At 41.7% G+C, this 72,089-nt stretch overlaps 1 protein-coding gene across 4 annotated transcripts; it reads right to left on the reverse strand.

The window, feature by feature from the left end:
- Positions 1-311: 311 nt before the first annotated feature.
- rbbp8 (retinoblastoma binding protein 8) lies at positions 312-37,302 on the reverse strand. 4 transcript variants are annotated; one of them, XM_088642037.1, is made up of 19 exons: positions 37,207-37,302; positions 20,656-20,882; positions 17,390-17,432; positions 15,424-15,519; positions 14,889-15,001; positions 13,644-13,716; positions 13,396-13,568; positions 11,976-12,065; positions 11,229-11,320; positions 10,655-10,776; positions 9,699-10,494; positions 8,885-9,011; positions 7,974-8,062; positions 5,901-6,012; positions 3,804-3,941; positions 3,365-3,431; positions 2,584-2,680; positions 1,994-2,135; positions 312-1,692 (listed from the first exon to the last, which is right to left on the reverse strand). In XM_088642037.1, the coding sequence occupies exons 2-19, from the start codon at positions 20,768-20,770 to the stop codon at positions 1,595-1,597; spliced, it is 2,583 nt and encodes an 860-aa protein (XP_088498163.1). In that variant the 5' UTR covers positions 20,771-20,882; positions 37,207-37,302; the 3' UTR covers positions 312-1,594. The 4 variants fall into 4 exon arrangements, with proteins under 4 accessions (XP_088498163.1, XP_088498162.1, XP_088498164.1 ...); XM_088642036.1 differs by lacking the exon at positions 37,207-37,302 and adding an exon at positions 24,220-24,405; XM_088642038.1 differs by lacking the exon at positions 37,207-37,302 and adding an exon at positions 23,101-23,250.
- Between the last annotated feature and the right edge of the window lie 34,787 nt (positions 37,303-72,089).

A 72,089-nucleotide genomic window follows, 5' to 3' on the forward strand; every position in this document is an offset into this window, starting at 1 on the left:
ATATATCATCAAAACATAACCCATTAATAATGTTTTTAAAGGCTTGGATCTATAGCAACAAATGCTAGCTTGTGCAAATAATTTATTTTCTTGCCAACTAGTTTTGGCTTTTTTAAGATATACACAGCATGTCTGTTATTTAATTGCAACACTACAATAAATACAAATCAATTCAAGTCATCTTCTGTTAAACATTTTAGCATCCTAATTATTATCTAAAATATTAAAAGGTCTTAGCACAGATGGCTCAGAGTTTGAGAAACTGCTTTACAGGCAACCCTTCAATTATACACAAGGAAGGTGCAGACAAAGGCATTTCGATCTTTTATTAATTTGAAAAAACTTTACAAAACAGACACAATAAACAAACACGGACAGCTGAAATATTTACAGATTTCACACATAAGAACAGATGGAAGAAAAAAATAACTGACCAGGACCTCTGCACTTTCAAAAAATAGATATTTTTCCTGACAGCCTTAAGCCTTACTTAATTTTAAATGGTCAGCACATGCTTCAAGTCAGGGCCTCTAACTCCCTTGTCCTGAATGTCCCCTTGGTGCTGGTTTCCAATACACCCCAGTTCACAGCTCTTAAACAGGTGCCTTGAAACCAGACTTGATTATTATCCACAGATAACAACCTGAAGCCTGGTTCAGAGTGTTACTGTGATGTTTGAAGGTGCTGGTTAAGTAACAGAGCTCAGCTAGAAGGAGAAACAGCAGATACAGCTGAAAAGCCTGCCTCTAGAAAACAAATGATGAAAATAAAGAAGAAACCTTCTAAAATAAATATGTTTGTGTACTACACCCATGAGACTGTCACCTCTGGAGGCCTAAATTAAACTTAAGTGAGCAAAACCATAGTGTCTGGCATCCTGCAGGAACAGGCAATCTAGAGAGGGGAATCTGAGTGACCCATCATCTCAGTCCCTGCACAAGCAGCCACTGCCCTCTGAAGTCTAAAATGCTTTCTGGCAATCTTGTTTAATATAAAACGCGATACAAAACAGGGCTTGATAACTAAGTTTTTGTACAAATTGTAAGCCCTTTCTGTATTACACAAAGAATTCAGAGCGATGCTAAACACTATTTCCGCGTTACAGACAAGAGACTCATTGTACCATATGTCTGAGTGAAGATGTGTACAGTAAAGGACTGAAAACAAAAAGACAAAGCACTGTACACTCCTTATAATGACAGACATTACAGTTGCTACTTCACAATCATGAAGTTCCTATGAGCACTGTGATGCAGCTAAAATGTATGTTGTTAAAAGACATTTGAATAAGCTTCTCCAAGTTCACCGCCATTGAGCATATGCTTAGCTTGACGTTTAGTCAGTGATGGCATTTCTTACAAGCTTCTGTTCGGTTTGTAGCCTTTCCAGCTTAGGGAAAAGTTGCGATGCGAGTGCCAAAGTTTAGTCTTTGCAGCATTTCCGATTCTGAAGTAACTTGAGATTTAGACTGCAATTGCAATTTTTCCTGCACCTTTAGTTTTTTTTTCCGCTCCTTTTTCCCCAATAATCATGTTTTACACCTAAAAGAATCTGGCCTTTACTTGTTTTCCCTGTGCAGCCTTAGAATCAGGTTTTATGTCTTTTGTTCTTTGCCTTTAGGTGAAAATATTGCGTTATAAGGTCGGCGCCTCCTCGTACGCTGGGGTGGTTCGATATCATCTTTGATGTACCCTGAAGAACAAAAAAAAAAGCTCTTTGCGTTTAATCCAACTGGCAGCATAGGACAAATGTAACACCTATTGGAAATGAGAGGCAACGTTTGACCGCTACGCAGTACACAGCTTGCACAGCTTTGCATCGAAATGTGAGCTTACAAAACTTTGAGTGCGGCCAAACAATAGGAAATCTCTGCTTCATAACGATAGAGAATTAAAGCTGAATGGTTTCCGGAAAACATGGAAAAAATGGTTTCAGGAAAACACCTGCAGAAACAACAGTGCCAGGGTTATCAAAGAACAGTGATGGCTCCCACCTCTGTCCACGCAGGTCTGTGTGGAGGGAAAGCCCACCTCCCAGAAGTTCTCCGGAGTGCTTGGAGGGATGTATCTGAACCTGTGCCTGGAGCAGGACGACAGCTTCTTCCTGCGCTCCTCTTCCGGCAGATCTGCGTAATACTGAAGGGCCGCAAACACCACATTGACACTCTTCACGAAATCTCTGGCCCAAGTGCCGATCTCTCATCGTCATCGAGCAGGAACTCGATGCGTTTCAAACAGCGGGCAGAGGATCCGTGATAAAACAAAGCGCTTGTTTTTCATTCTGATCTATGACCGAGACAGGAAGGCTTTGTGCTTCTAGCTTCAGAAGACACGGCACACGAAACCTGCAGCTCTCCCTGCCCCTGCTGGGGTTCGATTCTGGCCACACAGCGCCCCCCCCAGACTGCGGATCATTCTGCCACGCCAAGAGACCAGGTCACCTGCCAGTTTTACACTGTCTCAAGTTCAGAGGGGTGGATGTTCTTTCTGTAACAGGCATCCTAACTCCTTCCAGGGACTTTGTTCCTTTCCTTTTAAAATGAAAAGTCGTTTAAGGTGCTCAAAAGCTTGTTTTTTTACTCACAATTTCACACTCCTTACACGTGTGTCCTTGCAGTTTCTTCCTCTCCTCTCTCCTGCGCACCACGTCCACATGAGGAAAGTTCAGGGTGGTGTTCGCTCTAAGGAACCAGAGGAGAGGTGTGACGCGATACCTTTCTCTACACCACATTCTTCCTGTTTATCTTTACGAAACAAAGGATCTTTACACTGTGCGTTGAGGTTCCTAGACTGATGTACACAGTAGGTTAATGTAATGTGAGAGACCGCCCGATTTCGTACATGCCAATAATTTCAGGATGAAATATTTTGGGCAAGGCTTCATTCTGGTGAGGTTACAGAACACTGTGGTGGCTCCTTCACATTTGCCACACAACAAGATAAACACTATCCATCTGGGCCATGGAAGTCATCCTGGGGAGCTCACCCACTGATCCACCAAGGCTATTTATCAAGCTTCCTCTGTGAGCAGCAGTTTCACCAGCATGGCTGGGCAGCTCTTTCCAGACTCCCACAGCCATTTCTATACAGAAGCGCTGTCCGTCTTCTGGCTTGTGTTTCGGTTTGGATTCTTAAGAAGTTAACTCCTTTGAACCTCAGGAATGTATATGGCTGCGCTCTCTGGATCACAGTGATCACAAATTACACAGTATTTTATTCACGGTACACACAGTGATGTGTAAATGCACAATATTCTCTATGTCTAAAGAGCACAATGTACAGTTTTAACAAAATAACGCAAGAGGTAATTAAATAGACACAACCATCAGTAAAATAATGAGCATTATTTTAAATCAACGTCTTACCTTCCTTTGGTTATTAAACAAGGTTCTACAAAAGTGTGGCTCTGGATATTGTTTTTTTCGTCAGATGCTATTGGGAAAAGGTAAGAAGAAAGCACTATAAAAGTTAGAAAGGATTGGAGCTGGCCTGATTCCTCTTATATTGGCTACATTAACTGGCAGTAATCATTACCGTTCTATAGAATCACCCTCAGCATTGTAGAGTACTGTCAACATGCATATCTCCATAGTAGATATTACAGCTGAGTCTTGTGTAGAAAAGTTTCAGTGGGATGTCTTTCTAAAGGCGAAATACTCCAAAATCACAAATGCACTTTCCACCATGTGCAGTTTAACATTAGTGTTGTGCAAGAAAGCATATAGTCCACATCTGAATCTACCTCAGCTACTATCTTAATTCTTGAACCCTTTCCAGCCCCTTACAGGCCTAAAAAAGGCTTACTGTTGATAGACTTCTCCCCTTCCTCGAGGTCCCCTTCATGCTGCAGACTGTCGCCCCTCGGACAGGACTCGTACTCCCCATAGACTGTCCGGTCAAAGATTTCTGCGAGGCTGTCATTTCCTCGCTGTCCACCACCCGCTGTGGACACACAGACAAGGTCGTCACTGAAAGCTGTGACAAGCAGGAGAAGTTTTACATCCGATTCACTCTGACTGCCCTAAGCATTTGTATAAGAGCCAGAAAAGAAACAGAGTAACAACAAAACCAAAGGCTTATCTTCATAAGCAAGTGTCTTGACATTTGTTCCCTTCAGCACGGTCGTATAAACTTTTTAGCAGAAAACTGATGAAATGTGATTCTCTGTTTCAGAATAAAAGAAACAGACACATAAGATACAAGAAAACAGTAGTCTGAGATGATCAGAATCATAGTTAGTCTATAGGTACAGCCAGGAGCCACATCATTCAAGCTTTTTTAGCTGAGGAACAGTATTTTGATTTTTTTTCTGAACTATACAGGAAAGCTAAAGAAGGAGAGATATGCTCATGCTTTAGTTTTATTTACAATCAGAGCAGCTGAATTCTGAAAACAACACAACTTCTTAAAAACATGCATGTATATACTGTACCAGCAAGCGGTTAAGAAGCATAACATCATTTAATATCACGTTAGTGCGTCGTTAATGTAGAAAGCCGTGCAGACAGAATTGTCAACAGCAAATGAAAACTGTTAACACAGACCCATTAGTAACACAGATACTGCATATAAGGAAAGGGACCAAGAACACGGGGCGAAACAGCGGCACCATGGCTCAGGATCTGAGCCTGTGACTGGAGGGTTGCTGGTTCGTATCCTGCAGCCAGCAGAAGAATCCTACTCCGTTGGGCCCCTGAGCAAGGCCCTTAACCCCAACTGCTCCAGGGGCACCGTATAAATGGCTGACCCTGCGCTCTGACCCCCAGCTTCTCTCCCTGTCTGTGTGTCTCATGGAGAGCAAGCTGGGGTATGTGGAAAGACAAATTCCTAATGCAAGAAATTGTATATGGCCAATAAAGTGATCTGATCTTATGGGAAACCAGGTTTGACCAACTTTGTCGAGGGTGAGCAATGCACTAGCTCATTTTTCCTTCGCGTTTTAACTCTTCCGAGTTCTCACTTAATTACTTAATGCAGATGTCAAGGAGTCCTTCATCAACAAATTGCACAACAGACTTCAAGGGATGGAATAAACAACAGTCACTTAGGGCTACCGTCAGCATACTATTTGTCAGCAGTTGAAGTTTTGAGTGGCATGAATTCTACAATCCGGCCATCTGAGGAGCAGAGGAGCACGGAGCAAGAAACTGTTATGGGTGAAGAGGAAAGGCGCTTCCGCTACACTGATTCATCAAAGTTAGTCTCAGAATCCCAATGGTGAACCCAAGTCTCAAGATGAGACACTGTGATCTTGCACACTGAGCTTTCAGGGCACTAGTGTGGCAGAAACAGCCGATACTGGTTGGAGACACCACTGTGAGGCCAACAGCAGTGACGAAAGCGTTAGAACTCAGCGGCTGAGATGGGAGAAATTGTCCAAGGGCCAGCAATATTCCAGTCACTCTGCAAAGGAGCAGTGCAGGGGACTGAAGCAAACCCATCTCAGATTGCACTTGGGGTTTATGAGAAAGCGACTGAGTAATACTACAAGCCTGTGGCAGAAAGTCTTGTGGTCAAAAAAGGCACAAAACTGGAGCCAAGTGCCAAGTGATGGAAACCCAACTGCTAAGAAGAAGGGGTGGAAAATTGCACCAACCCGGGGTTCAAAGCTGGTAGAGACAGACCCAGGAAGACTTCTGGCTGTAATGATAGCCAAAAGTGTTTCTGCCAAATACTGAGTTCATGGGTCTGAATACTTATGCAATCAACGTACTCCAGCTTTTATCTCCAGTGTTTGCTTATTTGTCTTTAATTCGGCTGAATGAGTCACGTTTTTGACTAAAACACAAAGTTTAAAAAAACGTGTATGCGGCGTTTTGCAACTCGGAACGCCTTTGCAAGGCCCCATGTACCCGTTTCAGTGAAGGGCCCGTGAACAGGGCCACCGCCCCACTCAATTACCAGAGCGGGCGCTCTCATCCTCGTCTTGTTTCAGCCCCCTCAGGAGCACGCTGCTGCTGACGAAAGTGCAGTCTGCGTCCACGCTGTCTCCGTCAGCCCCCTGATCCCCGGCCTGCAGAGGGAGACGCAGACACTAACTGTACACACCCAGCTCACGTGGGCCAGCTCCTTGCAGGACAGCCAGTATACTCGAGGTATAAGAAATGTACAAAAACAAACAGAAGGGAAATTGCGAACTCCACAAAGTATTAATGTGCCTGCAACATCACAGTTAAGAAGCATAAAGATATGGTTACTCCCACTCTCTCACCAACAGTTACACGTCATTGATCAGACTTAGACACAAGTAAACTACAAGTACCGTAAAGGTCTTTTCAGAATATCCGCACCATGACAGAAGCGACAGCAGGGGGAGCAAGAGTAAACCTTAAACAATTTCTCTGCACGGACTTGAAGCACCGAGTGTAGTGGAAATCAGTTGGAGAATCTCCGAAACTCGGAAAAATATGAACTGTCCAAGACATCTTTTAAATACACATACAGTGGCTATCAAAAGTATTCCCCCCCCGGGCATTTAACTGTTACAATATACAATCACAATGTTTTTTTGTATTTTTTGCCAGAATGTAAAAATGAAGCATTTCTACAGATCCTCTTAAATAAATTATAAACAGAAAAATGAGTGACTGCATAATTATTCACACCCTTTACTAAGATAAACCCAAACAGGCTCTGGTGCAACCGAATGTCTTAAGAAGTCTTTACAACTCCTTACACTTATGTAGCGTTTCTCTGGACACTCCACTGAAAGCTCTTTATCCAGTAGGTCATGTGCAGCCCCAATTGGATGATGCACCAGAACGCTCACGCAGCTCTCAGTGGGGAGGAGAACAGAGTGATGAAGCCAATTCATAGATTGGGATTATTAGGAGGCCATGATTGCTAGAAGGCCATGGGGAAATTTGGCAAAGACACCGAGGTTACACCCCTACTCTTTTTGAGAAATGCCTTGGGATTCTTAATGACCACAGAGAGCCAGGACCTCTGTTTTATGTCTCATCCGAAGGCCAGTGCCTTTTTACCTTATAGTGTCCCCGTCACTAAACTAGGGCTTTAGGACCCACACAGACCGCAGGCTGAGCGCCCCCTACTGGCCCAACTAATAACGTTTCCAGCAGCATCCTTAGTTTTTCCCTGCAGGAAAACCTGCTGCAGTTTGCAAGAGACTTGGGACTTGGGAGAAGATTCATGTTCCAGAAGGACAAAGACCCAAACATACACCCACACTGGAGTGGTTAAAAAAAAGTTAATGTTCTGGAGTGGCCCAGTCAAAGCCTGATCTCAATTCTACAACTTTACTGTGGTAGTAGTTGAAAACTGCTGGTCACCAACTGTTCCCATTCAACCTGCGGGAGGTTGAGCAATTTTGCAAAGTAGAATGAGCACAAATTGCTGTGTCCAAATGTGCAAAGCTGGTAGAAACTATTCAAGCAGACACATGGCTGTAATTTCTGCCAAACGCACCTCTACTAAATACTGACCTAAAGGGGGTGAATACTTAATTACTCATGTAATCGGTTATTTTCTGTTTTGTATTTGTATAAGTATAAGTACAAAAGAGGGATCTGTAGAATTTAGTTTTCACTTTGACATTTTGATATTTTCTGTCAATCAATGGCAGAAACTCTGAGTAAAAAACATTATGATTCCATATTTTAACACAATAAAATGTAAAAAAGACCAATGGGAGTAGTAGGCAGCTGTGTCAGCATGCGTAGGCTGCAGAGGAACAAGTAAAGGTTTATTTCCTTCTGAAAAGAGAAGACAAGAAACACAACGTTTTGGCTGTGGGGCTTTCTTCAGGTGTGTGACTCTTTTCAGCATGGAATAAACCCTTACTTGTTCCTCTATAGAAAAATATTTAGAGAAAAACTTATATCGCCAACAAATATCAGTTCCCAGATGCAATATAAACCACGACTGTGGAAACACTTTAAAACAAAAACCGAGATGCAACATTTATTTGCTCCAGGTTTCATATGAGAGAGACATCAGAAGAAAACTGCAGAATACCTCTGGGTTTAAGCAGCTGTCGGTCTTGTACTGGGAGAGGTCTGCTCCAGGATCCAGGCTCCACGTCATGTCTGTGGCAGGGGGTTTGCCTTCAGAAAGAGGACACAAAGACCAGGCTCACGACAGCACACTCTACCTCTTACAAAACAACTGGAAACTTTGAGGAGATGGACAGAAACATTCTTATTTAAAAAAAACAACAAAGGGATATTCATATCATTTCTGTGGCATGGAAGCAATTGCTCTTTGTGACCGAACACAAGCTAATTGAAAAATCCACATATACCCATTTGGGGGATTCAGTAGAAACAAATAGGTACCTTACGACAGAAGGGTGAAAGCATCCCAACTAGACCGTAACCCAGACTTTAGCTATTGATTTCATGAAGAGGAGCCCTGAATTAAGGGTATGAGCTAAGCAAATCAATTGGTAAGAATGAATCTCTTCACACCCCCGTCCACCGGTTGTATAAGCCTGTGGAGCAGAGGGCTGCAACGACACCAATCGCACAGGCTGTGTGTAAATGCAACTGAGACTACAGGGCCACCTCCAGGTCCGAACCCCTGCTCGTATTTCACCTGAGCTCCACTATTCCCAAAAAAAAAGGCGTTCCTTTGTAAACAGGGCGTCAGCTCTCCTTCGTCAGGCTGAGACACGATTCATGTTTGCTCTTTTTTTCCACCAAACCACAGGAAAGTCAGAATGAGTGTAAATCGTTGCCCCCTTATTCTCCACTGCAGTCTGGCCATGGCGCTGTAAATACTCGGCAGCATCGACTCGTTGTTCACGTGCATTCGTGCACGGCGGCAGGCTCGAGATTTCATTACTGTGATGGAAGGCTGCTCTACACCTTTTTTTTTTCCCGGATGCGTGTTGTAAAAAGACGGACAGCAGGTTTCAGCTCCGTTACCATCGTCTCTCTCCGAGGGACTCCTCTTTGTGACGGCACACGGGTTGGGCTGCAGCACGGAGGTCTGCTCGCAGTCTTTACTGGCTACTCTGCTCTTCTTTCTGATCGGCTCCTGGGCATTGGGGGTCTGCAAGCAAAACAGCACAGAGTACTTCATGTGTTCGCACACACTTCACACATTTAACACACACCCTTTCATTTCTAACTGTTCCAAGCACATAAGCGCTATGCTAATGCAATAAAGATTTTTTATTCTTACTCTGCTTCTACAGCACCACCTAATGCACACTGGAGAGCACTCTCGCACTGCAAAATGAGTCCATTTCCACTAAGTCAATTTCAAAATGGAACCAACAAGTGCTACAGTATATGATTTTACTTTCTCTTGGTTGGCATGTCTTCTGTTCTTATTCTGGCACAACATGTAAGTGGTCTAATGAAACTGGATGTAAGTTTTAAATAAAGTTTAAAGGTCATCTTGATGCAGGGTACTTAAAGGGATTTCTTATCTCTTCTTATACATATCTTATACATACTACATTTCCAACAATGATATTCGCAAATGTATTTAGTGTTGTATTTTTATGAGACTGTTCTTGTTGAACACTGCTTTGTCTTTGCAAATTAGGGTTAAGATCACTAGTGAAGTTAACTCTACATGGATAAACAGTTTATTTCTGCAATACTTAATTGCAATAAGCAATAAGACAAGTAGATACTAACTTCTACTGAGTTATTGCACTATAGGGTTAAGCTCATGCAAAATCTGGAGGGAAAATGGCTGCCTCACAATCTCAGCAGGAAGGATGCATACCTTGATATCAAGCAGCTGCTCTGTGTCCATCTTGTTCCCAGGAGGAGTTGCCGGTATCCGGAAAACGTGTGGGTTGATTTTTTTCTCTGGCGTCCTGTCTTGGTCTTTGTTACTGATTGATCTCCTTATGGCTTCTTGTAGATAAGGGTCCTCCCGGGAGTCTTTAGAAGGGACAGACCTTCCATTGTACAGCTTCAGCAGGGAATTCTGGGATGCTTGCTGCAAGTCAAACAAAGTGGTCTGTTTTAACCTGTCTTTGGGAGTAGGTTTCCTTTCCCGGCCCTGTGATCGGTCATTGTGTGGCCTATCGGACAGGTCGAGAGGCTTGTCTGTTGGGTCGTCTGCGACATTCTCCCGGCTGATGACAGCGCTGTTGTTTCTGTCGGAGGCACTGCCTGCCTCACTTCTCCTCTTCACTCCGCTTTCCAGCTTTGAAGCGGCCACGTCCTGACTGCTTTCTACCAGCGCTGAACAGGGGCTGGCAACCCTTGCTTTGCCATTGACACACACTGGTCTATCACCTCCGGCTTCTCCAGGCTCTTCCCTGTGTTGTAAAGAGAGGCCAGTGGAAAGGCCAGTTTTAAGAGGCGCGATGCGAGGGATGTCTTCGCTCAGCGCCTTCAGTCGACTCGCAAGGGGGGGGGCTTTCACGTGCTGTCCCAAGAGAGAAGGGGATCTTTCGTCCGCAAGGTCCGGTTTTTTAACGAGTCTCCCAGAGCTGCCAAACACTGGAGAGCTCCTCTGGCGCAGAAGCCAGTCTCTGTTTTGTGCGGAATCTGGAGATGGATGCGCATATCTGGGAAAGAGAGGAAGCAAACCCTTCTGTTACTATGACTGCACAAATAATTTAATTGGTTACAACATATTAAGATAAACAAAACAAAAAAACAAGTAGTACACATCTTGCCTCTATTAAATTATAAGGTATTATATAATATATAAGGCATCCACCTTACCCCAGATGACTGTCCTTCGCTGGGACAGCTTCATTAGACTGAAGTTTTCTAGAGGCGTGTTCTTGTTTCTCAGCAGCCACCGAACTGCTTTTGACAGAGGGCCCCAAAACACAGAGGGATTCCTACAATTACACAATCACAATTCGTGTAAACAAAAGTTCATAAATATCCCGCATCCGTTTCCTAAAACTGGACGAGCCCAGCTGATGACAACAGAAAGCTGCAGCAGACGCACGTTCTCAAGCAGGTAAAGGGTTCAAGTAGATCCACACATGTAGACAAACAAACGTGGCACATTGTTTCTTGTATTTCTTTCTGCAAAACACTGCAAACAGTCAAGGAGTGTTACAAACACACAGTATTTTTTAATTCTGAACAATAACCTTTTCTTTCCTTTATAAATGGAAGCATGCTCATGAAGACAAAGCTTGTTTAGCAATACTGAGTCCAGTTATAAAAAAAACCAGAAAGATACAGAATCATCAGGACTGTGCAGCCTCTGCCTTTGGATCCACTTTGCAGAAGTGATATTGGTTGGGTATAAGACATGAAGAAACGAAATTCAGCCACTTACTGACTCCTCAGGAATTCCCGTTCCAAGTGTTTCAGCAACAACACCAGCTAACTTCCCGCTGGGATCTTCAGCAGGAAAACTTCCTCGGCTTTCTGAAAGTTAGGCAGGGATACAGGCTTTCATTAAGCTTCCCAGAAAGACTTTTCTCTTACCTGTCTCACAGGTCATGATTTTTCTAAGTGGTGGAACAGTCTGAAAATCCCTGTGTGCTTCTGATGTTCATAACCCAGATCATAAAGACAAACACCCTCACCAGGAACCGATGGCTGGATGAACGCATGAACCTGTGTTTGCAGGGATCCTGTGACTGACTTGTTTCTTCCGTTTATAACCGTTTCATTCAATTCAGGGTTGCAGGGGAGTAGAAGCCTAACCAGGCAAGCAACAGGCACAAGGCAGGATATACCCTGGACAGGACGCCAGTCCATCGCAGAGCACGCACAGACACAGAACCGCACACACATCAGGGCCAGTTCTCCCAGAAGCCAATTAACCCACCATCATGTATCTGGACTGTGGGAGGACACTAGAGGACCTAGAGGAAACCCAGGTGAAGAGGGGCAGGGGGGGAACACACAAACTCCACACAGACAGCACACCCCAGGCCCAGAACCGAACCCAGGGACCCAGCACTGCAAGTAGCAATATAACCACTGCACCACCGTGCTGCCTTCTTGAGTTTTATGTCTGAGCAAATCTGGATTTCTCCAGAAAAAATCAATTTATTTAGAAGCTGTTAATCCTTACTTGAAATTGGTGCTTCCTCCAGTGAGCACGTTTCTGGAACCAAAACACCTTTACCATGCAAAGTTAGTTCAGACGTGCATTGCTTGTGCTCTAAAAAAAAAAATCAAAACCAACTTTTATTTATAATGTGAACAGAAGTGCAAACACACGATGATTAAACCAGTCATACAAAGCTGATCAAGTGCTCAAAGTATGAAAAGGTGTCTGAAACTGTACGGTTTTGTAATTTGAAAAGTTTAACAGGTGCTTAAAAAAATAGGACCACTGCCTGGCCCGTACCTGATGCCCACACATATATCCAGGAAGTTGTATAAAGGATTAAGCGGTATAGAACATGACTAGGAATTACAAACCATGGACCTCCTACTCTCCAAAAATGAAGTTCAAAGTTCTCTTTCAGCCTAGATTTTCTGAAATATTTCTGAAAATATGTGTGGCAGCAATAATGCCAAACACAGGAAGGAGCCAATTAAATTATTTTCTTCGAGCTTCATATTTTATCAATGAGGTTTCTATTTTTATCAGAAAAAGAGAGAAGTGTCTTGACATCCCTCGTTTTGCTGAATCATAACATTATCTGCCATGTTTCAAAACTTGTGAAAAATGCCTAAACATCAATCAAATCAGCAACTTTTATCTCCAGGTCAAAAATGCAGATTTTAAGCACAAGAAACTGTCTGGCATGCTAATCTGCCTCTCTCAGCCTGTGGGCAACAAGAAGAAAATTTAGAATGACAGGTCAATGCAGCAGCTTTAAAAGATACGACTTTACGTTCTGAAGAGTTTTTTATGTTTCTTTTATCTTGATTCTTTTTGTGTTAGGCTTTCAATAGCCTGTACACGGTATGTTTGAACAACCGTACAAGTTGTAAGAGCTCTTGATTTCAGTTTATCACAGGGTGCCTAAAATCCTGTCCCACAGACATTTTCTTAAATCTTGGAACTGACTAGTTTACCACACAATACAATGTGTTGCAACTCAGCAGGCTCTCAGCAAGTAAGGGACAAAGAAAAATGTTTTAGAGAAGAACAGAGCAGATTTTAAAATGTTGTATTTTTACAGTTATTGTGGGGTTTGGCAAGACATGAATTTCTTGCAATATACTGTGATCATTGATCTATTTACGTTATTCAGAAACAACCGTGTATCATATTTTTTTATAACTACTATTATGCATCAATACAATTGCACCTTCAACAACACCTTTGTGACCATATGTCCATTGTCTTCACTAGTTGATGGTAAAGTCCTCCTTATGGACACACCATGCCGCCCAGCAGGTCTGGTGTGCTGGGCCACTGGGGATCAGTGATGTGGTAGTGCAGTACCCGGTGAGCTATGTGGGGAGCGCCCACACCTGCACACAGCACACACTACATATGCTACTGTTCATCAACATGCAAACCAACGCAGGCTTACCATCAGGTGGTGGTGACTTACGGGCTTCGGAGGGTTTCTCCGAGAACCGACAGCTCCTGTTGTCCCTCTTCCTCCTCATTCTGTTCACCACGGACTGCGAGACCTGTGGGACCGGCGAGTCTGGGATAACCCCCTCCTCCTGGTCCGACTCGGCGGCCTGCAGCATCTTCTCCCTGGCACGACAAAGGGCCTAGCTCCGTCACTGCCCACACGAGCGCTCACAGCACCAAGAGCAGGATCGGACTTACGCGGTCTTCTTCAGCTGATCCAGCTGTTGAGAAAGCTTCTTGTTTTCATCTTGGAGACTGTTTCTTTCATTCACTTTGCAAAAAAGCAGAAACATTAAAATTACCACAAACAATCATTCCGGTACTTCTTACTACTAACAATAAAACATTTTTAGAAAAAACATCTTGGTTTAGTGTTAAGGGCCACTGTGATATGACTCCATTGTTCTCTTCTCATTCTCATTATAATGCTTTTTCAATGTCAGGCAAAAACCACTATAGCATCCTGTACAATACAGCCACTTGAACTGTAACTGCTAATTTACAGTAAGACTGTAAGAAACTCAGTACACGTAGTAACAGCTGTGACACTCACAGATGCAATGAACTATAATGTAAATTGAGTTATTGTAAATGTTGTAGGATACCAAGTTACCTTCAAATAGCACAAAAGACACCCACTAATTTACTCATTTTTGACACATATTTTATCAATAGTATATATTATAATTAAAATGATTAACTACCAATATTAGTCAATATGACATAGTATTTGGTCATAGGTATACTAATGTTAGAGTTCATCTCTTCAGCTTACGCTAGCTTTTAAAATGTTTAAGCAAAGAAAGATCTATACATGAACAGACTGCACACAGACTCTTGCTGAAATTATTGTTTCAGCTGTATTTTGTGGACAGCTTTGCCAGCTGGATCATGAGGAGAATCCAATCCTTGATAAATAAAACTCTGTGAATGCAGCACAACACATGGAAGTTAAAACTAGCTTCTTATTTAACATTTGCTTGTGAAAGACACAGGAGGGAGAAAACAAAGACATCATTGACTTTTTTTTTGTAAGAATGCAAAACAAGCCATTTCCCCTTGAGTCCAGCCAAGAGATAATACCTTAATTCTGCTGTCTGCTTGACTTCATCAGCCTACATCCCTCTAAAGGCTCATTGTGCTGTGTGCAAAGAAAGGCCCTGTGTTTCTCTGTGGATCTGCTTCTCTGTCTCTGAGGTACCCTCTGAAGGATGCAGACACTGATAACATTTTTAATTTGCTTCACTAGGCTATGCCATAAAAAAATGTGGCTGGAGCTTTCAGGATTTAAACAAATTCTTCAATCCTGGCAGGTTATAGGGACACACGAAAACATTTTCTCACAAAGGTCAATTTAAAGGTGCAGGAAAAACGTAGAAAGCATAGCATTTAACTTTTTTTTGCAATGAACAGCTCATTGAGTGCAAAGGCTTGAGTACTTACTAAGCTCAGTGATTAGTCTGAGATTCTGCTGCCGGACATTTTCAAATTCCACCTGCTTCTTTTTCATGTGCTCTTCGGTTACAGCACATCTGTCACACAATCCCGCTCTCAGTCTGAAACATGTCATTTAAGATTTTTATGTATACTTTACTTTATAATTCTGGCTGTAATGCTTCTCGTAAAAACAAACTCAGCTTAACGCACAAGCATTTAAATATGAAATTCAAATGCAATGTATTTCTACCAACGGGATACGCTTTTCCAATAAACGAGAATATAAAATTAAAATGCAAGGATTAACAAACTGTTTAAAAAGTCATTTAATGTAATTATGCAGTACAGTATGATACAAAAATCAGAACAAAAAACTAATACTTCCAGTGAAGACTTACCACAAGTTTCAAGTGAATACCCTTCTTTTCAAGGACATGACAAATACAAGAAAATAACTGGTTTGCTCTTACTGCCAAAACCCAGATGTCTCACGTTTGTTTTTGTCCCACACAAAAAACAGAAATACAGTGTAGCTACACACCTGTCCTCCAACACTTTCACATTGTCCTGGAGTGCTTTCTGCTGCTCCCTGAGCTGCTGGTTCTTGGTATAGAACTCTTCCAGTCTTTGGGCATCTCTAGAGTTGAGAGGGACAGTGAGGCACACAACACCCAAAACAAGAATCTCTCCTACCAGAACTGGCAGACACAGCTTCACTTGGGTGGAAGAAAGAAAAAATCCAGAACAAGGAGTTCTTAAAGGTTGACCACATTTTTACAGTGAACAACAGTCCTGACAAAGATGTTGCTTGCTGATACTTGGGGCAGGTATGATCAGATCATGCAATACAGCACAATTAAGCGCTGTGATGAATGAGAAATATGGAATCTAGGTGGACAGTGGCAACTGAGTGCTGTGTCTGTGGGTCCACTTGTAGTCCACTTCTCTGTTCAGGGCTAATAAGGGTCTGATCTAAACATTCAACAACTTCAAAGGCAGTGATAAAGTTAGAATGAACACTGAAAAGCATACCATAGAACACAAGTGGAAAAAACATGGAGGTTCTCTTAAAACTGAGCACAGGAAGTACTTCTTTGCCAGAGCTTTGTGGGAGTGTGGAACACTCTACCCAGGCATGTTGCTGAAACCAGTCCCTGGTTGCTTTCAAGAGATGCCTGGATCCCGAGATCAATTAGCTAGTAGTCTCAACAAATGGGCTACACTGTCAGAAGCCTTTCTCTTTTAACCTCTGCCGAAATTTCTTTGCCATTTGTTTTATTTTTATTTATATAGAAGACAATCTAAAATCTAAATTAAAAATAAAACTTTAATTTGATTGAATAGAAATCTTCTTTCCTAAAGCACTTCCATTCATCCACCGGTTTTAGAGAATACTGGCCCAATGGTTGACATTTTTTCTTCTGTTACTGATCTTGTACTTTTGAACGCAGTCTATAGAAACTACCACTACCTTCCTTGACTTGGTACACAAAAGCTGTGACATTTTAAATTACACCTCTTAAATTATTTTTAAACAGGGTATTGTGGTGCCTGAATAACTAACTGTTTAATTCTGTTCAAATAAGATAAATCAACAGAATAATTAATACCATATTCTACACAATTCAACAAAAAGCTTTCAGCAGGAAATATTAACGATTTAATAAAGAAACTTGAAAACCGCCCCGAGTGCAGAGGCTCAAGACCATAATACAGTGAGGGCCTGTGACTCAGTGCTATCACAGTCATTACCTGTGTTACTCTCTTATTCTTCTAAGGTCTACCATGAAAGACTCCATTGTATGACTGGACATGGGCACTGAAACATTAAACCTACAGCGCTGAAGAAGGGTCAGTGGGGAACAGTCAAGCTTATATAACCTTATTTTATATACAATGAAATACTGTACCTGTGTAATGACTGCAGCAAACAGTAAGCTATTTGGAAGCTAAAGAAGATGTCACAACAGATGCATTCGTCAATGCATTCAGCTTACCATCAACATCATTTACAAAAATGTAACTGTTCTTTTTTAATCCTGACCAAGATTCATACTATTTTATATTCCAAAACTATGATGTTATTTTGATTTTCCTACCATGATCTCAAACTGATATACAAACTACCTTAGTAATATGGATAACATGTTTTTTTTAATTAAAGTCTTTCCCCAAACTGGGGAAATTTATAATGAGTAAATGGCATTGTGCAAAAAGGGCTGACAGGTGAAATTATTCACCTTTTTTTATGACAAATGGAAAAATTACATTGACATCAACACTGTTAGCTTTCATGAAAAGTAAAAAGATATCTTAATGAACACTGTCATATTACTTTTTTAAAACAGAGTAGGTCACAACAGGTATAAATGATGAGTCCAATGGTAAGACCAGGGACTTGAACACTGTGCAAGAGATCTAAAAATTATTACTTAAAATATTTAACGTAGATGATAGTGATGTGCAATATGAATGTTTAGATACAAAATCAAATACATTGTACTTACAAACATCTTTCCTTCTTCAGCTTGCTTATTTTAATTTGCAGTCCTAAATTGGATAAACGCAGAAATATTAATTATGCAGAAATTTGGGGAAATGGACATCAGAACAACAAATATATTAACAATCCTTTGATACATATTGTTCACAGAGTTATGCATATTAACAGTAATGTGGAAGTCCATTATGATCTGTTTTAACTTTTTTTAACATCAAGATTGACAATTATAAGAAATGTGCCAAAAATAAATGCATACCATGTCTAATCTAATGTTTTTGAAGATCTTGATATACACAAAAGAACTGATCTTTTCAGCTGCCTTATTCTACATTGGTTGATATGTAATAAATAATTGTGTTGTAATTGTGATTACAAAACCAACATAATTAACATTCAAGAAACATTTCAGAAAAACAAAGTTAACTGAAGATTAGTATTGCAACTGCAGATTTCATACAGAATGATCCTGATTGAGCATAACTCGAGTTTGGAAGGGAACAAAATTAAAAGAGTCAGATCACATGAAAGGATGATTTTGGTGCATTATCAAAATGCCTTTTGATAGTGATAGAAAAGCAATCTTTTTATCCTAGGGATACTCAGCACCTGTGAGACATTTGTGCCCTATCAGGCAGATCCGAAAGGTAACAGAATAAGAGAAAAAAGGTTTGCCTTTCATCAAATCAATTAAGCACCTGCAATTAAAACCCCCATGAAGAGCACTTTAATCCTGCTCCACACCCACACAAAGGTATGAGGCTGCAAAACAATGCTGTTCCTGTATGAACAGGCACTTTGTTCATGAAAGAGTTTGAAATTGTAACATCAGCAATACGAACCACAGGGAGTACAGCCTGGGCTGGGGAGGTTGGCTACTCTGTGCTGCCTGTAACTCTATCACCTGCGTGCCAAGATGAACGATGGAACAAAAGGGCAGTGTTCGGTCTAACTTCCTAAAAATCCTTTTCTTTGATTACCAACGCTAATAATATCCACCGATTGAAAAACCATTAAAGATTAACTGGAAAAAGTGCATACCAGTCTTTAAAAAAGTTAAATATTGGATACATACAAGCTCAGAAAAGATTTATTTTCTAGTGCATAACCTCCATTTACAAAGGGGCTTATAAAAGGACTTAAGACAGATGTTTATAAAAACCAATAAAGCACTTGTCTCAATAAGAAATCTGAAGCTTCCTGTTAAACACCACCTATTGAACAACACGAGCACACTCAGTGCTACAATCAAATCAACTCCTACATGAGGTTTCTTAAGTACTAGCAGTGTAAATGACTATTCTTTCGAGCAGAATGCCTTGGATAGATGGTACAGGACTTTCAAACCTGTCAGCAAAAGTGATGAAACACAGGGGTATACCCACTGGCTAGAAAACTAACATTGTATTTACCATCCAGAAAAAGGGTAAGAAAACTTAAGCAAGAAATTGTAAACCAGTAGGTTTTCCCACTCTTAACTGCAAGGTTACGGGTACCATACCATTACTAAAGTAACTGACACTTTTACCGTAAGAAATTTACATCTGCACCCATTTACAGAGGTGGGCATTTTAATGGACCCCCAACAGGGATTTGAAACAACAAACTCCAGTTATGAGTTGCAGAAGCAGACCTAAAGGACAGTTCACATGGATTTAGAAACAGTAGGTTTATAAAATGATATAAAATGAAAAAAAATGAATTATTTATGAATGCAGGCAGCAGGCATTCAAGGTAATGGATTGGAAATAGAGAAATGGGAAATGGTAAGTGGAGTACCACATGGACCTGTACTAGGACCACAGTTTGTCCTATTTTAGATCAATGGTCCAGATTCTGTTAGAGTAAGAAAAGTAGCCTAGTTTACAGATGACATCAAAAGAGAAGGATTTGCAAGTACTTCAGAAGTGCAAATTTTAAATTACTTATTCCACTTTCAAGACAATAGTGGGGCAAAACTTTAGCAGACATTTAACAGACACTTTCTCAATGGAAAACTTTACACACACTAATCAAAAACATAGTATAAATATTAGAATAGTGCTTTTGAAGAGGGTACTTATAAGAAAAACTTTACATGTTTATGTTGACACAGACCTTTCTCTTGTGAAGAAGCAATAAAAAGCCAAACATAATGTTATGATATACAGTTAAAAGTGTAGAATTTAAAGCAAGGAATGTTATGCCAAAATATAGAGTACTGTGTACACTTTAGGTCAACAAAACACAGGAAAGACACTGCTGCTCTGCTAATGCTAACAGAGAAACCAGATACATTTCAGTGTTGAAAGAAATGTCCTACACTAACTAGGCTAAATTAATTGAGAGTTTTAGGTCTAGAATAGAGATGAGTTCAAGGGTCATAACTGATCAAAATACTCAAATGCACTGATAAAATCAGAAAGTCAAACATGGACCTGGGACCTTGGATCAAAAGTCCCAATGGATTTTTTTCCAGAATCGTCCCTAAAACACTAAACAGAGGAAACCACGTGAAGCCGATATCCATGCTGCCTTCAAGAAACTGGTGGATGAAACCACCTGAATAAATCAGCAACTTTAAAAAGACAAAGGAACTGGATGGGCTGAGTGGTCTCCTCTCTTTTGTAACCTCTTAGGTATCAGCCAGTTAGCACAAGGGGGGAACAGTAAAATACTGTGTTGATTATGTTACAATAATTCAAGAACAATTCTATGAGAAAACAGTCTATTTTGTGGTCTACGCACAAAATATTCATTGTATAAATCTGTTTGTGTTTTTGCTGATCCCAACATAGAAGCTGCTCTGCGCAAGTTTCCCTTCTCCTTGTGTGCTGCACTCCACTTTCTGCACATATGTTGAAACATAGCAAGCGCAAGGGAATGCCTTTAGTTGTCGGAAACTTTCCTCTTCCTGTGTAGTCTAAAATGGTAATGAATTATAACTTTTAACATCAGAGCCTGCCAAATATATTGACAAAAATTTCCCTTTTCCATGATGAATGGCTTGAAGAGATTACAAAGTAGGCCTACTGTATATTTATACAGCCATTAAGATAGCTACAAAAAATTTCTGCCTTATGGCTAACAGTACCACACCCACACACACCCTGTGAACAAAGCACACATGCAGGAGGGAAATCTCACAAATATACATCCGGATATACTGCGAGATTAATAAGTGCACTTCCTGAAAAGGTGTGAAGACAGCTGAGAAATGCTCATTTGCTAAGAGCAGGTGAATAATGAGGCTGAGTAACCGTGCAAGATGTGGCTCACACTGGTGCAGGGTACCTTGGACTTCGCTGTCGTGGCAGTCTTTCATTCTGACCAGCAGCTCACTGAAGGTGTCGGAGGAAGACTCGGAGGACAGGCCCGAGCCCGGGCTCCCACCGGCAGCGTTGTTCATCTTCTCCGGCTGTCCGGATCTCCGCTGCTCTCACATGACCAGCCAGGAACTCGCCAGCTCCCCTGCGAGCAGCCCAGCCCAGCACCGCTGACCCGGAGGCTGAGAGCTAGGCCTGAAGGAACAGGACACCAGGAAATGTAATAACTGTGTGGTAAAATAAACGCAGACCCACATGTGATTGGAAAACGCATAAGTGTGTTCAAGACATCGCTGCTCTGAACTCTCCCCAAAATCCACCAGCTTATCTTGGCATGGGGTAATGGGCAGCTGTTCAATTCTAACTGCAGTTCATTTTCACTTGCGGAGCACAAATGATCAGAGAACACTTCCTTACTTCTGATTACTTCAGTCAGTTATAAGATAAGATCACTTTATTGGCCGTATACAATTTCTTATATAAGAACTTGTCTTTTCGCACACCCCGGCTTGCTCTACATGAGACACACAGACAGGGAGAGAGAAGCTTGGGGTCAGAGCGCAGGGTCAGCCATTTATACGGCACCCCTGGAGCAGCTGGGGTGGAGGGCCTTGCTCAGGGGCCCAGCGGAATAGGATTCCTCTGCCGGCCGTGGGATTCGAACAGGCAACCGTCCAGCCACAGGCGCAGATCCTGAGCCACAGAGTCAATCTGCTCTGCACACCACAGTGCTGACTGGGTGACGTCAAACTGAAGCTGCTTCAGCGGTCAGACTGGTAGAGCAAAGGGATCTCAGGTTAATTAAACAGTCACACCCATAAAGGACAACTGTGAGAAAGTACTCCTCTGGCACAGATTCACCCAATCAAAAAAAAAAGTTCTAATGCAGTTAAATTTAAACAAATAAATTCCTGTCGTCCACACACGTTTATTATCTAAAGGCTCTGTGTAATGATCTCACTGAAGCTGAACGTTTGCAAAGTCAGAAAGCAGACCGGTTTTCTGAGGGGAACAAGCACTTTCTCTCCCCAGAAAGCTTCGCATAGCTTAACGTAGCTTTTTTTCCGCACAAAAAACAAATTGTTCTCATCATGTTTTTTTAATTAAAAAAATGTCATAACTAAAGCCGGGTGCTGTGTGACTATTCTACCATTGGCTTTGTAAACAGCGGTGAGCTGGTGAGCAGTGACCCATTTGAGACAGGTTAGTTTGTCACACTGATGATGCATCGCAGCTTATTTCTTCATGGCTTAATGGGCAAGTGGAGCAACCTGAGGGAAGACCAGTTACAAATACAGCCAACGATTCCCAGTTGCTTCATTCTTGCTGCAGCAGTAACCCTGCCGAGGGCTCAGACACGCGGTGTCTGTGCTTGACTACGGAGCCAGTGGTGCGAAGTGACCGTCTGTGCCATCATCGACTCAAGTCGAAGTCAGAATCCCTCCTAATGGGTGTTTGGACAGAGGATTTTCAGCACCAGGCTGCAGTTTTAGCAAACCTTTAAGGACATTCAGCAAAAATCCCGATCCCTTTAAAGCTTAAAACACAGGACATGTACATTTTGCCAAGAACTCATAAGCTTCAAAAATAAAAAAAAACAGGAAATGAATCTAAAGCTGTGCTGCTGGTTTACTCAATAATGCAAGGCTTAAAACGTGCCACATTCAAGTTTTAGGAAATTACACCTTACTCTTATGTTCTGGAAAAGAAAAAGCCCTCCACGTTAAACAACTGTTTAAAAGCACATAGCTGTGCCAAACTGAGTGAAGCAGTTCCACAAATGAATGCAAATAACCATTTTAACTTATCAATCCAGTTTACGATGGTAGGCAACTGTTACAACTTATTATACTTCTGCTTATTAGAATTCATACACAATACAAATCCATTTAGCTGAAACCTGTTTTCAGAGATGCCTGTCATAAAAAATACAGGAAAAAAGCAGAGGTTTTAAAAACAACATAACTCTACAACGTAAAGCTCAGTAGCAAGCACAAAACACAAAATATAAAATACATAAAAATAAATATTTAAAAAAACTTATATCAGTGAACCAAAGAATAATCAGACCTAACAGCCATCCAAACTAATTGGAAAATCCCACTGAATTGTAACTGAACTTTATTTGCCCTCAAATGATTATCTGAAGACAAAATTTTCAAATGTTTCTGTTCAAGACAATCACTTCATTCCTAAAGCACAATGTTCCTAAGAGTATAAACAACAAACAAAATCAAACTTGAATAAGAGCAGCAGCAAAAAGCCAGGTCACAGTACAGAACCGAGACAAACAGCAGTTTTCATTTCAACTGCTCTTCAGCTCCCACGACACAAGAGCTCTGCAGTGATGTGTTACTGCTCCAATACAGTTCAAACAAAAATAAGGTTTTGAAAGGAACTGAAAATACATTACGTTTTCACAGGGTAACTTTTTTCCTTGAGGTCATTAAAACACAAAGCAGTTTGTTTCTGGAAGATTGCCAATCAGCTCTCTGTGGGAAACTACTGCAAAGCCACAAATGACAGAATTATACAGTGTACAGAAGTTACAGTGCAAGTCCTGCAACGCGATACTGCAATTAAAACCCTGCATCCAAAAGAGGAATTAACGTTACACAGCGTAAAAACTCTCCCCTCGGCTCTTGAGCCTCATTAGCCCTGTCTTATCTTCCACGGACAACAGAGACTCTCACTCTACAATCTCTACTCTGCAAGTGGAAGAGAGTAGAAGGTCAGCCAAAAATTCCTGGCATATCTCATATTTCTCCTTCAGTTCTTTTACAGAATCACTGCATCCCGTTTTCTACTGTTTCTCTGAACACTGGACAAGGAAAATGGAGTGGGAAGACACTGTGGCACGTCTGTCCCTCTCGCTGTGGTTAGAGAAGCCATGCGCAGTGCACATGTACAGTAAGTCTTTGCGGAGCTTCACAATGAAGTCGTTTTCTGATCCCAACCACATGGCGACTCCACTAACTCTGCATCTTCGACCTGAACTATCAGGGGGTTCTTCCCAAATTAAGTATTCCAGATATATCAATTAAAATAGTTTGCAGAGGACAGCCACATGCTTATTTATTGCAGGTGAATGCATTATAGCCAAAATGTATGTCACACTACAATTACTTAAAGACAAACCCATATTCTTAAATTGTGTATAGCTATAGATGTTAGTGAGCTAAGGTTTCACAGCCACACAGGCTTCAGGTGGAAACGAACTCACAGGAGTCAGGGGCGTGATGAAGCATGTCTTCATTCCTTTCTCTCCCAGTGCTGGTACCACCGGGCAAACACTGGTTAATCAGTCACTATTTTTTTTTAAAGAAAAAGTTTTTTTTAACAATGCCCCCCAATATTCAGTTTTTCTTAAACAACGTGAAAAAAAGCTAAAGTGGATGTAGATTCTTAAAATACAAATAAAATAAAATCAGGCTAGAAAAAAAAATCATAAACAAAGGGTTATATTAAAAACACTACACTTTCACAGTGCAGAACTGATGAAATCCCCCCCAAAAAAGTGAACTGCACTCACCATCTCACATAAGCATCCCTGGACTGCACAGAAATCTTCAAGCGTTCGCTTCCTCTCAAGCTAAAAGATTCTCTGTCCACTTAAGGAGACAGCTCCTTTGGCCATCAGAGAGGCAGCTGGAACAGAACACCTCCTTGACTAGGCAGCTCTGCTCCCTTGCTAGCGTCTATATAATGTGCAACGGATAACCTAATATGCCTTTCATCTAACTGGCTGGGCAGGTTTTTACATTCCCTGGGACCTTGGATCATACCTGAATTTGTTGGCATAGGAGGCTGGACAAACCGGTTCCTCGATCAAACGCAAACCGGTCTCACCAGCCCGCATCAAAGACAGCCACAACATGTCGCAGCCCGGCAGAGAGAGGCTGGGCCTCGCAGCGCCGGGCTTCACACCTCTGGCAGCATCCCAGCGCGAGCTCTCAGGAAGAAAAGTTGTAGCCTGCAGCTAAAAAAGCACGAACACCTTGAGAGGCTTCGGCTCAACCCCCGCCGAGGAACAGTGAGGTCATGTAAAAAGAGTGAAGGGAGCTCCCCACCGATTATTGGAGGGTATGAAGCCGTTTTAAGAGGACTGCACATCAGACAAAGGAAAAAAGTCCTGCACTGCAAGGGGGCTCCCACCCCACCGCCCCCACGTCACCCCCGTTTCACAACCACCTTCTTCTGCTGAGCACCATGGGCTCTCTTTCCTCATCCTCCAACACAGGCAGGCACGGCAAAACTATTCCTGTAGCGCACAGGAAGTTCCCTCTTTTCAATGTAATAAGCAGATCAGCTTCTCCTTTCATCCTGTGGGCCTGTATAATGCTTGCTTCTGTCAGGATACTGTATCCATGTTGTGCTTCGAGAAAAATTCCAGGTCTCAGGAACCTCTCATGTTTAAGCAATGGTTGTTTTGCCAAGACTGAATTAAAGCCAAGAAACAACTGATGGCCAGTTCCTTTCTAAAGGCAAAGGACAGCAATGCAGACAAAGAAACAGCTGCCAAGGTGAGAAATGCTTAACTTCATAACACACTGTACGGCATGGACATTCATACTGGTCGTCCCACTGTGCAACTCAACTCCACAGGAGTGCAATTTCCCATTCGAGCTTGAGAGGAAAAAGCCATACAGTTGTAAACATTGTGCAGCAATTATTACAGATGTGCACAGAAGAGCTTCAGATGTTTTAAGTGTCGCCCATTTGAATATCAAAATGATAGAGACTGCAAGCCTAACAAAGCTGAAACTTGACTTGTTTTCTGTTGCTTCGGCCTCAACCTCAACAGATGGAACAGAAATCACTGTCCTTTACAAGACGGACAAGAAACAAATAAATAACTTACAATCATGCACTGGGCTGAGACTTGGTAACCGACAGTTAACACTGATAAGAGCAAAGTGATCCACACTGGTAGTAGGAAAATACACCATATATCATGGGTGATTCTGAGCTAGAGGAAACTACTGTAGGCGTGAAATTGATCTGGGTGTTTACAGAAATTCTTTTATGTCCCGTCCAGGAGCATGTGAGGAAGCACGTGAGGAACACTTGGGTACATACTGTAGGAAAGTGTGTCAAATTTCACACCAAGGAAGTTATGCAAGTATTACAATGCACTAATAAAACAACAATCAGAAAATGATGTTCATCATTCCACGAAAACAATGTAGCCTCAGAACCTTAACGATACTTCGACCAAAGAAGAGATACATCAGAACATAAAACAGTTAAAAACGAGAGGAGGCCATTTAACACGTCTTGCCACATTGGTAGTAATGTGTAATTTTGAAATTTATTTCCCAATTTTTGTGATCGTGTTTGACAAATTTGTATAAAATATTTATTCAACTTATTTTACCAGAGTAGTATTTCTTTTGTGTATCAGGACTATATATATGAGCTGTTAAGTGATCATTTTAGATAAAAATTTAAAATTTTTATTCTACAGTATCTTAACTCAGTTTTTTACGAGGTATAATTAAGCTTAGCTTCAATACATTTTTTGGATCAATGGTTTTACCCACATTTTCTCTTCAAAGAGATAAATGGGTGTTTTACACAAATAAACCATTAATTAACTAAATCCTGAGGCAACATTAAACATTTACTGTACATCCAGCCCAGCTGTATCCTGCCAAGAAGAGTACTGGCTGCTGGGAATCCTAAAGTCCTTTAGAAGCAATCAGGGTACATAACGTAGTTTGCAGAAAAGAAATGTAAACTGTAACAGGGTTAACAAGGTTAAGAACATTGCACTGTGTGCTTTACGTATTGTTTTTAACTTTTTATTTTTGCCCGTAAATCTGCATTCATGCTCTGCTTCTTTTCCTCAATCAACACACAATATTGTGGAAAAAGCCAACTTCAGAGAATCTAAATTCATGAACCGACATGTCATGAGAGCAGAGGAATTTAAGCTATAACACCTTCATCGCTTATGTACAGTACATGTCTAAACTTTAATGGTATGTTTAGAAATCTGAGACATTAAATATAATCCTCCTCTGAGTTTCAGCTTCATTTTGGAATACGGTGGAATCGGCTTAAAACAATTTCTCCGCCTTGCAGAGCTGATTTTCTTTTCAAACTCTGTCTGTAGTACAGTCGCCTACTACCTAGTGGTCACAAGTGTCACTTCAGGTTCTCCGCTTAGCTAACAGTGGCAGGGGACAGCTGTCGGCACCAACGCTGCTGTGACAAGGCAAGAAGGGGCCAAAGCATGAATCTCGGAGGCACCCAGGTGTCCCCGAGTCAAGCTGTGGTGCTGAAGTGTCCGTTTTGACGCAGTGGATTTAGAAGAATTTCCAAGAGGGAAGGATGACAATAGAAACGGCTAAAAAAGGGGGTCAAGGTGGGGGTTCACCCTCCTGCAAGTCCCGCTGCGAAAACGTTTAAAACTGAATGCCCAGGAATGCATTTCTGAGGCACTTAATTTTAGATCGCTGAAAATAAAATCACATCTAATGCCACGGTATCATCTTGTGAGGTTGATTATGACAACCTATCTGTGATGTTTCCATTTTTTATTCTAAAAGGTTTGAAAATATTTCACTATGGAAAAATGTATTTTATATTATCTAAAGGTACTTAAGAACATAAGAAAAATTGGACAAATGGGTACAAATGTAAGTGGGGTTGGTGTTTCATAATACAATCAATGAAAGCAATTCTGTAATATGAGTGATAAATACAGGTAAAATCTCCTTTTTATGTGCAATTACAATGCAGATACCAAGACTAACAACATAATGAGCCACGACATACATCCAATGCAACGAAGGAGTTCATGAGGAGATCCAATCTCCAGAAATGAACAGCTCATTTACATGCTGAAGTAAAAATGTAAAAAAAACGTTTGGATCACCTAGCAATAGAGGAAAGAAGGCAACACAGCTGTAGCATATCATCTTAAATGATTAAAAATAGTTTGTTCATTCCAAAAGCTTGCAGACTTCATGCTGTTACTGACTCAAAGACATAAATAAATACTGATGTTTACACAGGAAATGTATTAGAAGTGAATGTTTGTCAGTCCTCAATACGTTTATTAAAAGGCATGAATGCTCACACTGATGTAATTAGTGGAGACCCACAGGGATCTACAGTAGGGCCACTGCCCTTCCCAATTAAATTAAATGTTGTAAATGCTGGGTGAGTAAACCAGTAAAATTTGCAAATAACACCCAATTAGAGAGACTGGCAAACACTGTAGGAGCAGGAATGAAATACAAAAATATTCCAGATAAAATTCACAAACACCTGGCAGGAACTGTTGACAAGGGCAGGGCTTTTCCTGCACATCACAAAACAACACAGTGTAACGCATGCGGCCGACATTACAGGTTGCGAGAGCCGGCTCACCAGCGCGGTGACGTCACCGCCCTTCCCTGTGAAGAGCAGGGACCGCAGCCGCTGGGCTGAGGGGAGATCTCCCTTTGGCTCAAGAGGCTGGGTCCCTGCTGAGTGACGCCGGAGGCCCGGGTTCGAGTCCCTGATTCGGCAGAGGCGAGTGCGCCCACGTGAACCCCAAAGCGTTACGATATAAATACATATAAATATAAATGAGAAAGACCTAGGTGTTGTTGTCGACACACTGTTTATACCTTCTAAACACTTAAAAGGCTAACAAAATGTTAGCATATACGGACGGTGTAGAATTTAAAAAGAGGATGTTATGCTAAAATTGTATAACGTTCTTTAAAGGTATAATTTGGAATACTGTTTACACTTTTGGTCTCCATGTTCTAGAAAAGACAATGGTGCTCTGGAATCGGAGAAGGTGGAGAACACTACATACATTCCAGGATTTAAGGGAAAGTTCCGCACTTATAGGACGAAGGCACAGATCCTTTTTTAGGCTTGAACAGAAAAGATTGCGAATCACTTGATTCAAGTGTTCAAAACCCTCAAGTGCACTGACAGTCAACCCCAGAGAACCGCTCAGAATAACCAAAGGAATGTGATCCATAGGACACAAGTGGAAAATGCATGGAAGTGCATTTAAAACTTACACAGGAGGCACTTCCTTATCCAAAGGGTTGTAGGAATGTGGACCAAGCCACTTAACCATGTTGTCTAGTCTGGTACCTAACTTCCTTAAAGTAATTGCTTCTTCTGGTGTTAATTGTTCTTATGGTAACCTAGTTCAACAGAAAGTAGGCTTTTGTTCTAATATGACCAAATGTATGAATGGAACAACCAAAAAATAAAATGTATACTGTGTATGCTTATCATTCATATTAATCTTATGATCACAAATACAAATGGATTATAACGACTGTACAGCTTCCAATCATAGTAACGAGTTTAAAAACACATATGTCAATTACCCAAATACATTTTATCAAAGTATGAAAGTAGTGTTTAATTGTTCACTTTCTGTATGCACATAATAATTTACTGTTGTATTTCAAGAGAGCGGTTCTAAATTACAGAACTCACTTTAAGTTGATTAAGTTTTTCTCCTTTTTTACTGCATAAAAACATCTTAGTTGTAGCAGATGCTCTAACCCATTAGCCATTATACTAACAGTAATGGAACTAGTTAAGAGAAGTACACAAATTGCAGATGTTTCATCAATTCACCCAGTAACATTCAGGATCACATCATCTGATGTGTATTAGAGAGGCGATGATGGCAGGAAACTTCTTTTAAAGAACACAGTGTCTAGAACAGTACAAAAAGTGGATTCATAGAACCCGATACATGACGATGCTTCAAGATATATCTGGACTCAATAATAGGTGGGAAACCGAAATCTCTGAAGACCGACAGGTCTGTTTGCTCATGGCAGCTGCTCTAAAGGAAAAGATAAAAGTCCGCACCCTGGGCATGCCTCCATACCAAGGAAACTGAACTATGTACTGGCATGTATATTTACAAAGAATGATTAACTCTTTGCTCACATTTTAAGCACTGAATTACACACAAGTTATTTTATATAATAATTATATGTACAGTATAATAACTATATGAGTCTTGAATAATTCATGTGTGAGTACTGTACAGATACAGGACGTTTCATCCGATTCAGGGTCGCTGGAGCCTACCCCGGCAAGCAAGGGGTTCAAGGCAGGATACACCCTGGAAGGGACACCAGACCATCACAGTGCACAGATACAAACCCACACAGACACTTACACCACGGCCAATTTTCCCCAGAAGCCAATTAACCCAACAGTACTTCTGTGGAGTGTGGGAGGAAATTCGAGCAGCTGAAGCAAACTGATGCAAACATGGGGAGAACATACAAACTCCACACAGACAGCTCCCAGTGAATTGAACCCAGGGCCCCAGCGCAATGCTAACCACTGCACCACCATCCCATCCCCAATTAGTACATTTAGTGCTAAAATAAAGAAACCAACGTAAAAGGTAATAATACTACAAGTGCTCAGTCATTCCGAAGTTATAACAGAGTGTAATTTAGTTTGGTCTCCTCTTGAAAGAAACAGGTGAGAAATTTCAGAAGCCATACACTTTATTCTCATCCTGAGGCCAAGTTAAAGTACAGAACAAGTTGTACTGTGCACCACATACCTCACATCATCACTTTCTAATCATTAACACAATCTGATACAATGCACTGCATAAATGTGGTACACCTGGAGCTATATTCGTCTCAGCTTTTAACAGAGAAACAGACTAATATATGCTGCTGTAAAGCAAAAAAACACGCAGTAAACATAAAATCACTTGTTCTTCACTGCTAATGTTGATAATTTGACCATGTTTTAATCGACTGAAGTGTTTGTTAGGCCTGAGCTACACATCATGGTCTCCCGAAGACTGCAGTCAAGTCTTGATCAGTTACAGTGCGTGTCTGATGTAACTGTTCGGTTGTTTCCACCCTCTCCATGAAATAAAAACTAATGACTTCATCCAATGAATCAAATGTCAGCAAACACGTTCTTACGGTTCACCTTCTGTCTAATCACGCAACTGGAAAAGCAGAAAGTGCCCGAGGCTGGCAAAAACAGACGCTTTCTCTTTGGGTTACTGTAACCCATGAGATCACTTTTCAGCTCGAGAACGAGTGCGCAACGCATCGAGCTTCCGCTGCATATTAGGTGGGCTCTCCAGCCAGCTGCAGCCTGCGCTTCCCACCAGCTTACAAGCAACTGGCCTGACCCCCGCAATGCTCGTCACTGTCAAAATACTTATAGCAGGGTCTTCATCGGCGACAAGTGTTGGCTCGAGAGCCTGTCAGGCAGGCCTGCGCCGCACATTGCTCTCGTGTTTGCCTACAGGGAGGAACTCACACACGATGAATGAAAAGCCCAGCTTTTCACCTTCTGTCAACAACCTGGAAGAGAAGGGCACGTGTTATGTATGGGGAGCCTCCTTCTCGGCTTTGATTAAATGCGCCACCTCCCAGCGCCGTTTCGAACCGGGAAACTCCAGCGTCTGCAGCTGGAGAGCAGAGGGAAGAGCACACGGGACATGAGTGCTTCACCTGGACAGCCCTGAGACCTGCAAAGGAGCTGGTATAGGTTCAGTCCATGCAGAAAGGAAAAGAGACACAACGCTTCAGGCCACAGAGCCTTCTTCACACCTGAAGAAGCCGAAGCAGAAAAGTTGCCTCTTTTCTTTTCCTTTCAGCAAGGAAAAAACCTTTACCTGTTCAACTGCAGCATTCTGATGCAGCTCATTACGAAAACGTCTTCAACCTGGAGATCTAGTCGACAAAACCTCCTGCGTTTAGTCAAAGCTTCAAAATCTGACAATAAGTGAAAGGCTGCAGTAAAAAAGCATTGTTTAACTTCTTTAGAGAAATGCTAAGGTACAGGCCTTACGGTGTATTTTTGTACTGTTGTCCTAGCGTACCAATCTGACAAGGCTGAGAAACAGTACATCAGTGATTATGTCATTACCGCATATATTTAATATGCCAGTACTCTTTGTGTGCTGACTTCTGTTTCTACAATGTATTGAGGAATTTATATGTTCCTTTATATTCAGGAATTCACTAAAACAATGAAACATCCATATTTGTTTATAAAAAACTAATAATCTAACCCTACATTATATTGAAAGGCAAAGAAAACTAAGGGGATTCACAGCCTCTCCAACAGAATAATAATTCTGTTCAGAATCTAAAGTGTACTGTAGGTATCGACCACCTCTATACTGTTTAACTGCTTTTAAATATTACATTGAAAACATTCTTGGGTTTACTGGGCTCCAAGTCATGGAGCTTAGCTCACAGGTACTTCAAACGTTAAGGTAACTTTTTATTAAATACTGGAATAAAAATACGGATGTGGAATAAAGGTTAAACTGAAACTTACATAAAACCTCTTTAACTTACAGAAGATGTTCTTCCTCAGAATAAACTTAACTGAAAACGCAGAGGAATTGTAGTTCATTAGGGCAAAAGCAGACATTTCAGTGAGATGACTGGTGTGTTAAATGAACAAAAATCCTTTCTGTGTATGTATAAACAGTACATACGTGTCTCTACAAATATATACAAACGGGTATTCGTTCCTTCAACATAAAATCAGTGCTTCACTTTACTGTAAGAAGAACGGACTAAAACAACCATGTTCCAAAAACACACAGCATGAAAATGGGGTCACCGCTGGACCGGAGGGGTGCTGAACTGGATCCCCAAAGACAGAAGAGCACCTCCTATAAGCTGCAGAGACAAAATCCAGGCGGCAGGACAAAACTAGATGTGGATTTCTGAATATACATAGAAATGGCCATGTTTAAATGCTTACACTTGGACTAAAGCAAAGCCTTTATGTTATATAAAGTGCAATAAATATAAATTGGAAAGCAAATCCAATCAGATACAAAGACGTTCCCGGTGACAGACCTTTTTTATTTAACAAGCCCGACGAGTAAAGACACGAAGGACACTGCCTCATACGTGATCTCAAAAAACACGAGCAACAAGCCTGCACCAGCAGGGCGCATTCCTCAGCGCACAGGATGTAAGAGCTCGAACAAAGGCCGTCTGAAAGACATCCTTCGGTCTAGGGCCACCTGCCAAGCGCGCTGGTGTAATTGAAAAAGGTAATTATGGAGTCTGCCGAGTAAACCCTCCTCCGGTACCTCACTGCCAGGCGACACTGCCCCTTTCATCACCTGATCACCGCCCGGCTGGACCCAGGCGCTCAAGCCTCCCGCCCCCCTTCAGGCGCCCCCCTTCGGTCTCAAGCACCGCGCTGGGCTACTCCATTTCCCTCTTTCATTAAGGGTATCGTTAGACTTGAAAATACCAGGCAAACCAGTAAGGAATACCACCTTTTCCTATCTAATTAAGAGCATCTGAGCCGAATTTAAATGTTTTTTTTCTTTTTCCAAAGCCATGAAAAGCACTTAAGGCAGTCGAGCTCAGCTCGTGCAGGGCAGCGGCGTGGGGCGGCGGTCAGGGCTCCTGCGGGCGCACGCCCCGGGCGGGGCCCTGCGGCCAACCCCTCGGGCAAAAACACCTGATCGTACAGATGGGTAAAAGCAGAGACTGATGTTGATCAGTCGCCCACTCACCCATCTTCTAGCCACTTCATCCAATTCAGGGTTGAGGGGGAGATGGAGTCTATCCCAGCAAGCAACGGGCACAAGGCAGGGTACGCTCTGGACAGGACACCAGTCCATCACAAACACAGACAGACACACACACACACTCACACACACTCACACCAGGGAGAGTTTTCCCAGAAGCCAATTAACCCACCAACATGTCTCTGGACTGTGGGAGGAAACCACAGCACCTGGAGGAAGCCCAGACAAACACGGGGAGAACATGCAAACTCCATGCAGACAGTCCAAGTCTGGAATTGAATCCAGGACCCCAGCATTGTGAGGCAGCAGTGCTGACCACTGTGCCAACATGCCTCCGTATAAAGGTGTCAGCCGCATCAATTAATAACAATTTTCTGAAATTCTAAATATAGGGCAAGGTATCAATATTGTGGAATGCTTGCCACTTGATCCTTACAGATCCAGATCCTTACATTTGCTTTTATTTATAAAGTGCCTTTCCAAACCCAAGGATGCTGTAAAGAGCGATAAAGCAAATAAAATGAAACAAGAACATACAGGACAAGCTGTAAGACAGTCGACATAGGTCCTAACAAAAAGGTGGGTTTTTAAGTTTAGATTTGAAAAGGGTCAAAGAATTTGCCTCTCGAAGAGTCGGAGGGAGGGCAGTCCATAACGATGGAGCAGTGACAGAAAAGGCACAGTCATCAAAAGTCCGAGATTTCGTCCTGGGGACAGTGAGCAGAGGACCTGCCTCAGCTGAGCGCAGTCTGCAGGAGGGGGTGTAAACATGGAGGATGAGCTCAGAGATGAATGATGGACCCAGACTGTTTATAGCCCTGAAAGCCAGAAGCAAGTTGTTATATTGAATACATGACTTTACAGGCAACCAATGTAGAGATTTGAGTGCAGGAGTGATATGTTACCAAGGACTGGTATAAGATAGAAGTTTACCTGCAGAGTTTGGGACATATTGCACCTTACTGAGAGGAGTGCTATGGAGCCCAAACATATTTTAAATGCCTGAAACAGAGACTCAGCATCGGACACTGACAGAAACTGCCTAAAATGGGCAATATGCCAAGGGTTAAGAAGAGGTCTTAAATTTTTCACTTGGAATTCTTCATTTGTGTCCAGTTGTCATTTTATTTCAGATCTTCCTAAATTAATGCAGAAATTAAAAGGATAAAAAGTCTGATCATCTGGTTTCCAGGCCTTAATCGGGTACTGGATGAAGAGCGGCTCATAACGAGCAGGAACATACAGGCACACTTCGGGAACCAAGGCCGCTAGCCTTAGCAAAGAGGAGTCTTTTTTTCTGAAACACTGTATAACGAGCTCCATCTACTGGTGACTATTGGTACAGCAGTGTGCAGGCAACGCTCCCGCGCTGGGACCCACACACCAGCAGGTCTGATTTCCAGCCAAGCACTGCATTCAACAATCTAACCACTAAAGGTTTGAGGCCGTCTTCAAGCAAACACCTCAGCCGAGGCTCTATCCAACGGGAGTGTGAGGATTCAGCACCAGAATCGGGGAGCTGGTCTTAAAAGTATTACACTGGGACCTGTGACCCTAACCCAAAATACAAAAAAAAGTAAAAACAAATCAGACACCATTTTTCAGTTTTTGCCATGCCCGTGATCAAAGTATTATTAGATATTTGTTTCTTTATTTTTATACATTTTATTATTTAAAGTTTTTTTATAGCGCTTTTCATAAGGACATAAAAAAGGCTACAGAGGAGAGGAGGCCAAGCGATCCACTGCAGTCTAGGGACTAGACGGTTGGTAGTAACGGGTATGTCCCTCTGAGGACCTCGTCCAAATGCTTCCTGAGAGAAATCAGGGCATCACTGTATACAACAGGGCTAGATGGCTTGTTCCCGACTCGGCAACTCCCGAACGAATCCCCCGGCACACGCAGGATAAGACATGCTCCTCCCAGCGCTGCAGCATGGGACCCGTCCTGCACCAGCGGCCCCACTGCAGCGCAGACCAGGCGGAGAGGAGAGAAACTTCATCACTGCAGCGCAGACCAGGCGGAGAGGAGAGAAACTTCATCACTGCAGCGCAGACCAGGCGGAGAGGAGAGAAACTTCATCACTGCAGCGCAGACCAGGCGGAGAGGAGAGAAACTTCATCACTGCAGTGCAGACCAGGCGGAGAGGAGAGAAACTTCATCACTGCAGCGCAGACCAGGCGGAGAGGAGAGAAACTTCATCACTGCAGCGCAGTTAGCCCGGCCTCACAGCCCCTGGGTACCAGGTTACCAGCTTCTCTACGGAGCCTGCATGTTACTTGCTTTCTAGCAGGTGCACCTGTTTTCCTCCAGCCTTCCATAACCATGCGGGCCGGGTTCGAGAGACGGTCGGCTGGCCTGGGGCGGCGCCCTGCCTCGCACCCCGAGCTTTCTGCAGGAGCCCTTGCCTGGAATAAGCGCTGTCTTGAAGATGGACAGATGGATGAATCGAGGGGGGAAATGCAGGTGGGGCAGACTGTACAAGCCGAAAAGCAAAGCAGTGACAGAACGCCAGGGCTAACACAGCTCCACTCTTACGAACAGTGCCACTGGATCTTGAATGACTACTTATGTAGCTCAGCAAGTCACCATCTCATCCCAAAGATGCCCATCGCCCTGGTGGGCCTTACTGGGATACTGGTTCAGAAGTTCTGTGCTACAGGGAAGAGTGCCGCCGCCTACTTCACCTGCACGATTTACAGCAGCAATCTGCTTTCGACGGAGGCACCCGGCTCCGGTACTGACCAGCTTGAGCCTTGCGTAACTGCAGAGAGCAGGTCGGGTGGCGACGCTGTCCTCCTGCACACTGATATGTGTTACCGGTCTCCTCTATCCAGACACAGCAGACTTGCTATAGAGCTCTGGGCACTGTATCCTGTTAAAAGTGTCGCCCCTTTGGGGTCTGAACCCCGAACCTTCGGCTCAGAGTCCTAATCGTCACCCCACGACTCCGAGCTCCGTCCTGTTCGTTGTGTTCGAGTGCAACGGCTGCATCCCCACGTGCAGGCTGCCCAGCTGCACAAAGCAGGGTCACACTATTTCCCGGACAGACGTCGAATCTGACAACACGCTCGACTGGAGTCATGTAGCGCCGTGTCTCCGTAATGTACAGTCTAAAACAGTCGTCAGATCAGCGTTTGGGAAATGAACAACGCGCAGCGACTGTCGTGTCGAGAAGCATAAAACGAGCGCATCAGATGTACCAGAGGATATGCTGTAGCTCAGGTTAAATGATCCTATCGGTAAAACCCGAAAAAAAAACAACAAACACCGGCTTTTAAACCTCTTAGTGGATTCACACCCCGCCTCACTCACACTTCCTCGACTGGGTTTTACCCACGAAGTGCTATTCACAAACTTTAACATTTACATATCATTACATTTCTCTATATACTGGGAACACAGTGGAAATATTCAAGGTGTGAAACTCAGTTATCCTCATAGCCCAGTGACTCTGACCTCTCAGACACGCTTTAATATAAAGGGTCTATATTTGTAAAGGGGAAACGACATACGTGGTTACTTTCTATTTTCTTTGATTTAACAGTTCGCACGAATTACTGACCTGCGACAGCACAGTCACGTTGTACAGTGCAACCAGTAAGATCACCTGCTCATGGCCAAATCTGCAGGTTAAGACCCACTCATGCTGTATTACAGAATGTTCTTCGTTTAAGTGAAATAAAAGCACGGAAGGAATGCTTGAATACTCGGGAATGCGCCAAAATGTAAATATCTTCAGGTCTATCAAGCGATTCGGACCTCAAATTACATTAAAATATCCTATCGTCCCCAATGTCCGACTGCCTTTCCTCGCACGCCACCGCGGTGCAGAAGGTGACAAATAAAATGACAAACTACCCGTACACAATTAACAAACTCGAGGGCAAAGAATTACCAAGAGAAAGCGCAAAGTAATATGTCCAAGTTTCACACATCTGTAAAATACGATCAAATGTACACATGTCGCTGCAGAAAGACTCTTACCTTGTTTACACACCGCTGTTTGCACTTGGCGCTCCGCGGTGCATTCTGGGACTCCCCGCCACTTCCTGTCCCCCTTAAAGCGACAGCTCCCACGCACGTTTCAGTGTGTCTGAGACCGCTAGGAAGGGGACATAGCTGGTTTGATAGCTTCAAGTCCACCATAAAGACGAAAGCTTTCTTATCTGGAGATATACGAAGTGTGCGACTGGAGGGCTGTGTGATTTCTTACCATGCATGTTCAGTATGTGCAGACACTCCTTGTACCATCAATAAAAACGTCGGCAGATTAAATAAATACACGGTGGAAGTCAGTTAACAAAATGCTAGCTGAAAATATTTCAAACGCCACGAGATCACAAAAACTTATAACAGTAAACGAGAGGGAATTTTATTTAAAAAAAACATAATGATGTAGGAATCAAATACCTTTATGTGAAACAGTTTACGCTGGAAAGGTAACTACAGGAATCAAAATGTCTGCCATACAAGGCCATGCCATATAACGTCTGGGATAAATTGTACTATAAGATTAAATGAAAAGATTCAGTTTTACTGGATCTTATTGCAAAACCGATTTAAATCACTTCTTGAAATTGGCTTTTTTCATAGGTATTACATGCAAGGTCGATCTCTAGTTTGTTCGAGAATATTTTATCATATTTACGTTTCTATTTCATCTGCTAAAGGCTAGCGTGCATTTTACGGTGTTCCTGAAATAGTGTTTCCCTGTGTATTCCGAGTTCTTGCCCTTGTCTGTGTTTTCTCGTACCTTAACAACATTTGACCATAATTGTGTCTTGCAAGTCATAAACTATAAATCATAAAACATCTGTGATGATCAGGGTTGCAGAAAGTAACATAGTAAGAAAAACACCAGAGTGGGGGTTGTTTTGCAATGTGTTCTTTCTTAGCAATAAAATATGTATTGTCAAGCAGGTGCTTAGGGTTCAAATGCAATTCAGACATTACCTGTGGTTATATAGCCTGAATATTGTTTCCATGGCAACCAGTGGTCTTTGGACCCTATAGTCCCCAATATTGACACTGCTGTCTCAGATTAACTTTTGTATTTGACTAAGTAAAACAAATAATGTTGCTTTAAATTTTAAAAAAGATGTGATGTCTTCAAACCTCCAATATGTTTCAAATAAACCGGTTTGTCAAATACTTCTGGCCGTTGAGGACTAGAGTAGGAAATTGCGTAATTTTTCATGGGACACTTTTTGATGATCACAAAGATTGTGAAACGTGTTATATGATAACCCCTTTTTTACTGAACAAATGACATATCCTGTAACACAGGACAACAGATGTTTAGTATAACTGAAGTTAAAACTGTTATTTTAAAATTTAAATTAATAAATATACAATTTGACCTGTAACAGAATTGGCTGCAAAAGCATAAAGATATTTAAAAAGTTTTCTAAACGAAAGCAGGAATGATTCAGTTACTCGCATATTTCTGAGGCTTTCACACTCGTGTGGTAGTCATTTTGTCAACTTGTCTGGAGCCGTTGTGTAAGCAGAGTTGCATTGCAGAACGCAAGTTCGTGAAAAAAGAAGCCAGTAAAGCAATAATTGCTTTGGAGTATTCATGCATCCCTGAGCTATAATTATTTTAATAAAAACTCAAACTTTAGTTACATGAAAAATAAAAAGAAACTGTGACTGTCCGTAAAGGTACAAAAACTGAATCGCCTATCACATGAGAAGTGTCATACAGTATAATTGCACTCGGAGCTCTTTAGTTTTACCGAGCCGATTGAGCAAACAGCCCGGGAACACTGTCGAGAGTCCCGAACACACATTTTCATTCTTTATTTCTTCATCCCGGAGGAGGGCGGGGCGGGACGAAGCAAGAACAGGGCAGGGAGAGTCGCACCCGGGCGGTACTGGCTGAGCTGGAGCCGGTCCAGACCGCCAGCCGCCCGCATGCTCGGCTCTGGTAAGAGCTTCGTTCAGGAAGCGAGGAAGTGATACTAGGGCAAGTAGCAGCAGCTCAGGTGAGCGCCGGGGCCTTGTGCTGTCTGCACAACCGCATTTCTCCACTGGCACGGGTCTCTGCTGAGACCTGAAGTACCGTTGCTGATGAAATTGGATCCTTACTGTGCACCCCATCTAAACTTCAGCCTCAGACGAGGAGAACCCCAAGGAGCTGTTTCCTGGTGTAAAAGAGGTTGAGAAACACTGGTGTAAAGCACTGCCACTGCCTGTCAAGACACCCATTGTGTTGACTTGGAGCTGTAATCCACTTTAATGAATTTAGTGTTTTACTGGCGGCTATGAAATGAGGTGTAGGAGTAGTACTCAAGTCCAAAGTCCAGGCCCCTTCTATGTCTTTCCCAGCCTTTGAAAAAACAAGGAAGGATAATCTTGACAAGAGCAAATATTATCATGAAAAGACCAACGGCAAAAGAATATTTGTCTTTAATTTGATTTTGTTTTTCACAGCCTGTAACAAAATGCCAGTCCTTTAATTATATCAGTGGACACGGTTCTGCTATTTCAGGTGGTGTTGCAGAGGCGTTTCAGCCCTGCACATCCTTACCACCCACTTATCTCATGCTGAAAATGGGAACAATAAGATGTGTTTTCGGAAAGAAATAAAATTGTTTCTCAATTTCTTCATTCCTCTTCACAATAATCCCAGCTACTAAATCTACAAATAGAAGAAAGAGGCTCTTTAAAAGTATACTGTAGTCACCGATGAGAAAGTTGTCACATAAATGGAATGATAACAACATTTGTCTATATGTTGTTATAAAAGGTATCTGGGAATTGTATCGAATGAGGGACAAATTTAAGGGTTCCTCACTATTACTTCGCACAGTATGGCGATTATAATCATGACTTATTTTTGCCAGATTCTGTCTTAAAAGTATTAAAGTGCTTTCTAATTATGAATAAATATACATCTTATTTGATTGCAGTCACTCTCCATTTCAACACAAAGTGAGGTTTTCTGGCAAATAAATTTGGATTTGTCACTACATTTTTTTAATGGCAGTATTTATCAGCCAGTTATTTTTGAAAGCACAGTAAATAGTTTTTATTTTCACCACAAATTTATTCAAGTCCATAACTCTCCATGAAAAGCAGACTGAAATAATTGGATTTATTACTGGATTTGTAGAATCATATCTTGGGAAATTATTGCATTAATGAGACAGGCTTCTCTTTAAAACTGTTCACATTCCTTAGCAAGCTAATCTTTTATCTTTTATCTGTTCAGAGAAAGCCACATCCATAATTTCTAACTTTCGGGTGATCCATCAGGCAATGTAACCCTCAGCTTGCTAGCAGTCCAAGTGAAAGGAGGACTCTGTAGGCTGAAAACATTCCCAACAGTCATTTCTGCTGTATTTGTATTAAAGGGCAGTCAGTTACAACTACATTACAACAAAAATAAATGATATTGTAGCGCTCTCAGGTTCACGGGGGTATGCGCCTTCGCCGCTGCCGCCTCAGGTCGGCCCCTAACCGCTGGGAACTCGAACCCGCGCCTCCGGCATCACTCAACAGGGACCCAGCCAGTTGAGCTAAAGGGAGATCTCCAGTTAGCCCGGAGGCTGCGGTCCCTGCTATAATGTCGGCCTTATGCCTTACGCTCTCCCCTGCTTACTTTGCCGTCCTCGGCGAACGGCTATCCCATCCCACTACTGACACCAATGTAGCGCTCTCGGGTTCGAGTCCCCAGCGTTGGCGAGGGAGAGGGCGCATACCCACATGAACCCGAGAGCGCTACAATACAAATATCGATATTTTTCCCCCCTGATTTTCTAAAAGTAGACATTCAGACCTGCTAAGCACTTGAAGAGAGAAAGGGTGAAACACAGTTTACAAAGGAACCATACACTTTGAAAGTCATGCTGTCAATGGAATAAGAGCTATATTTGCACTTCTGTCAGAAACAGCCTGCAACACAGGCTATATTACTGTGAAAAAAATTCTATCAGTTCATATAATCCCTGTCTGTAAATAGCTGCATGCAGTTCTGCTCTGCAGAAAACTGTTGCTGTGATCTCTTATCACTGACAATTTAAACACTGGCATGGTGGTAATATGTTAGGGAAAATACTGTACTACAGTGATTATTTGTAGGGGAAAAGGATAACATATAACATTGTCTTTTCACGTATTTATTTCAACATGCCTGAAATACAAATACAGGGTGTCCCATTTAAATCTGACACATTTATTTGTGTAATTAAACTTAGGTTGTTAAAGGAAACCACAAATGTATTAAATTACATTGAAGTACAAACATGGGGGTTTTGTTTTACTATACTATATACACCTTGTTACAGGTACAATTCTTCTGAATTACAGTTTATTTTAAAATGATGTCCAATACCATTCATGTTGATTACAATGTGTCATTTAACACAATTAATAGAAGTTGTGGTCTTCTTCACATTTATTAAGAATAAACAGGGGAAAATGTTTAGGCTTTTCAAAATCCACATGTCCAAGTTTATGAATTTTCTTAGATCTGATAAATATAATAAACAAATGATTATAAATATGATTATAAGCTATAATAAATGTACCAGATATAAATGTGACACCCTGTACAATGCACGTGGTTAGGAACTGTGTGAAGAAAATGTTTTTAACAAAAAAAGAACAACCTGCATATTCAGCGTATTTATTCAATATGTCATGAATATTCTTGACGTTTACCGAGTTGTGGAAAACGTTCATAAACGTCCCTTCAATATTCTTGTTGCATTTGCTTGTATTTGAGTTTTGGTCTTACAAAGTGCTTTTTAAGTGTCAGTCTGACGCAGTTTAACATAAGATACCTTGGGTTAGCAAACATAAAACAAAGGCGTTTAGACAGGAATACAGAACGTGCTGAAAAAATGATTTGCGAACTGTGCCAAATCTTAATTTGAGCATTGCTTTTTTAACCTATATTACAGAAAATACCTGTATATAATACTAATATTGTATATAACTTATGTTGGACAATAAGAAAAAATTTAAACACATTTTATTAACTTAATATGTCCCGAATTTGTTTTGGTATTGTACAGGAAAAAGTCACGAAACGTGAAGAAACGTAGCTGCTTTTTCGCACCGGGATGTATGGATTGTCCACTAGGGGTCACTCGAGTTTATAAATCAACGATACATGTTGCATGTGTTACGCATTTGCTTTGTTGGAAGGCTGGGGGAATTCCGTTTTTAATATTAATACCCTTCGCGGACAGGGGTCTGACTCCGGGGCTGGAGATGATATATGTATATAAAATACCACTTCCAAGTCCAATTAGATTCTTCTAATTATTAAAGATAGACCTCACATTCTATATTTTATTAAAATAAATGTAACATTTTTTATATATTGCCAGAATTTAAGAAGAGAAAGAAAGGCTTGAAAATCATCTTAAAGAAATTGCTTGAAGGAAGTAGAAAAATCAGCAAATTTATTATATTTTAACACATATATACAGTAACACCCCTTGTGTTAATAATGTAGATAATGTCAGGGTTTTGCAAGGAATCAATTTTGTTAGCAGTATTGAAGTAGCGGAAAAGAGGCTGAAACTGCGCTGCTGGGAGCGATTGTTCACATCGGATATCAGCTTGGGAATCTCATTACTCATTCTGTTCTGTCCAGATTATCCTCTTGAGATACCGCTCACAAGTCAAGATATTGTAACACTGCTTGTGCAGGCTAAGAAGATACTTCTTCCGTGTAACTGTAATTTTTTAACAGAGCATTTGTACTTTTGTAACTATGTGTATTTGTGTTGTATTCTAATGACAAAGAAAATCACGCAGCAATCAACAGGTATGAATTGAAGCCTATATGGGAATGAAGAATACTCAAATTACCTATTATTTCAGTAGTAGAAATGTGAAAATTGGTGGATTTCCTTAAGATAGTTATGTCAAACATTACTGGCATAGTACGTGAAGTATGTGTATGACTGTATAAATTTAAAAAATGTATTAATTGATACAAGCCATTTTAGTTTTCCTGCTTGGCATAAGCTATTATTCAGGGTTTAATAAAGATAAATAGGAAAAAATCTATATACATATTGTGTATAATGGCAAAAAAAGAGATGGGAACAGATTTTGCTCCTCCTAGCGCAGCTATGTGATCATTTGGACGTACAGTAGCGTGCTACGGTGTAATTCAAATATTCTGAAAGACTAATAAAAGCATTTCTTTAAATGTATTAGATATTTTCAAGACCTATTCAAATACCCATGTCAATTTCAGAAATAGATACAGCAGATAGCCTTTCACTTATTAAAATCTATTAAATCAGTGAAAAACGTAGTCTTTCACATTCTTCAGGGTAGTTAAGCTTTTCTTGTATGCGATGCCCAACATTTTTCAGCAATCCCAGACTCATAGATGATGATTTATTACATGCTTAATATCCCTTCATTGAAAGCAACGTATTTGTTTCCTAGCTTCCTGACCTTTTCAAAATGTGCAGACAAAACACTGACGTGACCATTATTCTCCAAAAAAAAAAATCTTTAAAGCAAGACATAAATTAAAGGAAGAAGAAAAAAGCTCCCATAAACACATTCCTTCCCATTACTAGTTCTGAGCAGTTCAGTGTAAATTGCTGATCTCAATTGTAAAATTGTTGAAGTCTGAGGCTAAATCTTCACGGGTAACAATGAAGTATCGGAACTCCAGGTCTTTCCCAGGTTTAATCTGGCCTGGGCATCAGCTGCTGAAGGCTAGGAGTTCAGCCACTAATTTCTCTTCTGTATAAAAGCCCCACTTCCTCTGTTTGTGTGAAACTTCCTATCAGTGCAGCGGCAGTGGCCCAGTTTCTGGGTTGTATTGCTCGTGATTAAAGGGATATTCTGTTTCAGCTATGGCTGTGCAGTAAAATAGAGCACCTTCTGGGCTTTACCTGTAGAAATCGCAGCTGCTGGTTTGTAAAACCCGATACTCATCTTCAAGTATTATTGGTAATTGAATATTATTTCTGCTATATACACACATAAAATGTAAATATGAATACAATATTTTTGTTCATGTATAAGTCTGTGTAAAACGCCTTCTGTGGTCATCTATTTGAAATCTATCCTGTGGGCAATGAAAAAGCTGTGTCACCTCAGTGTGTTTCTTTGCATGTTAACTTAAGGAATTTGATTACATTTCAAAGGGAAGTCTCCAGCACTCCGTTTCTTAGAAAAGGAAACAAACAGAAATCCTGCCTAAAGTGGAGAAAGTGTGTTTCTCAGTTTGTTGTTTTCAGAAATCAGCCAGAACTGTCGTGGTCTGGCACTTGATCCAATTAAGATTCCTGTTGTTCTATTTTCGGATGATTTTATCTTCCTTTTAACCGTGGGTCCACAAGTCAGCGGCCGCCCTTTTGAAGCAGACTGCACTGAACCACGGAGTGCTATATCACCATCTGTAAAGTGGAATAATAGAGGCAAGACTATAGTTCGTTCGAAATTCCTACACTGTTTGAAATGTGATTTGATGTGTCTTAATCTAAAACCACGCTATTCTATGCTATGAAAGATGACCATGACAGACTTTCCCAAGTTCTTAACGACCTGTGTCATCCGTTACTCCACTCTCACATGATTTCTTATAGTGTGTCGCTCTTCAGTCTGCCTTCGTGGGCTTTGCATGCTTTAACTCCTGTTCGCTGTTACTATTCTTTATTAAGCTTTACCTGTCCGCTAGTGAACCACTGTGCAAGACCTGTGTTCAGTGTAACTTCGTCTGCAGGTCTAAGTGGACCGTGAGCAGCCCCACGCAGGCGCGAAAGCTCTCTTCACACATCAGGTAGATGAGTGTGCTGATGACTGAGCAGGACGATCTTTGAACTGGACAACCTCTGGCAGATGCCACAGGTGTAGGTTAATGGGAGGGTCGGATTGCAGATTTCCTTCATTCCTTTCCTTCCTTTTCTCATGTTTTTCTGCCTCCAGGGGAAGACAATTTTCCTTGAAGTAAGATGAGCCTTCTCTACTTTCTCCCATTTTATGGAATCACATGTACTACACATCTTAGTGTTTGCTTAGAGGAGTTTCCTTCTGGCCCCCCTATGTCTTTTGTCCTTGGCTGAGGTGGGACTACAGCAGTTGTTGTGTTAGATATACATTAGGCAGGGACACAGTGTCCTGTTCACTGTAGCTCGTGTTAAATAATCAACACTTCAGCACTGGTGGTACTGGTGCCAGCAAGGACACTGGCACTCATGTGACCGTCCTCCCACTTTCACAGTATCTTTCAGAAATAGCACTGTTGATGGGGATTCTGGACTTTTGCGTGGTTCTTAAAGGCCACTCATCTTCACTCAAGATGAAGCTGGCACAACAGATCCCACGGTCTGATTTTGGTTGAGAAACAGAAGGGGTGTTTGTACGTCCTCCTCAACCTGTGGATTGACAGCACAATCACAAGCATTCAGGAGGTTCCAGAAATGAAGTGAAGGTGACTTTAGTTTTAGCACAAATTTGAGCGAGGCAGAAAAGCTCCATCTAGTACACCATGCAATAGTCATGGATAAGAAACTGGAGGACTGCAGGACCTACAGAGAGTGCAGCAAGTAGAGCTGTACAAACCCTGCTTGATTTGATGTGAAGGATAGGAGGATGGGGGCAAAGACTTAGTGTCACGGGAGCCGGTACTGACTCCCGTGAAGTGCGTATTTGGGACCCTGTGCAGACGGTATCATCCGGAAGTGACTGGAGAAGGGCTACAGGGAAAACATGGTGAGGGATGGAGGGGATGGCAAACGGGGGGCGGTGCCGACAGTGATCAGGTGCACGGGGGGAGCGCAGGCAAACAAATCCAAAACTGTCCAAGGGGGAAACCCGGGCGCAGTCCAAAATCCAAAACCGGGTGATCTATCCAAGACGAGACAAGAGTAAAAACCTGAACAGGATGTAGGACTAGGAAGTTAGAAATGGAATGGCGAGGCCAGGCGCTCCGAGCCCCGGACTCAGCTGGTCAGGACGCCGTTCGGAAACCTTTGCCTTCAAGCCGCGGGCGTAGGGCGACGTCAACCAGACATTTCCTAAACTGTCTCCCAGGATTCCTAGATTAATTGGATCGAGCATACTGTCCGCGGTTGAACAGTTTGGTCGATCCGATAAAGGCGTCAGACAGCTCCAAGCCTCACAGGGGCAGTGGAAGCCCTGAGGTACAGACAGGGAATGTGGGGGCAGGACGGTGGGCAGAGTCGGGGCGTTGGAACAATTCTTAGCACAAGTAGAAATAAGCATTCTTAGATATAAGCGTGCTGGTTTGTGTCACAGTTCTAGCTTAGTGTTAGGTGCCACACAGAGCAGCTGTTAAGTCTCAGTGGGTGGTCTTATAGAGTAACTGTGGTTGTTTAGCTAATTCATCAGGATCATTCTAGTCTCTTTTTTCTATCACCTCTCTCTGGTCTGTGACGGTCTTACTCCCTCAGTTTTCTCACTGAATCATTGTCGCTTCTTACTGGCTAAGTTCCCCTGCAAGACACCATAATAATCACATTTAAAATAACAAAATACATACAAGTAATTATTTTAAAAACCAAAATAAAAAAAATAATTAGATTGGTCATTAGAATATTTGGGGCTCGTAGACATTTTTAAAAGTATGCTTTTTGAAGAATGACATAGTAATTATGACTGATTTATGTGTTTGTAATATGAAATAAATGTTTCTCTATTCTCTGTTTTAACACCAGTGAATGGAAATAACAACACTTGAAAAATGGCTGTAATCTATTGAAGAGCAAATAAAGATCACACAGGAATGTTCTGGAGCACAAAAATAAAACTACTAAATTAACAAATGTCCTCATGTTATAAAACATATAATTTGATAAATGCCTGCATTGCTGAACTCCTGAGTCTTTCATCAGTCAGTTATTGAAGATAGAAAGGAATGCACAAAACTGAATGAGAGCTGTGCACACAGACAGACGTCACATGCAGTGGTGCTGGGTCTATGAGGCCTTTTCCTTCTGACGGCTCAGTTTGAAGCTTCCAGTAATTTTCATTTCACTTCGGCATGGATGCTCTCCTTTGGGTTTTTTATGCTGTTTTACTCCTTGATTTTTGAAATAATTGCATTTTTGTTCACAGTGTCTGGGGGGGTTGTTTCTCTTCTTTTGAGTAGCAATTCACAAAATTAAAACATCTTCTCCCTTGACTCTCAAGCTGGGTGAGTTTGATCTCTGCCTCTGGCTTGGCCTTGGATGTAGCATGAGCCTTGTCATTAAAATACATATTTGCAAAGTGAACCTTCAACAACAGATTTGCGATGTTCTCCTTCATCTAATTCTCCATCTCCGTCGTGTCTGAATGAGACAATTATCCATGTTCATTTCTGATTTTGAAGCAAAATTTCAGAAATTTTTAAGAAAAAGTTTCCTTTCTTATAATTTAGAATTTCAAGTTTTCTATGAACTGGTCCCAGTTATCGGTGTCATTTCTTTGGTATTTTAAACAAATTATTTTGAAATCATTTGCAAAGTAAACGTTACAAAAATTATTCTGTTTTTCTGCATTGCTCTCATTTTTGAAGGGATGAAGGCAGCGATGAATATCCGCATATTTGGATATGGAATATGGAATGCTGCTGAGAAGAACAGCTTTTACTAGAACGACACGATAATAGTGAACTGCACCCAATGCTTCAATCTGCAGTGGCGTAATTCCTAGTGCATGAGGCTTTGCAGTGGGATTTATGAAAGAAGCTGTCATTACTAATAAAGCTGTCAGAAGGCAAACACATTGCAGGTGGGGGGCAGGAGTCATGAAAACAATCATGGTTTCCCAGGTTCCACGGCTTCACCCATGACCTGTTTGTAGACAGCTCCGAAGAGCGCGTGACATCAAAGGCGGCCCAGTGGCAGTCTAATCGGGTTCTGTTCCAACAAACATGACGGTTTTACAGCAGAGCTCATTCACATTCTCAGTATCAATGAGTCATATTACAGTATGTACTGTATAGAGAGCTAGAGGCTTGCATTCACGCCTCTGGATTCATGCCAGCGAATTATGGTTTCATGCAATAAAGAAATGTTCCTATCATCATGTGGTGTTTTACAATTAATAATTAATTATGATTAATAGCCTTTATTTTCAATAGCGTCTTCCACGGTGCTTTCATTTCAGTTTTTGATTTTAAAGAAAATTTTAAGCAGCAGAGAAATCAGGGTATTTTGGGCTTCACAGCCTTTCTTTAGAATTGTAATGGAGTTATTCTGAAGAGAACTGATTTATATGTTTTTAAATTCTCTGATAAATGTCAATCTACAGTAACTAACAACAACAGTAATTAAGTAAGGGCAGTTACAGTAAGTAATAGAACAACAACAAGAACAACAATACATGAAAAAATAATGTAATATAAAGAAAAATAAATAAAGATTAGACAAGAATGTCCTGAAATAAGCAAAAGAAAATAAAACTAAATTTTCTCACCCCATCAGGTAGTGTTTTGGAATTTAGAATAATAATACTCTTTATTTTATATCCTTCACAGTACATCATTTGGGGAAATACAAATTAATACACTAACCTAAACAGGAAGAATATCTAGTTTGTAAAAATAAGTTTTGGGAAGTAATGGGATTTGACAGTGCTGACTGATATGTGCTGTGAGGTCATTCTACAGTCTCGGAGCCTCGTACTGGGAAGTGAAAGCACACTAGAGACCAAAGAACACAAATTACTGTATGTGTAGGTGTGGAAGCAGTCAGCAATTCACTGATGTAGTCAGGAGCCAAAATGTTCAAGCTGTTAAAGGTATTATGAACTTTATTCTCATCGCAGGGAGTCAGTGCAAGGAAACCTAAAACTGGCGCCATCACTTTCTTCAACTCCATTAAAATCTGACGAGCTGAGTTCCGAGAATGTTGCTGCTTGTTAAGGACGTGTGTGGATACACCAAGCAAGCGCTGTGTTACAAAATCATTTCAGCTGCCCCTCTATCGCCGCAGGACTCTTAAGTGTTAAAGCTGCAGCGTACTGGATGTGCTCGGCAGGCTGGAGCGCTGGGTAGAGCCTGTGGGCGGCTTCTCTTTTCTGTGGGGTGGCAGCTGCACCTTGGCCGACACACAACAAGACGCAAGAGAGACCCTTGTTTTCCTTGGAGCCAATGAACCGGCCAGCATGCCCTAGGACTGTGAGAGGAAACTCAGCACCTGGAGGAAACCCTTGCAAACAAAGGGAGAACATACAAACTCCACACAAGTAGCACACAGAGTCGAACCCAGAACCCCAGTGCTGTGAGGCGGCAATGCTAAGAACCACGCCAACATGATTTATTTGTTCACTTGGATAAAACAAATAAAGTTCTATTCAAAACAGAACGTGACAGTGTTTTTATCTGAGAAATCAAAAGGTGTTAAAACCTCCTTTAATTTTGAACTCCAGTGGATTGTACAGAACTCAAGGTCTCAAACTCTGCAGCCCAAGTACTCATGTCCCGTTAGACAGCCTCACCCTGGACTCCCAGAGGGGGAACTGGAGGAGACGAGAATAGCCATCACGACATCCGCTTCTGCAGATAAATCCTGACTCTGTCTCCCAGAGATGGAGGACGCTCATTGAGTCACATTACATGTAATTTATCAACCCTCGAAACCAACATTGTCGCTTGATTCCACACAATTCTGCAGGCTGTAAATTTTACACACTAATATACAAAAGTGGTTTGTAGGACGTTAAAGATGGTGCTAATTAATCACAGTGACACTGGTGATATTCCCTTGTAATTCCAGATACACACACTATTAGATACATACTTTGTATAGACAAGCACGCTGTGTGTTTGTTCTAAAGGCTTTTCTAAAGGTGAAAAATAATAAATTTTACTCAATCCATTACATTGAGTATGATGTTTATCATTTACTATGTACTATAGCAGTAGCTCCTTGCCTGGAGAGATTATCTAGGAGTGATTTCTATTAATCTGTGTAATATGTTTACATAGATTGAAGATAATGTTCAGAGTGCAGAAGGAAGCACTTATTTGGAGAGCTTGTAATAATGGACTGGGGCCTTATCAGTAGGATCTGAAGAGCACTCTGGTTTTGCATGTCCTGATATTTTTTTCACTTTGCAGTATTGTTACTTAGCGAGGTAAGAACTTCCTCTTCTAGGTTTTTAACTGAATTTATTATAAAGAAACTTTGATCTGGGATACACTGAATGTGCACTTTCCTTCTTTCTTTGAAAAATAAAAACATGTCGATATTTACTCACCAATGAACATACAGCAAATGCTAGAATGGGTAAAACGTTTAACAATGTCATAAACATTTTCTCTAATAATATGCTATAACAATGAGCATTATAATCCTTATTTAATATAGCACCTTGAACACATCATCTCAAACACATCATCTCAAAATGCTTTACAACCAAACAAGGCAAAAGCAACAGAGATGCATACACAGAAATTCATACAGCACAATCAATGGAAGTAAAGTCCGATGCATAAAAGTGAGTTTTGCAACTGGATTTGAAAGTGCTGGCTGACTGGCAAGAAGCTCATTCCACAGCCTTGGACCAACAGAGTGGAAAGCTTGGAGCACACAGCTTCTGGCCAATGTTTTGGCTTGAAGGCTGGTAGTTAAAATAAACAGATCAGCCAGTGTCCCTCCATTTCTGTTCAGGTTTGTGCCCAGGAGGTTAGTATAATGGGCTGTAATTTCAAGGGGAAGGGTGCATAAATGAGACTGATCTGTTTTCTTCCCAAGCCACACAACCTAAAATGCCACCAAGGGCTGAATTTGTAAAGCAAAATGAAGTCTTCAATATTAGCTGGCAGAGGCCTGCTTACTGATGTCCATCCGTCCACTTTCGAACCCCCTCATGCAGTTCAGGGTCACGGGGGGGCTGGAGTCTGTCCCGGCAAGCAACAGGCACCTGGTGGGACAGACACAGACACCTGGGACAAAAACCCACATGAGTATGGGAGAACATGCAGACTCCACACAGACAGCAAACCCCGGGGCCCCAGCACTGTGAGGCAGCAATGCTGACGACTGCACCATCAATCCACCCGCCTACTGAAATAAGACCGCCAAATGAATTGAGGAAGTAAATCTGAATGAATAGATCTGATGTTGGGAAACTTAGTAGGACAGTGTGCTTTATGACTAGAAACCAGATCCCCCAGATCAAAACACAAGGCTGCATGATCTGGGATTCCCAGCTCAAGAACATGCAGGGTACTAACTGGCAGACCACAGGTCAGAACAGGGACCAGCATGTGTCGTTTGGCAAGAGTGGGCATATTCACATGCCAAGTAACGCAATGCATTTTTAAGACCTCTGAACTCTGCCTGAAAAGAAGAGCTTTTAAAGTCAACAAGAATCTGTTAATTCCAGATATGGGAGTTTATATCAAACTGCGATTTCAAATTGGGAGGTTATGCTAGAATCATATAGTGCACAGACTTGTGCAATATTGTGTTACCTGATAGGCACATTAAATATGGCACTGGACTTGAATGAGTTATTTTAGAGCAGCAAGCAGAATTATACTGATATCAGGAATGAAAGATGTCATATATGGACATTTAGTATAAAATAATTGCTTTTGTTTCAAACAGGGAGTGTTGAATTATATAGTGCAAAAGGGTCTTAAAGCATTATCTCATGTTGAGGTTGCCAAGGAGCTGTATTGACAATATCTCTTGAGAGGGATGGACCAGCAAACTGTTTACTGTAAATGTATTACACTGAATTAGACCCTGGCCTATCAAACTAATCTTAATCCTACTGCACTAATCTTAAATGTAGTATTTTATTTCCTTATGTTTATGTATCTGGATCAAATATTATTAGCATTCACAGAAGGATGATTCTGTACACATAATGGAATAAAATGTCTTTCTCGCATTGCAGTAGGTTATATAGAACGAATATCACATTTTTGTTGCAGCTTTCCAACCAGGGCTTCCGAGATGCACTATAAAACTACCTTTGCCACAGCGCCAATCTGAAACTGAAACGGAAACTGAACGTGAAGATAAACAGGCTAATAGATGTGTGAAGCAATAATTCAGCAAAACTAAACAACGGAGATGATGAAGTATGAATTTTATGAGACAGAGATTAATCGAATCCCATTACTGCTTGCGATATGGCAGATATTTATCATTTTCGAAGCATTCTTGGTGTCCTCAATGGCAGCTCAGCTATTGCTGGACACAGGCACCCACCAGCACATCAAAAGGTACGAGACGATTTCGGGAATGCAGGTTTTCAGGCTGCCAGAGAGCAAATAAATGCCCGGCTCTGTGAGGTAAAAGACAACACGTTGGCTGACGGAGGCGAAGCTATTTGTCTTAATAAATGACAGGAGGGGCCTGGGCCCGGGTTTTGTTTGTGTCTCTGTCTGGCCAGCGCTGAGCTCGCTCAGTGCTGAAGGGGCTGGCCCACAGGCCGGCGGAGGTGAACCTGGGCCCACCCGCTGGCAGGTCACGCGTCCAGGGCCGACACCGACCCAGCCCACTGGCGCAGGAGGGGCGCACAGAGGCCTTGATGGGCCAAGCCGTTGTTTATCCACCCTTTTTATAGGACAGAAAAAAAGTCTACTTGATGGTACTCGCTCCTCTCACTTAAGAGCCTGTTAAGCACTGTTTGGTGATTTATGGGTTGTTGTCAAACACAAAACATTCCACAGATCAGCTTCACAGCACAGCTCAGCGATAACCCGGCTACTTGAAGCTTTTCAGAGGCTTCAAACCCGAATGGATAAAGCAGTCTCGGAGCCTCACGAGATCTTGGAGCATCCTGCAAAGCAGATGCCGCAGGAGGCAGACAGGAGAGGCTGGATACACGCATGAGCCTTCACCGTCCTGCAGACACCACAGATAACAGCTGACTCCTTCAGGAAAATCCTCTTGTCAGCAACACCTATTTATCCATAGTTGTTGTTGTTTGAAACTAAGAAATATCAATTAGAAATAATTAATATTAAGAAAAATTAATAGTTGTATGTGACAACAGTCTATGTGTTGTCATTTTTCATACTTGAAAATGCTTTCAAAACCTATGTGTACCTCGGTCTTTTGCGTCCAGGCTTTCACACTGGTTACAGCTGCAGATTGTACTGTTAATATCTTGGCGATTACGGCCCAGGTCGAATATGAAGTTAATCATAAATTTGCCAGTGAGAATGTATCGTCTTAAAACAGCCTTACTTGCAGCAGCAACAACAACAAAGATGCTCAGGTCTTCTGTAGCGAAAGTCTTGTCTGAAATATGCTGCATATAGAGTAGTTAGTGTGTTTAACGCAGCAGCTGCGTGTCTTGCGTTGTGTTAAATCCAGGCGTGATCACAAATAAAATGATTCCCCTGGCCATCGGGTGGATTGATGCGTCAGGAAGGGTCCTGTTGGAAGTTCTCAGCGACCTCTCCTTGCTTTATCGCCAGCAGCCCCACGCAGAGCGCTTTCTCCTGGTGGTGTCTCTCCTCTGCCAGGCTGTGGCGGTCAGGCGGAGGGAACTTCCCGACCCGTCGGGATTAATGGCAGTGCCGAGTGTGTCGGAGGAGCCCTGTCCGAGCCCACCCACAGACCCAAGCGCTCACATCAAACGCTGTGCGCTGGGTGATGTATGCCGGCAGCGCAACAACACTTTCAACTGTCTCTCGGACTAGAGGCAGCGAAGAGCAATCAAAGGATTTATCCTTTTAAAGATGAAAGCTGAGAGTCGTTTGCCAAATAAAGAGTCACTTGGCTACTATTGTAGGCCGAGCAGAGGCCGGCTCTTTAAGTGTGGTTTACACAAAGAAAGCCGCCGAGGTGCCACAGTGTAGCGATTTTAGCGTGATTTGTCATCCCTGACAGCTCTCCGCCAAACAGCAGGATTAGACGAGCAAGCCGCCAGAACATTGTGCGCCATGTGGAAACGAGACGCTCATGTACGTGGTGACACGTGTGAGAAAACCCAAACAGAGGACGCTTTAGGTGCAAGTATGTTAACTTATTCTGGGGTCGGAAATGTAGAACTTTAACTGGAACAAAACATGAAAAGTTTAACGTTTTGAAGAAGAAGAAGAAGAAGAAGAAGAAGAAGAAGAAGAAGAAGAAGAAGAAGAAGAAGCACAAACGAGATAAAAAAAATAAAAAAACATTTTTCCATATCCATGTGTGAGTCTTTTTCCCTTAACATTTCTTCCGTGCTCCCTGTTTTGGGTATATTTGATGTATGGTTTCATACACAGAACATCTTTGAAAGAATTAGAAATACATGAGTAGAAAAGAAAACTCAATCTCGTCATCAGAATATTTGTTCATTCTGTCTGGGAATCAGATGAGATAAGCATAGTGTCAACAGTCTCCACTCCATCAGGACGTTCAGATCGTGGATAGACTAAGTGCTTAGTAGTGAGATAAATAATAAATAGATTTAATGTCATATTTTTTAACTAGTAAAATATGACAATAAATACACAGAGGGCATGTAAATATAAATGCAAGACAAATTATAATGAAAAAACCGTGAAAGCTAGAATCTGTTTCACTGTCACAACGAGTGTTAGCAATATCACCCCCCACTGACGGTCTAACGATATTGCTTTTTAATTCATGCCAGTATGGAGATCTCACACTGAATTTCCAATTACACACCGCAGTTGACTGTGGGACATTATGTGGGCATGAAAGAAAATATAAAATGGTAAGATAGCAGTAGGTTTCTCTACCTAACTGGCACGCTTACCAATGTAATTACTCCCTCTTGTGGTCTGTTGCAGAGCGAGAAAAAAAAACTGTTTAAAAAACAGAAAAAGATTTTGAATTTTCTTTTTTTATGTAGTCAAACATCATTCCTTCTCTTGCATTCAGCTGTTTTGCTCTCTCTGGCTACCAAATGAAGGCCTATAAAGAACTGCTTCCTGACCCTTTTAAACGAGATGTTTAAGGATGCTTCTTTATACAGTATTTTAATTTTTGCAAGAGATCCAGGATTGCTTTCTGCATTCTAGCTTTTGTCTCATACGACATTAAAATATATCTGAAAAAAGAGGGCAGCAGATAGCATCATTAATAGCCTGCCCTCCAGGATACAGAAATACTAGGCCCACTGACTGACTATATACTGTACATGGACTCCTGTATCGTGTTTATCAGTCTACTGATGTACTTTCAGAATAGTTGGTCCAGAGCAAGAAATTACATTACTTTTCTAACTCTGGAACAGAAACTACTCCACATTAAACAAAAATGACTATAAATTAAACAAAAAGAATGATGGCAGATGGAAATGTCAGTCATGTGGAGGCTGAGGCTAGCGTGTAAGGGAACGGACCTCTCTGCTGCATCATCTTGTTTTCCATCTGGACACATTTTATTCATATAGGGCTTCGCAGTGACTACTGTGAGCTGAGGCTATATTTGATATATTTATTAATATTTTCTGTTTATAGTAAAAATAGCTTGTTCATTTTAAAAAATAAAATGAACTACACCTTGAACTTTTTCTAAATAATAACAGTATTTTCATTGTAGAGGGCCTACATCATTTACCATCATGTCCCTTTTAATTAAATATAGTAAAAGCTCATAATTGATTGAAAATACAATTTAAAGGTTGTCTGGGCTGTAATGATTAAAATTTCAGTGCCTTAGTCCTTATCTCCGCCTACATCCCCTCCTCATACTGCTGTTTTCATCTTTCCAATAACTGCATTAAAAGCAAACTCTAGCCAACTGAATCACTTGCTGAAGGGAGAAAGAGTAACATAAACAGAATTTTTGGGAACCTGGGAAGTTACCAGTTTATGCCTTTCCCAGTAAATATTTGAATTTTATTTCTTGTGAGAGAATCAGGAAACAGGGTGGATGTTTGACCAGAATGGTTTGTAAAACTGTCAAGTTCAAACTGCGCAGAATTAATCAAGTTGTTATTCCCTTGTTTTAGTGCAGCAATTATGGCATTAAAAGCCATTTTATGATATCGAGATTGCATCTTGGGGTCTTTGCACTGGATTGTGTCTCTATATAAATATGGGGGTGGAGGGGAAAGAAAAACATTCTCTGCTGTTTACCTCAGTATGAAAACATCGATATTTATTTTGTGGGAGTGCATTTCAACAGGCGGGAATAAGGTACAGTGCTGGATGATTCTCACCACCCAGCAGAGTGGGTCCTGCAGGAGCAACTCCACTGGTCTGTCAGTTGCTCAGGCCACAGGAAGTGATGTCTTCACAGCTACTATAGAGTCATGTTTCAGCACCGGTTAAGTCTCGTCTAGCTCTCACAATGGAGCACGGATCCACAGAGTGTGAATTACAGTATATTTACCCAGGTCTCTTTGTCACGGTTTGTTCTGTGTAATAGTTATTTCTCCCCCTGCATAACCAGCAGCCAATGTATTGAATGTCTTCACTGCAATTTCTGCTTTTGCCTTTATATCCTTAATTAATGGGACTTACTGTAAGCAAGTATTGAGCAGCTGCAGGTTAAAATACAGTATTAAGTCCATAACGAGCAGGGACGTGTGTACTCTATGTAGAGTTTTTCTCATCATGGTTTAGGGAAAGAGGTGTACTTAGCAAATAAACACAGGAGAGACAGAAGAAGACAATCTGGTACATGTAATTTGGCTGCAAGCAGGAAATTGATTAGAGGATCACATCCTGCTGACTCAGTTATTTGTTTTCAGTACTGTGATCTAGATTAGTTGAATGGCCTCCTCCTGTCTATAAGATTTCTTATATTCTTATTTGCTAAGTGAGCACACACATAAATGCCAAACCTATGTAGTTAAAAGGGAGTTCACATTTTATCTTGTATTTCCACGGCTGAAAGACATCAGTTTTGAACTATCAAACATATTCATTCCCCTAGCCTGAAGTATAATTCTTCAACAGATTGTCTAAAATCAAGTTCAAGTTGAATTTTATTGTCATTATACTCATACACAGGTATATGGTATAACGAAATGCTATTTAGCTAGTACTCAGATGGTAAGTAGTACAAAAAACAACAACAATACAATTGTATAAGAAATGAAAGACAGAGACAACAGGCAATGTGCAAAACAACAAGTAACAGGTAATGGATTTGGATACATCCAATAGATCAAATGAAGAAAAGCGGATCTGAAATGTCTGGATGGAAGCCTAAAGGTTTAGCAGCTGGCAGTGAGGGTGGAGAGTTTAGACCCAAATTGCTCTGAGGAGTAGTTTGATTGAGGGTGACAAAGAGGTAACTAGAATGTAACATCTCAACAGGGAGGAGCTGGCCTTATGAGAAAAGGTTACTCACTTTCTATAGCTTGGCCCCACATAGAGCTCCCCCAGGAAATGGTCAAATCCCGATGAAGAGTCTGAAAAGGGAATTGGACATTCTGTGCCACATCAGACCATTTCTTTCCATCCCGTTATCCCAGGCAGGAGTCCAGGACACTGGGCAGGTGAGCCCAAGCTGTGGAAGAGGCACGGGCTGAGGCCGACCTGTGGCTGCAGGTGTCTGGGACGCAGGTAGAACGCCCAGTGGAGTCGGGATCCCAGAGCCAGCGCCAGGGCTCGACGATGAGGTCCGATGCCACGGGCCTGCAGGGGGGGATGGGGCATCAGCAGTCAGGCGGCTTCCTGCACGAATTTTTGGGAACCTGGGAAGTTACCTGTTTGTGCCTTTCCTAGAAAATATGTGAATTTTATTTCTTGTGAGAGAATCAGGAAACAGGGTGGATGTTTGACCAGAATGGTTTGTAAAACTGTCAAGTTCAAACTGCGCAACTGTGGACAGAGGGAGGGAAAGAGATGAAACAATGAAAGGACACTGCTGTTTTAAAGGGGTGCTAGGTAGGACGCCTGATGATGAAAACTGATGAAAAAGATAAAGCTGAAGAATTAACATCACTCTTGTGTGGTGTATGTGGCCTGCTGTCTTGGGCACAGCTCTAAATACCTATTTGCACATACTAGACAAGCAGAAAGTCCAGCATACCACAAGCCTACCACAGGTCTGGTGTTGAGGGCAATTTAAATGCCTTGGAAGTCCTGAGTATTAGAGTTAGAATTACATTCTCATCTCACACTGAGAGACTGTGCTAAAAATCAACTGAAAACACATTTAACATGAGTTTTAATTTTGGTGTAAATGAGGCTTACAGTGAGTAAGGTATGTTCTTGTAAGTTTAAATAAATCATTACAATTAAGTAGATTTAAAAAACAAATATTAGGCTACTGTCCACTGAAAACCAACAGTGCATTACAATTAAGAATTAAAGGTGTTATCTCATATTATCCCCTCTGACAGTACTCCTAAAGGAGAACTGTGACAAACACACACACTTCACACTGTCACAGTATATCGACCATGAAGACAGAACTCACAGTGAACTAGAATGTAAGAGCTTTAAGGCCCAACATAATTCCCAATGAAAGACTGATGACTGATATGTCTTCTCTTTATAACATTACATTTTTCTTTAATGACAGGAATTTTGTGGGTTAAAAGTTTGCGTGGGACACTGCTGTTGTACCCCTGAACAAAGCATTCCACTCAGATTGCTCAACTAACTATCCTGGGGAAGGAATGGGTCTCCAGTTTATTGTAAATGAAAATTTGCACTCAATGAGAAAGAAAGATATTTAAAAAAGTGCAAACAGCTCCTAATTGAACTGAAGTATTTTTTTGTAGTGAGGAAAAATCAAGGACAAATGCTTTTGCCTCTGTTTCATAAATAATAGAACAATCAGTACTTTAACAAAGACGTTTTGATGGCCATATTTATGAGAAAAGGTTACTCACTTTTTTTAACCGATATCTGAACTCTAGGAGCCGTTTTTGGGTCACTGTGTTATCAAAACATTCGTGGTGCAAGTTACAGTATATTGTTGTGTGCAGAAGAACTGCTTCAGGAAGATTCAGAGACTCATCTCGCAGACTTCTGGGAAAGGCCGTTTCCCAAGGAATCTTACTGAACAGGGAGGCAGTGATTTCCTAGCCTGGAGTAAACATTATCCATCAATGCTTATTCATATATTCCAGGGTCAGTGCTGTGCAGGAGCTGTGCTCGCAGTGCCAGGCACCTGTTGGTGCGGGGAGGCTGTCAAGCAGCCATAAACCCACAGTCAGCCTTGATGACTGCTTGGAGTGCAGACTGTAAATAATAAATGTGCTTTTTTTTCTGAGGCTGGTGAGACTGGGAACGGTGTGAGAGGGTAAACAGAATGAATTACACTGGACTTATATTACAAACAGGTGGTGGCATGCGCTCACATAGAACCGAAACCCGTTTACTTGTTCTTAAATGGAATTTTATGGGACTCACTGCCCCCATTGAACTGAAACTGAGGTTCAAAGTTCAATACCCTATATAAAGACATACTGTATAAAGGGTATACAGTGTATAGAAGCATATAAGGTATTTTTAAGGCACATAAATATATATTGAACCCAAAGACATGTGTAAGTATACAACCTACCTCTAGATGTGTGCAAAAATTGGAAAGGTGAAGTAATTGCTAACCTATTTTATCAAACTGTTCTAAATGCGACTTTTTATTGTGGTTTCTTAACTGAGGATTAGTCCAGTAACTGTCCAGTAGTGGATGTTTAAGAAGGGTGCAAAGACAAGTACAGATATTGTAAACCTGTGTGTCTGCCTCTTGGGAATAAAGCACAAGTTAAGATCCTGCAGCTTGACTCTCACGGGGGGCGTCGGGGGGCATCTGAGGGGAGCAGCCCTGACCTGAGAAACAGGCTATGGGTTGACCCCCGAGCCTGCTCCGTTTATTGAAGAGCAGAGCTGGTGGTGGGGCTCTGAGCACAAGACAGGCACAGGACTACCAGGTGAGCTTTCAGAGGGCTCCTTTCAGAAATTTCAGAAATAGTTGATCAATAACTTCTCTTCCCCCTTTTTTCCAGAGACATGCGCAAACTTTGTTTTTGTTTTATAGCTTATTAAAATGCATTTCCCTTCTAAAATAATTTGTACAAATATTTTCTGAAGTACAAAATTCAGTACTAGTCATTACCTTTGTTTTTAGCCATTTATCTTAAGTTTCATTCTTTAAGAACACTAACAAAAAAATGCATCCCCACGTACTTTATACCGTATGCTCTTGTATTCATGTGTCTTATTCAGAAAAATATGTTTGCGGCATAAATGTATAAACAAGCATCATATGCGTAACTCGAATGGGTCCTGTGAATGTATAAACTATTAAATAATGCTTAACTGTTAAAAAACAGTAACTATATGAAGAAGTGTTTTTTTTTTTAGGAAAGGAAATTTGAAAACAAAATGAAACAGCCACTCGTGTTGTGAGTGATTCATATTTATGATTGGTTTTCTTTCACACAGGTGTGTCTCTCCCACAGCTTCCCTTCAATATACCCAGCAAACATGCCAAACTTCAAGATGACGGTTGTAAAATTTTAAATGAGCGCCTGTTTTCCATTCCCCATTTAGAGATAATTTTTTACTATAAATATTTCCTGGAATTGTTCTTCCATTGCGCCATTCCTATACGCCCCAAACAAATGAATTAAATAAGTGAAACAGAATGAAAATAATCCTCCCTACTGAAGAGCTTCCAGTGTTGCAGACCTTCACTGAAAAACTAAATCTATTTATATGAGGCTGGAACTGAGGGAGGTTACAGTTCACTTCTGTGAGCTAAAAGTGTGTCTCATTTCCTTTATGTGCCCCTGTGACAGCGTTGCAGTTTACAACCACTTTTGTAATGATTAATTAAAGCTTAATTGCCAGCATAGAAGCCCGACATAGGTATAAAATGAAAATACAGACAAAGGTTGTATTCATAAAGAGTTTCCAGTCAAATTGCACCACTGTTCGTTTTCCACGGAGGATGAAGAAAATAGCTACATCAGATTTGATGCAAGATTTGTCACAGTGTTACTCAACATGTACTAACTTATCAATATAAAGTGCATCATGGGACACTTTATAAGACATTATTGTGATTTTGTGTGGAACACATTCATTTTGTGTTTATAGGCCGCCTATGTCCTAAAATATATGCTGGCAACATTCCTATTTCCCTCACACTTTAAATCCTCTTTTTAAGATTCGGGATGAATCATAAAGCCTTGGTGTTTCAGGCTTTTTATGAATCATCAACGAATATTTCTATGAAAATTGTTCAGGATTGTAAATCATCAAAACAGTAATTTATGATGACCCAGTAACTAACACTGATTGTTACTAATGTTTTTCTAAAGTTACTCATATGTTTCTGGACTGTGTCCAGTTCATAATATCAGAATTGTTTTTTCTCCGTTTGAATGACTTGGAACTGTTTCACTTGACTTGATAAGACTTATAACCGTCTGCCTATTGTGTCCAGGGACACCTTTAAAACTGAGAGGCCTGGGCTTCTCAAGGGCGGTTTCCTGATTAAATGAATAAATGTGAAATCGAACAGTGCGGGTCTGTTTATTGGATCACTGACAGCAATGGGAAGTAAAAAAATCTTAAGAAAAGCTAAACCTGGAAGGAAGTCTCAGCAAGCTGCAAAACCCCAGCCTAGCCCAGCCCAGCTCGGAAACTGAATTCCACCCTCACAGGGACTCCGGTTCGAGTCTGTAACCTCCCTTACCCTACGTCTTGCTCTTCGCCTCCAAAACCTGCACCCTTCACCTGGCTCCCACTGGTACCAGGGCCATCGCTCCGCCTCCTGCCCGCTGGGCACCTCGCTGGTCACTCCTTCCTCTTCTGGCAGCCATCCCTGACTTCAGATCTCTCCAGCCCTTTTCCATTACCTCTCTGTATGCCATGTGATACAACCTGCTCCCTGCTGCTGCTGGCCTTCCTTCTCCCTTGGCCTGCCTCCAGGGGGCCCCAGCACATCTGCACTCCTAGAGACTCAATGCATGTCCTTTCTGTCTCTCCCTTGCCCTTTCCTTGGTCTTGCCGGGTCTGCTCTTTTCCCTTTCCCTCTTTCTTCTCTTTGCCCACCCCTGGGTGTCCTGCCCACTGCACCACAGCACTGCTCCTGCAACGTGAGACGTGTCTCATCTCTTTCCCTTCCCCACGTGCCTGCTGTGGGCCTGCAACTCAGTCCACGTCAGATCAGGGCTCCTTGTTCACGAGCCCTGCCACCCCCTGTGCCTCCTGCACTTTCTCCCCCATTTGGAGGCTGACCCCCTGTTCCCAGCTGGCGTCCTACACGGTGTGGCGTCCAACCTTCTACTCCAGCCCTTTCCACATGTGACCTTGGACCACTTGCCTAGTGCACCAGTCACCTGCCTACATAATAAATGTTTTGCAGTCATTTGGTTTAGAGTAGTATCTCCTTTTGCCCTTTTGGGCTCCTCCTTGTAATCTGCGTCATTGCTTTTTACTGGAGCTGTACATGGAACCAGGCTCCATAAGCGATGCAGTCCTGATGCCAGCTCTTCCCTGTTCAGCACTTATATTCCAGTAACTTTTTTGTCGCCCTTGGTAGGCGGTAGGCTGCAATCTTCAGAGCATTTGGCCCAAACTCTCTTGTCTCACTGGTTGGCTTGGAAATGATGCTAAGGCTTCCATCAGACCTTTCTTCTCTCGTTTTCTTCATTTGTTCTACTAACTGTATGCTTGTTCATATTCTTTTTAAATTTTATACCTTAAGCGTTCTGCATTTCTGTTCTGGGGTCCAGCTGGCTTCTTTAGGTGGTTCCTCTTACCTTGTTGTGGTTTTGTTTTCTCCCACCCCACCCCAACTTTGCACCTCACCCTCTGCTCATGGCCAGGCTGTGGTCCTCTCAGCACCGGGGAGATTCGCCAGTAAAACAAACTAATTAAAATCTTGATTGTCCAAAGTACTAAAAAAGGAAAACAAGCATGATTAGAGTATTGGCTAAATGTAAGGCTTTCGGAGGAAGCTGATAATTGCACTTCAAACAGGACAGTGCCATTGTAAAGAGAACTACTCCCCAGCAATGCTGTATGCCCTGAATATCCAAAAAGTCCCCACCTAATTCATTAATAACCTCCACTTTTTCAGATAAACTTGTTTTCTCAATTTTATATAGTAGCCTTACCCTATAATAATATTTTTATTTACAAAATTAGTCCAGCACAGACACCCTTGGTATCTTCTAAGGCACCCTTGGAGTTGACGTAGTCCATATATTCCGTATATTCCTGGTCCACACATTCTGAAAAGCATCACATAATAATAACACTACAGGTATAATGTGCGCAGTTTTCCCTCTACCACAATGCCATCCCGCGTCTCGCAGTGCTACACCATAAGGCTGCCCTGCCTGCAGTGGACGACCTGAACTGCTACTGAAAGTATCTCCTTTGAGATGACTTCAAGATCAAAAGTGTTGTTGATCTCACATCTGCTTTACATACTGAACAGGTTTTCAACCCTGTATTCAGAGTTGTTGGAATGCCTGTGTTAAAATTAACGCGGGTTGTGCCAAGTACTGATCATATATAAAGGACTACATGGCTTGAATACATCCTGCCACACATTTTGCTTGTGACTTTTAAACAGAAACGTGTCCACTAATGATTAAAAGATGTCACAAATCGAAATCGAAGCTTTGGCAGCCTAGTGCTTGTCTTGAAATGCAAGATGAAATTTCTAAAGGTTTTAGGCAAATGATGCCTAAAAGAGGAAATTGTTAAATATTTCTTAGAGAGGTTGCACACTAAAAACAAGGTTGAACGGATTAGAAAAAAACTAGCATATATCCCTGTCATTACATGAGGAGAAACCTTTTTATTGGTACTATCAGTGAATTAAGGGCATGGAACCCATTGTTTGACTTCATTTAGAGTATGAAAGCAATATTTTTGATAAAGGAAGTTACTAAGGGGAAATCGGATTGTCTTTAGATAACCTTCTTGTAGCTGGACAAAGGCACTGTCACATTGTTAAACTACACCCCTCTCTTGACGTTGACAAGATATTCAACTTTATTATATTTGATCTTGGGAGGTACAGTGGTGCAGCACTTAGCGTTGCTGCCTCACAGTGCTGTGGCCCGGGGGTGCTATTGGTGTGGAGTTTGGTTTGCATGTTCTCCCCCTGTTCATGTGGGTTCCCTCCAGGTGCCCCTATTTCCTCCCACTGTCTGAAAACCCAACAGTAGGTTAATTGTCTTCTGGGACAGCTGGCCCTGATGTGAGTTGTATCTGTGTGTGCTCTGTGATGGAGTGGTGTATCCTGCCTTGCTCGTAGAGATAGGTTCCAGCTCTCCTGCGACCTTGAGCTGGAAGAAGTGGTTAGAAGATGGATAGATATTTAATCTTGCATTTTTGTACCATTTTGGGGATACCATGTTAGATTGTTACCCAGAGTTACTCATGAATATCAGTTTAAAAAGTCAGGATTTGTTTTATTTTTTTAAGAAGATGGTAAAAAGCAGATCACTGGAGCTGTGGTTTTAATTTCTCCCGTTTTTCCCTGTGGTTTACACACTCTAAGTTTACAAGTTGTTTGTATAATGCTGCTCAAGACTACATACCTCTTTTTTGTTGAGAACAAATTAAAGACCACATATGCTGCTGGGACCACGTTGCTATTGAGATCAACAGCGTCGCTTGGGTGACACAGACAGACGGATCTCTGCCTCGGTGTTTGTCCAACCACTGTTACTTCCCATCCTGTCATGCTCGCTTAGAAATCTCTCATGTGTCTATAAAACAAAGCATTGTGAACTGTACTTAGAGGGAAATGAATTGGGTTTGGTATTTCGTGATTTAGTGAAGATCATTGGTTTTCTTGTTTTATCATATTTTCAAATAATACTGGCTTATATCTCACTTCAATTTGAGGACATGGTACACAAAATGACCTTCCACAGTATAAAGTAATAAAGTATTTTCCATCCTGAATCAGGTGAATGAGGATGTGTTCTGCACTTTATCACTTTATCTGTTACTCTATGAGAAAATGCCCTGTCCAGAATGCTTAGAAAGATCCACTGCAGTTTCTCCTGCCAAAATATTTTTATGAACTGTATGTAATGTGGGCTAAGGGCTTTTCATTGAAGGATTAATTTGGTGAACTTTGAAGGTTCAACGTCTGACATCACTCAAACCATCCATTCTATCCCTAAAAAATGAGTTGAATGTTTAAAAATAGTAAATCTCACACTTAGAGTCTCTGACATTTTTCTTATTGTGGCTATTCCAAAAATCTACCTCTGCAAATGATTAAAATTACAGGTTTGTAAAAGCTACAACGTAAGAACTTTGGACATAATGCCATTTTCATATATTCTGCCACACTGTATCTTATGTGTATTCTTTATCTCAATATGTCATTACTTACACATTCTGTTTTAGTTTTTATGTCACCGAAAATTAAATAAATTTAGTATCCAAATGGTAATAGGTTGTATACTGTATGAACTCTTATCCTGTGATGGATTGGTATCCTGTCCAGGGTGTTGTCACACCCGCTGCTAATCGGAGTCCTCCACACAGACGGTCTTGCCCCAGTCAAGCACCAGCTGGGGGCAAGCCCCGGAAACACCGCCCATCTAACCCTCCATCGGAGCAGAGCGCAGCGATGGCACTGTGGCTAAGGACCTGCATGTTACGTCACGCCCCCGGAGAACTCGCCACCCTTAATCAACTCCTTCACATTCCAGTGCAGTTTCCAATGAACTAATCAGACACACCTTCTTCCACCTGCCTGCTTAAACCAGCCTGACCCACCACTCCTTGCTCAGTATTGGGTTTTAGCCAGCTGGAGCTGCATTGTTCCCTGTTCTGCAAGATTTCTAGGTTTTTGGCTCTGACCCCTGGGTTTGTCTCTGACTTCGTCTTCTGGATCTCGACTTGGTTATTGTGGATGTACTGGTTTTTGTACTGTACCTGGGCTGACCTCCTGACCCACTTTTTTGGATAAACTTGTGCTGGTACTTTCGAGTTCAGAGGATTCTGCTTAGGGTCCTTCTTCCACACTGTAACACTGAGCCTGTGGCTGGAAGGTTGCCGGTTCATATCCCCCGGCCAGCAGAGGAATCCTACTCCGTTGGGCCCCTGAGCCAGACCCTTAACCCCAACTGCTCCAGGGGCACTGTACAATGGCTGACCCTGCGCTCTGACCGCAAGCTTCTCTCCCTGTCTGTGTGTCTCATGGAGAGCAAGCTGGGGTATGCGAAAAGACAAATTCCTAATGTAAGAAATTGTATATGGCCAATAAAGTGATCTTATCTTATCCAATCAGAGCGCCTCACTTGCTGACACACCCTCCACTTCCAAACCTACTTAAGCCTCCTCTGTTTCACTGAACATCACTCGATATTTTTAGCTTCTTTGTAACTTCTTGCCTCGCTTTGATAAGCCATTGGATCTTGCTTTTGGAGACTCGAACCCGGAACTCACCTTTGACCTTGATCTCGTCTAGCGCTTTGGATTTGTCTGCCTTTCTCCTCCTGCTTTTCCCTGCCTTGCATCCATTGAATGCTGGGATAGGCTCCAGCTCCACCACCCGTGACTTGACGTTGGATAAATCAGTTAGAAAATGGATGGATCGAATAAATGAATACGATAACCATGCACTAATATTTAAACCTTAGTTATTGGTCACACCCAATAACTAACCAAATTCAAGTAAATTCAAGCAATTCAAGCAAACATACCTGCAGTATTACATTTCCTCTCTTTTGAATGAATTTACACATAAGCACATGGCTGTTGTTTGTGTTGTTGATAAACAAGCACACAAAGAAAGCAGGGGATGATTTAAAAGGGTAGAGACAGTTGTGTAAAGATATTTCCAGTGCAAGAGCAAAACACAATTAACCTAATGATAGACCCTTACTGTGCCTGACAATCACAGAGGAGCATCACCAAAAACCTCCTTTCTTCAGCTATATCCTGATCTTTCACAAGTCCCTGGATGGCTTCTGCTCAACAGAGTATTTCAGTGCCGTGCTTAATGAAACCATTCAGCATTAACCTTAGCTGGATCATCCTGAATGGGGATAGTGAAAACAGATACAGCCAGCAATCACTGTGCTTTTCAAGAGCAAGCAGCCAAGCTGTCCGGCTGCCCGTCTGTTCCTCCTAGCAGAAATCCATTCTCCCTTCCACGCCGTCTGCCAGAAAGTACAGCGTTAAGCCTTTGACTGATCGTCACCAGAGACAGACGTGACAACTTCACATTTCACCAAATTAGTGGGGTTGTTTCAAATCCGAGAACGAAATCACAAAATCCGTTGACCTGAATTTTTTTTCATCTTCACGATTAGACACATCTTCACACTGTGCAGGTTAAATCGCTGTGAGTGTTTGTTTTTATTTTAACAAAGGCTGGGCTTTGAAAGCTCAACCTGTAAGAGCTTCATTGATTAATAACCGCTCTCTGACCTCCACCACAATGATGCATGCTGCTACTGGCTGTCTTCTGCCCCTTGATATCCCGGGGAAACAGGAAACCTTTGGAGGCCTCTGTATAGTTCCGGAGGCTTGCATTGCACTTCCAAAGAGCAGAGTGTCGCCGTCGTTTTTTATTTTAATTAAAGGAAGACTCAGCAGTGTGAATAAATATGACCCTGTACTTCAATTATTTAAGACGGATATAGTTTTGCTCTGTGCAAAACTATTAAGATTTCAGCGTTACATTTTTAGAATTTTTTTAATAAGGGCATCAAGGCAAACATCCAATCCGTAAATCTTTCTGTTATAAAATGTTTTTTTTTCCTGTTTCACGGACGTGGGGGGGGGTGAGGGTTGTTTGTGAATAAATGTGGAGGGCACTGTATGCACTCCAACAACAAAATTTCAATGTCATTGTTTTAAATGTTGTATTCTTTTGAAATTATGCATTAATGAGCATATGAACAAAATACATACTTTTTGCAAAGTAACAGTGAGGTGCTTTTTTAAAAAGTGTACACAGGTGTGGATGTATTTGTCTTCCTAGATAATTGCTTCTTTGTTGTCTGCCAAAGCGTTATTTCTGTGTGGATGGGATCGAGTGTGAATTGCCTGCCTTCTGCCGGGGCTGTGCTGTTTGTCTCTGGGCTCTGCGAGCAGCCCTGGGAGAGAGGCAGGATGAGGGAGCGGGGCTGTCTCAAGGTCAGACACAGTGCGCGAGAGGAGACGGCGCGCTGTTCCGCCAGCTGGGCTCAGCCCCTCCAGCCTTGAGCCGCCCATGCTGCGTCAGCTTTACTTTATCACTCCTCAACTCCCTTTCCCCTTTGGCCCTGCGGAGTGCAGGTTATACACTTACAGTAGGTGAAAATGCGCACTAAATGTGTTTGAGGTGTTGTGGCATCCTGCTGGGGGAACTTACATGTGTCTTAGTTTGGATCCTAGGGTTAACAAACACATTATTACATATTACATATGTGATTGAAGACTTCACAGCTAAAATATTTTTTAATGGTTACACTTTTATTTCAGGGGTAAAGATATCTATAATATTTCTCGTCTAGGCTGTGCTCACAAAGGAATAAACAGCAAATTCTGCTGTCCTATTAGTTATCATAGCCTGAGCTGATCACATCTTTGTAATGTTTTTCTGTCACAAATGTTTTGTGCCTTCAAGAGCTGTAAACAGTGCCAAGTATATTAATTTTTGAGTGATTTAATGCTTGCTGATACAAGCATAACCTTTCACAATTAACCAAGGCATAACTGAATGAGGGAAAAACATTTTCAAACAAATCAGCAGGTGTATGCATACTGTAGTAAAAAAAGAATTATTTTGTGAACTGTAAAAGACACATTTATTGCCCAAATAAAACCACAAACGTCCTTTAGTGGAAGCTTTTCTTCATTTTTTTCCCGATACAAGTCTATCTGACCTTGTACTGTACCTTCAGAGCAGATCTATATTAGATTTGGTGGTACACTTGGTAAGGAACAACTCATAGTCTAGTTTTAACCTTCAGACATACGTACAGTACCTGCTGTCTCAAATGTTGCTTTAGAATTCCCTCAGAGGTACATGCTGTGACGGGCTGGTTTTATCCTCCCAGGATTAACGGCCTGGTGGATGACGGTGGTTTCCGGCCAGGTTTTGCCTCCGGAGCTGCCCTGCAGGGTGGGTTGGATGTGAAGAGAGGCTGGATGACAAGTCCCCCCTCTTGCATGCAGGGCTTCTGTGTTATGGAGGACACGGGCTTTGAACTGTCTCATTATTTTTTGCATTGAAATTAAAAATTACTTTATTTTTTAAAGCTTCATTTTACCACATGCAGCTATTGAGAATAAGTTTTTACATGGGAAGACAGCCTCTTGCATACAGCAGAGCGTGTACCAGCATCTTAAATTATTTTGTGCCACTAGCATCCCACCTGGGATTTAAACCCATGACTTTAAGAGTCCAGAGCCCCTAGGAAGCATAGACTCCTGATCCCTGTCCTCAGAAGAAGACACAAGGCCAACTCATGCTAAAATTAAACAATTTGGCAGTGAAAGCATGGTTGATAGGAGGAACCAAAAAATCTATAGAAAATCCCAAAATATGAAAGATATGTAACTTCGTAAACGTTGGGCGGTCTGGTGGCTCTGTGGCTCAGGATCTGCACCTGTGGCTGGAAGGTTGCTGGTTCAAATCCCATGGCTGGCAGAGGAATCCTACTCCATTGGGCCCCTGACCGAGGCTCTTAACCCCAGCTGCTCCAGGGGTGCTGTATAAATGGCTGACCCTGTACTCTGACCCCAAGCTTCTCTCCCTGTCTGTGTGCCTCATGGAGAGCAAGCTGGGGTATGTGAAAAGACAAATTCCTAATGCAAGAAATTATATATGGCTAATGAATTGATCTTATAAGTAAGCAGGCCAGACAGCCTCTTGATTTTGCCTTGCATCATAGATCTACCTTTGTGTAGCACGTATGAAATGGCCCAGAGCTCTATGGTCAGCTCAGCTCTTGGTCACATGCCAGCATCACTCTGCTGTTCCTGGTTACTTTCTTACTGTCCTTCGGCTGTCTTCCTCCACCACCAAGAGGGTCTTCACTGGTTCTCTTCCACGTCACCCTGCTGTCTCTCCAGTTACTGTCCTCCTACTCCGCTATTTTGCTGGGCCTCCATCTTGTCTTTGGACACTTATCCCCCTTGTGTCTGGGTTTACAGTACGTGACTATAAATGAACATTTGAAAACCACTTGAAGCCATTGCTGTAAAAGGAGATAAAGTTAAAACGAGAAGATGGTGAGTAAGTCTGGAATCTAATATTCTCCAGAGATTAAAGTTTCTTTCTCAACATTTACATACAGTATAGGGTTACAGGGACAGGACTGACAAAAAAATAAGAGACTAATTTTATTAATTATATTTTTTTATTATTATATTTTGTTTATTTTATAGTAGCAGTGTGAGACAGCTACTGTTAAAAAATGCTTTCGTCTTTGTATTTAATTTATGTATGTTTTCCTTCAGTATCTCTTTCAGTACCTTCTCATCTTCTGGTTATGTTTTCTGAAACAACACACTTTATAAATATAGTGTTGAAGAAAGCGTCTACAAAATTAATCAGTTATATATACAAGTTAGTAATGTAAAGGATTACATTTTAAAAGTAGCAACAAGCTTGAGGAAAATACTTTTAAAAAGTAATACAGAATTTATGCACTTATTATATAAAGTAACACATTGCTTTATGTTGAAGTGCATTACATATGATTTCCCTCAGCTTATCAGTTAACTGTTTTACACCAGTTCTTTCTAAGAAGATGGAAACATGTCCTGTATGTGTCTTCTAATACATCACGATGAGGTTTTCAGTTCCCATTTGGGGTCAAGCGCTGTGTATCCACTGGTGTCTTGTGTGGTCCCTGTTCAGTCTAGATGAGGAGAAGACATTTTGTTGACTGGAATGGGACTATCTACAGGCTGTCCTAGAATGCTTTGAGTTTGATCATTCATGTATTAACAGTACCTGTGCCCAGTACAATAATACAGTATTCCCATAGCCAAGACATGGATATGCCCCGTAGTCCACAGTGGGCAGAGCCACTCAGCAGAGCTGTCCGGTGCCACTCTCATTGTCTGTTCCTCTGTTAGCTCTGCGGGCTCAGGCTACTGGACACACATGGGTTCAAGATCCAGCAACATGTCTTCACTCTGGGATTATAATACACTGCTGTTTCTTTCTGATTGTTTAATGTTTTAGGATTGTTTAAGTTTTTAAAATATATATATATAGTGCTTTTGGTAGGCTCTTTGGACCTGAAATAAATTAATCAAAATCGGTCCTAAAGACTTTTATTCCTCCTGCTCCCTTCTGTCCCATGTTCCTATTCAATCACAGTTCTGGTGAGTCCCTAGAGTCCAGAAAATTCATGAAGAGAACATGCTCAAACCATTTTTGACTGAGCAGTCTTAATATGCCATTTTACATGGTTGGATCTCCATTATATAACTAAAGGTACATCTCTGTATTCTTTTCTTATTTCTATGATCCCCATGTTACTTCTACCACAACACCTAGAACAAAATCATTGTATTACGACCAGTTTCATTTGGAAGGAAATTGGCCGAGCCTGTTGGTGGCTTGGCTGTATCTAAAATGTTAATTTTTCGGGCCGGTTTCCGGAAAAAATGCAAGCGTGTATTTATTTTCTAATTTTCTTAATTTAACGAATCTTCCTTAATCGAGATGACAATCAAATTGATCTTTAGCACCTGATAATGTAATGGTTACTTGGAAAATCTGCCAGATAAGGTTGCATGGACAGCCTCTCTTTTAATGATCCACAACCATTTCAAACTACTGGATATTTTGAGCAGCGGCTTTCTTGGCAGCCACCCGAATTCTCACGAGCTTTCACAGATGTGGAGTAATTTCCTCTGCTAATTCTCAGCCCTTGTACTACGCACCCTGACCCGCAAGAAGTGTTTATAATTGCGGTGACAATGGCTTGCTCTCATTCCTGATCTCCATCAATTTCCCTTTACAGTCAGACTCCGTTCAGCCCATTGTGCACGGAGGTGTCTGCAGGACCCTGTCGACCGGATCGAGTCTCCTCTGTCCTGCATC

This window comes from Lepisosteus platostomus, chromosome 8 (genome assembly GCF_059453375.1).
Source record: "Lepisosteus platostomus isolate fLepPlt1 chromosome 8, fLepPlt1.hap1, whole genome shotgun sequence".
In the NCBI taxonomy this organism is placed as follows: domain Eukaryota; kingdom Metazoa; phylum Chordata; class Actinopteri; order Semionotiformes; family Lepisosteidae; genus Lepisosteus; species Lepisosteus platostomus.

Bases quoted from the DNA above. Each gene is read 5' to 3' on its own strand.
- rbbp8 (XM_088642037.1), bottom strand. From the start codon at position 20,770: ATGAACAACGCTGCCGGTGGGAGCCCGGGCTCGGGCCTGTCCTCCGAG. The intron at 10,777-11,228 runs GTAAGTGGCTGA...GTGTAATTGTAG, and splicing joins CGGGAATTCCTGAGGAGTCA to GAATCCCTCTGTGTTTTGGG. The intron at 9,012-9,698 runs GTATGCATCCTT...TTTTGCTTGCAG, and splicing joins AGCAGCTGCTTGATATCAAG to ACCCCCAATGCCCAGGAGCC.